Raw genomic sequence first — 55,000 nt, forward strand, 5'->3', positions numbered from 1 at the left:
GGGACATCGGGATGGGAAGTCAAGAAGGCGCAGTGCCTAACTCCCTGTTGACATTAATCAAAATGATTTTGGTTGGATCGTCTCCTTCAGAAAAGTCAGATTCCGGGCATCAAGAAAGCCTATCTATATCACAACTTATTGTGTCAAATACCAAAAATAAAAATAAAACCGGGTCGACTTTTCAAAAAAGACATCGCAGATCAAAGAGACGCCATTACCGTTGTATGTAAGTTTTTTTTTTTTTTATACACACATACAAGATCAAAGAAGATAATTGACACAGTATTTTCGCTAGGGTTGTGTTCCTCATATAAACGTATGTTGTCATTGTCATCGGATGTCGCATCACCAGCTGAAAATAGATTCGAAGAGGAAGGAATTCTTTGCCCAATCAATCTGAAGAAAGAACTTTTTACTGTTGCTGCTGTTGATAATATTGATTATAAGCCAAGCTCAACAACTCACAAAAACTCTGTCCACGGAACAAGTATCTCCATGTTTCAGCAACCTACAAATGATGAGTCCGGTGTTGATCGAGAAAAGTTGAATATGAATACTTCTGACGTCATTCACACAGACAGCAATATTTTGTCGGGTTTTCTAAAGGTCGCCCAAGAAATTGCATTTGGAGTTAAACCAAATATACCTGCAACAAACACTGCTCCATCGAACATTATTTCAAACATGACAAATGACCCTTATATGACAGAAGAAACGGACTGGCTACAGCATGTTTCATCAAATTACTAGGAACAGGATGTAAAAACATGGACTTGATTTCATTCTGCACGCTCTTTGCCTCATAATATGCCGAAATTCATCAATACAATGCTTCCGTTGTTGGAAGAACAAGCAAACAAAGGAAACCAAACGTCATTACGGATCATCACGTCACCCAGCTCGAGACCTTTACTGTCACTGTGTACGACAAAGCATTAGATTGCACAGGTGTTAATGCAGCAAGAAAATATTTATTTTGCCAAAAAGGTCGTGCAATAGAGAGACTTCCTCCCCACAAGAAGTGCATTACAGCAACACATTAAACGGGCGGCATATCAAGCTGGCTATGTTTTGAGCTCTGCAACAGAAAAAGATCCTGTATTACCATCACCTCTGGAATGGGGCTGGAAAATGGACGGAGGAAAGCTCTTACCATACTGGTCATCACAGCCGGAAGTATCCAAAGTGTGCCAACAACTTGTCAAATGTGGCTGCAAGAAAGCATGCACGTCCCGATGCAAATGTTTGCGAGCCCGCTTACCATTACCATGCACAGACTTATGTCGATGTAGAGGATGTCATATCATAAACAATTAGGTAGGTAGAAAATGTAATTTGATTATAAAGGACTATAAGGAAAAGCCAAACAAATAAAAGCCAAGCAACTTTGGTCAGGCTTAACTTTTGACTTTAAACAGTCAATATCAGGTCTCAAGGTAGTTAGCATTAGCTTGAAAGCTTACCCCGTCCGGGAATCGTTGTAAAGTGATTTGAACAGTTTTGGTGGATATTGCGCTACATAAAAGCGCACAGGGTTTGTTTTTTTTTTCATTGTAAAGCCACATGAATATGGAGTTGGCCGTGGATTTTGTACTGTGTAATATAATTTTCATGATTTTATTCATTTTCAAATAATATTTAATTTCGCCCTATTTGACGCTGTTAACATATGCCCCGTTGAAAACAAACAACCCTAAATCTTTCAAAATGAAAGCTATAAGATAGGGAATATGTCTATGGTTGATATACAACAAAAAGTACGAGAGAAAATATGGTAATTTCGCAACATAATTAATATGTTCAGTACTAATCAGTAAGAGGGCGAATAGAATTTCCTCGATGATTCCCCCTGAATTTACTAATGTTTATATAGTAAAATATAAAATGCTTTAAAACCAACTTTTTTGTAAAATGTCAGAATGCTTCTCTATCAGATTGTGTTCTTGGTGGTATAAGGTACCTGTGTGCCAATTTTCATGCTTTCATCACCTATTTGCACAATTATACCTTAATTCCCCCTGCTAAATACAAGTTTGTCTAGAGTAAAGCAGTCAACTTGTTAGTACGTTATACGTATATATGTAGATTAATATGTCGATGCACCCTTAGCCCTTCTGTATTTCTAGATCTGGATCTGGTTAATTATAAGTTGCGATATGGTTAATGAGTGCCTTCGTGTCGACTTTAAAAGATGGTTGGGATATAAAAGTTAGTCACACGAGAAATGCCGTGAAAACGTTAATCACACAGTGGAATCCGCATAAAATCAACTTCTGCTTTAAGTCAACACCTCTTTTTGGCCCCAAATTGTCTTTTCTTTATCTAAAAGCGTGATAATGCATAAAGTCAGCCTTGCTTAAAGTCAACCAATCTGTCTGGTCCAGCGGGAGTTGACTTTAACAGGATTCCGGTGTAATCCAGTTCGGCACTCAGTGAGTGTTCACATGGGAAATACTGTATTTATAATATGTAGGTGTCCGTTCTATAGATGTATGCGCTTGGCTAAGGAGTTCACAACATTGCCATCCGGAAGTATAACGGACCAACACACAAAACAACATAAACTTTTATAGTCTGGTTCATACAGTTTAGTGAGAAGTACTCATAAACGTGGATGGCAGTAACAATAACAAAGACCTGAGTGACGTCATCTTCGTTCTATGTATAGTCCGTTCCACAACCCGTGTGCACGCGTTTACATGGATGTCTTCAAAACCTTATGGATTTTAATGATAATTGGCTCAAACACTCGAATTGTTAGTGACATTAAGCCGATTTTTTTTTCATCAGTTACAGTATCGTAATCGTATTGTAGAATGTTTCTTCTTTACGGTATATAAAAAACGAAGGGTCTGGGATGAATGAACATTTTGATGTTTTACAATACGATGTTATAGATAGTTCGAAGATGACGTCACTCATGTCTTTGTTATTGTTTTTTGCCATCCGTGTTTATGAGTAGTGCTCACTGAACTATATTAACCCGACTATAAACGCTCATGGATACACACAGTTTTATGTGTTGGTCCGTTATACTTCCGGATGGCAATGTTATGAGCATCGTAGCCAAGCGCGTACAATCTATACACAGTGAATTCTGTTGTGATAACGATTGCAAAACTCGCCCACAGGTTGACAAGGGGTTTCCATTTCACGAGATTCGTGTGCACTACTCACTATTATTGCCATCTTGAGTTCAAATTGACAGCAAAATGTACACTTTGTACACACTTGACATAAACAATTGTTACAATTTAATATTTGAAACCCAGAGGCGTAGCTTGCCGTTGTGAATTCTACTTCATAAAAAGTGATAAAAAATATGGATTAAACATGTAAATTTAATTTGTCACAGAAGAAAATGTACAAGTATTTCTCCAGAGAGACGAAGCGCGGAATTCTTTTTCATGGCATGCGGCAAATAGCAGTATGGCTTACAACCAGGAACTCCAAGGGGAGAGATCAAATTAATAAACGTTTTTCATCTTAATTATGCATCCATTGTATTTGAAAACTGTGGTTCCCTTGGAAGATTATATTGTACAAAACGATGAAAATTCGAAGGAATTCGTCTTTATGAGAAAACCGTTTGGTCAATCATTATCGGTATTCAAAATCACGGCTCCACATTTCGAAACTTTTGAGGATTTTTCACAATTCTGTGAACACGGGACTTGGAACGGACAACAGAGTATGGGGCTTTTAATTTTGATGTATGATTGCAATGAAATAAATGTTTTTTTTAGTTTTATGAAGGGAGTCGAAATGGTAATTGTAGTTTGTTTTTGTTTTTATTTTTGTTTCTGTTTTTGTTTTGTTTTTCTTGTTTTGTTTTTGTTTTTGTTTTGTTTGGGTTTGTTTTTGTTTTGTTTTTTGTTTTTGGTTCTTTGTTTGTTTGTTCTTTTTGTTGTTGTTATTTTTGTTGTTTGTTTTTGTTGCTTTGTTTTGGGTTTTTTTTTTTTTTGTTTATGTTTTTTGAGGGTTTTTTGTTTTGTTTTGAATGTGTTTTGTTTGTTTTTTTTGTGTGTTTTTTTTTTGGGGGGGGGGGGTTGTTGTTTTTTGTTTTTTTTTTTTTTTTTTTTGGGGGGGGGAGGGGGGGGGGGGGGGGGGGTTGGTGGGTTTTGTTTTTTTGTTTTTTTGGTGGGGGGGGGGGGTGGTTGTGATTTTTATGGGAGGAGTTGTTTGTTTTGTTTTGTTTTGTTTTTGTTGTTCGGTTTTGATTTGTTTAGTTTCTAGGGTTTGTTTTTGTTTTGCTTTTTTGTTTTCTTGTTTCTGTTTGTTTTTTTGTTTTGTTATTTATTCCGTTTTTTAACATCACTAGTAAAAAGCCCCCAATTTCGCGGGGGAAAGAACTATTTTCATTCGATATTGCCAGAATCATTTTCTTGATTAGCTTGATTACGATTAGATGCACATTTCAATCGATGTGCTTGTCGTCGCTACCATGCTTTATTCGGCATGATTTTAGTTTATCAGTCAGTAGATATCAATATCAATAAGTCGCAAGTCTTTACCACGCTTTACTTGGGAGTGCTTTGCACTACCTTCAATACTTCACAAATTAAAATGGCGGCCGAGAATCAAAACAATGGTCAAATTAGGAAATTTTAAACTTTCACAGATCTATCAAGGTTTGTTCTAGAGTTTTTAAAACGCTTTTATATGGTGACAAATTGAATAAATAAACGCCTGACAAAAGATCAACGGTGACAATACAAATTGAATGAATACTGGGGATGTAGGAGCTTTCGGAATGTCTCCCCTTTCCTTAACTTATGTGAGGTCAAATGAAAATCTGAAGCAGACGCGAAAAATATCAAGTCCCCAAATCTGTCTACGTTTGGTTTGTTTCGGGCTAGACAGAACCAATTGACAGTTTGCCGAAACGTTTAACTAAATATTTCCCAGGGTAATAATTATCACATCGATGGCATAAAAACGACAGTAATATCAGCAGTAATATTAGTTGATGTTGTTAATCGGTGAAACTTGTTTAAAATTTCTGTAAATCCGAATACCGTCATGTGATCAAGTGAATTATATCACTATGAATGCCACGATTTGCTGAAAAATGCCAATCTGCCAGTTCCTAGCAAACACACCCCCCTTCCCCCCCCCCCCCCCCCCTGCTCAGGAATTTCTCTACTTGATGGACCCCCCCCCCCTTTTTTTTTTCTTCCACGCAACCACCTTCCAAAAACACACACACACACACACACACATGTATACACCACACACACACACACGCACACACATAAACACACACGCAATGAGAACACACTACAACATAACAACACTGATCACCGCTAAATCAACACAACGGAAGTAAGGACTCTACTGGACAGATAGAGTTGAGGGTGTGGCCATGAGAGTGTTAGTGTCTTCGGTAATTTTTTTATGAAATATCTGTTTGACTTAACGAACTTTCAAACTGACTTTAAATTATAAAAGGAAATCAAGTTATCTGTTTATCTATCTGTAAAAAATACATTTCTATTTTTCAAATCTTTCGGTAGAGTTGTGCGCCGTATCAATTTTTTTATTGACTCAAATAAGCACAATGTTCTCCACAAGGCTACATTTTTTAAAGAAAGGATTTCCGATAATTATCGTTGTGACCATAATATTGAAAGTGTGTTAAAAATAAAAAAGAAGAGGAGAGGTTCTATGAATGATGGTAACACCATCAAGTCAACCCGACATTTACTTATTTGCAGGTCTGATAACCCAAATAGTTATGGGCTCATTGTTGTAATGGAAATACAAACCAACGCAAAATATTGTCCGTTACAACAATGTTACATCAAGCCCATAATTGCGTTCAGTTATCAGACCTGCAAATATGTGCACGTCAACTCCAACCATTGTCTTAGCTCACTTCTGTGTGAGACTGTATATACTCTAAGGTTTTGAAAAAGAAAATATGTTTCATGTTTCATAAACAAACTATTCATTCAGAATTTTCAGTTCAGTTTAAGTTTGAGAAGTCCGTCTTAAATTGAAATTTCAAACGGATAAGGCTGAGGCTTAGGGGAGGCCTTCCGCACGTTCCTCGGGGTAGCTTCAATTTATATTGTTATTTTAACGTGGATCTTGTGTAAGACGTTTATTTATTCAATTTGTCATTTTACTAGCATTTTAAAGGCTGTAGAACAAACCTTGATTGGATGGTAAAAGTTTTAAAATTCCTAATACTAATATTATGACCATTAATTGTAGGTTCTCCGCCGCTATTGTCGTTGGAAGTCCGAAGGTTTTTTTTTGTTTTGTTTTGTTTTGTTTTGTTTTTCTATCAGGGTTCGTTATAGGTCGTAAAGGGTCTAAGAGAAATGGGTCAGTTAAAGTTACTAGAGGTTTTATTTATTTTTTTCTTTTCGTGTTAGTTATTACAGGAATACACTATGGGTTGTTTCTCTTAGCTCGAGGAACGTAGGGACGGCCTCCCGATGCAATTGCTTAAATAAATCATACCAGAATTTTGTTAAATCTACTTACGTTTATTAAATCATGCAGGATAAATCTGTTCCAAGAAGGAAAACAATATCCTTTCGCTTTTGATATTAACTGTTGAGGAAGTTTCTGATTGGTAATTTAAAAAAGGAAAAACATCCACGTTCACTAAGGTGCAAATTTATGTGATAATGATCGACCTGAGTATTTCAAAATTCATGTCATATCGTGCAAAGCTAGGTACTACAAAATAAAGTGTAGCGCAAAGGAAAGCATAGCTTCTGCTTACACTGCAGCATTATACGATCCAATCTTCAAAGTCTTTTCCATACTTATGAACTGTCTTTAAAGTTCCTACCAGCCGTGTCGCTTTTCAATGTTCAACCACATGCTCTACGTCCGGACCGTTTCCGCAACGAGTTCAATCAATTATAAGATACTCGTTGTTTCAAGTAAACGACGCCGCGACGAGGTCCCACAAATACAGAGTAGTAGTGGTAACCGTTAGACAGGTTCAGCCTCCAAATGTCCCCTCTTGTAAGAACAGAACCATAAAAGCATCTTTCATAATTCAGAGAAAACATCGTCCTCTCAACGAGAATCCTAACTCTTCTAAGTAAAGTAAGACTGCGGGTTTCAAAGTAAACTGGAATAACAAAGTGTCCCAGAACAGAAACATCATCGTCTGTGAATTAATAAGGAAGGCCCAGGACCATCAGTTGACGGCAAACCTGAATCAGTGGGTGTGGAGACGTTGTTTAAAAGTTAGGCTTGGCTAACATTCACAATCTAGGTGTCAAACAATTAATAATAAAGCAATAGGCCTATCGAGTGCTTACGACGAGACAACCACAACAAATTAAATCATTAAAAATAAAATCAAGATTTCATGAAACTCTCAAAACCCACACAACATACACAACTCTCACAAATTTACTATCACGCGCGCGCGCGAAAACGCCAAAATTGTACCTCTCACTTCACTATTAGAAGATCCTGAGAAGAATAAGCACACTTTTGCAAATGCTTACAAAATACAATATCATTGCTACTATGTTATGACGATCGACCCAGTCAGCAAATTCCGTACCGCATTCGTGCACCGTCACAAACCCACCCGGAAGCTTCGTCACAACACACCGTTCAAAGACGCTCTGCGGTTTCGGGCTCGTTACCACAACGGGCACATGTTGGACAGGTGGAAAGTCCCCATTGATGCAGTGAGCGTATTGTTCATGTTAAGCAGGTTCTCGACCGAAGCCACCCGATATCTCCTATTGCTCATGGAAAAACCTGGCAACTTCTCCCCCAGTTTCGAGGAGTCGATGTCCCCGTCCCCTCGACGGATTGAATTCGTCCAAACCGACTTCCATCTAGAATATTCATCTCTGTCCGAAATCAGGGAATTACGTACAAGCGTTGCCGGGATTTATTTCGGCTCGAAACGGGGGCACGGTCCATTATGCGCTTGAGAGGGGTATACCCATTCCCTCTCTCTTTGATCTTATTAGGTCAGTTCTTTGTAATCGTATCCCGTCAGACATCGGTGACTGCGACCTGTGGCTGTTTTCATGAACGCGGACTAGCTCTTAGTCTCTGACCATCATCTCTGATCAAGGACTTGAAAAAATCGGATTTCATGTGAGCTGACAAAGCAAGTCCGAGAATTAAATCACGGCACCTTCAGGCTAAGTTTGGCCAAGTTTTAGTCATTTGCTGAGGCAAGACTTCATGCTTTAGTCTGAGACTAGTTACTAGGATACGACATAGCGTCAACAAGATAGCAACTATTTTTAAATTGATTGCGCTTCGATTCGGAAAGAAAATAGGTCGGTTACGCATACGAATGACAGAGGCAAAAAGTGTCCTGTTGCCATTGACACTGGCTTTAGAGAACTATAAGAGAAGTGCAGATCGTCGAATGTACAAATTTTTGTGAGTAAAAACTAAAAAATAAACTGAATCTATCGGCTCGCGAGATACGAGTGAACGAGATCCGAAATCTAAGGGTTTGCGTCAAAGAACAGCGAATAGAAATGATTAACTATAGTGGAAACAAAAGTTATTCTGCTGGCATTGTAACTGACTGAAATATAATGTACTAAGCAGAACACACTTTCTCTTTTACTTACGACAGTGAAAATAGAGAAGGTTCGGATGGGAACAATACAGACAATGGACGTTTCCGTTACAAATCATTCGTCACCTCAACAATAAACAGATTAACGTGGAAAACAGATAAAATAAAATGCAATATAACTTGTATCGTCTGTACGCAATGGTGGTTGAAGTATGAATGAAACGTTAGCGTGGTGTGGGTAGTGGGGAGGGATGATAAGAGGTGAGCGTGAGGAGGAACAGGGACTTACTAGAAAATTATGGAAGATAAAAGACATAATAGAATTTAAATATTGGAAGAACTAGTTGTAATAGAATAAATAGTAGAAGTAGTAGTAGTAGTAGTAGTAGTAGTAGTAGTAGTAGTAGTAGTAGTAGTAGTAGTAGTAGTAGTAGTGGTAGTGGTAGTAGTAGTAGTAGTAGTAGTAGTAGTAGAAGTACCAGTAGAAGTAGTAGTAGTGGCTCTAGTAATAGTAGTAGTAATAGCAGTAGTAGTAGTATAAGAAGTACCAGTAGTAGTAGTAGTAGTAGTAGTAGTAGTAGTAGTAGTAGTAGTAGTAGTAGTAGTAGTAGTAGTAGTAGTAGTAGTAGTGGTAGAAAGTTGTTGTGGAACAGTTTGGGGGGAGGGGGCGCGAGGGGAAAAGTCCTTGGGGGGGGGGGGGGGGTTTGGAATGGGTAAGGTGTTTGAGCGGCGGTCGAATCTTCGCGAAGAAACAAAGACAAAAACTAAACAAACAAAAAAAAACGGTCTGGTATCGCTGTGAGAGGAAAGTTGATTAAATAGATAGACAGATAGATAGACAGATAGATAGATAGATAGACAGATAGATAGATAGATAGATAGATAGATAGATAGATAGATAGATAGATAGATAGATAGATAGATAGATAGATAGATAGATAGATAGATAGAGAAAAGAAGAGTGAGAAAACAGGTGGGCGGAGGGTTGAGAGAGAGAGAGGAGAAGAGAGAGAGAGAGAGAGAGAGAGAGAGAGAGAGAGAGAGAGAGAGAGAGAGAGAGAGAGAGAGGAGAGAGAATAGAGAGAGAGAGAGAGAGGAGAGAGAATAGAGAGAGAGAGAGAGAGGAGAGAGAGAGAGAACAGCCGGGTGATAGCTGGATATATATATATATATATATATATATATATATATATATATATATATATATATATATATATATATATATATATGGGTAAATAAGTGGACGGGTAGGTAGATAGGATGAAAAAGATAGATAGCTAGAAATATAGATGAATATATTTATTCAGTAGTTAGAGGGATAGATATCTATTCGTCAGAATAGATCATGTGTGGACTAAATTACCTGCCTTGGAATAATAGTAGAAAAATCAATCGAATAGAATTCACCACTATACATATCTAAATTTTATTGACTTCGAAAACGCGTTCGATAGTCTAGATAGAAAAATTCCATGGAAGCATGTCTTGGGGGTTTTTTTCCCCAAGGGGAGTAACAATGAAATAACAAAGCCATTTCCTGGAACTTCACAATCAGTGGATGGTTGATAATCGGTATTTAATGGTAGTAGTCGATAATTGTAAGTATCGGATGATGTCTAGTACTGTACTAAATTCTCGTTTAATTCAATAGGACCGAGTTGTGATGTCACCCTCCGTTTCAAAATTCCTTGGAAGTGTGTATACAACCAGTACTTCAGATGACTAAATGAAAAGGTTACATATTGAGTCATAAGGTGGTAAAGCTATTTTAGTAGCAGGATGTTTAAGCGTATTCTTGTGATTTGGGGCACGTAAAAGAGCGAGAATGGATGATCTGTAGTGAAGACCAGCTCAGGACTAGAAAATAAGATGCCGAGATTGTGAAAAAAGGTTTTATCTAGTCCTATGGAAGAGTGGTTTCATATTTCCAATTGGGTTGGAATCAGTTATTTGTCATCACACTTTTGTTCCCTATAGAGCAGTAAAGTTAGGTGCCCCAAACGTAAACAATAACAAGTTGCTAGTGATTTCCGTTAGGGACCGGAATAATTTACGCACAATATAGGTCTCCCAATTTTGTAGTTTGAGTTGTAGGCAATACACTTTCAGTATTGAAAATATGTTTACATAAAATCTAACAGTTGCAGAAATAATAATATAAGGCTAAATTATTATGAAAATTAGGCTCCGAATAATTTTCGTTTTGTTCACACCAGCGCAATAATTTGCTCTGGTCTAAAAATAGATAGACTGTAACTTTTGATAAATTTTACCTTTTGTTCCATAAAATATCCATATCTAGACATTATTTGATGCATGATCGAGTATTTATGAATATGTGTTTCTTTTGCCACCTAACAGCCAAATTTTAAAGGTTATTTTTTTCTATTATTTACATTGGAACGTGAGCTGTCAAGACAGGAACATGTGGTTGCCACGTGCTTCTCGACCTTTGTTTACGTTTGGGGCACCTAACTTTACTGCTCTATTGATACCATACAGACATCATATTATCAGGCCTGATTAAAAATGATAAATTATTAAACATTGACGATTATACAACGTATTTTCACGGTTTCCCATGCTCGATGCGCTTCACAATGCACAAGGATTTATTGAAGTACTTTCTATTATATAATATTATGTGTCACATGTTGTGTCTTTTCTTCTTTTTTTTTTTCGTGCCGGTCAAATACTATCAGAAACAGGTAAGTTTGACATCTGGGTCGAGTTGAGTTGAGCAATGTATGTAAAGTGTCTTTCCGATGAATACAACCCATAGAACTATAGTTTTGCAATCTCAATCACATTTACCTCCAATGGCCACGTTCAATATCACTTGATTTCGTCACAAGACAAGACTTTGAACCACTTATTCACATACCCGTTTTATTTGAGTGCTAAATAGTAAGGACTGCAGAAAATGGAAATTGCGAATTAAGTTGTTTTATTTTATTTATTTTTTATCGTGCTTAATTGAGTTTATAAAATCGAATTTATATAGGCAAATAGAAAAGGTTTGGCTCTCGCATAGTCGCGATTAATAGTTTTTAAATTCCGATGATATCTTAGTACGTATTTGATACTACTCATGATCGCATCCAACACCCATCACTTGAAAGGGTTCTTATGTTTAAGACTGCCAGATGGCCATGTGAGCAGCCAAAATTAAGATAATGCTTTTCTATTATCATGTTTTTAGGGGGGTTTTTAGAATTAAAAAAAAAATTCATGCTTATTCGATTTTTTGTTTCTAAAAATAATTTTTAAGTGAATCACTTATGTCTGTTTTGTGAGATTCTATTTGGTTACTTTTGAGATCGAAATTGGCTATGAGGAACTTTGTTCATCTGGATAGACTTTTGTCAACTTCTTGACTGTTGTAGCTATGGCGTTTTGTTCAAAACTTTCCTATCTATTATGTAATGTTACGCTCACAGCTACCCACGCTGGGTTACCTGTAATTGTAGGTAAGGCGAACAAAGAGTTTTGCTGCTCGTCTTATAATCCTGAATATCAAGGACGCTGCACTGTGTACGTCTCACGCCCGTTTTCTTCTATCTACGTCTAGTGTTTGTACATTTGATTTCAATTTCATTGAAATTGTTGGCTGGTAAGTTATTAAGTCATTGGGATGTGGTTGAAGTTTAATAGTTTAATGTTAAGTTGAGAACTTTTCGGTTGAAAATTCCAATAATGAAATGTCACAATGTGTGCTTATCATATACCTATGGTGGCGTTTTTATGCACCTCCGTTGGCGGTGGTGGTTAATTAATGAATATGTTGCTGCATCGTCCATGAGGTTTACATAGTTTTAGATTGTAGATTAGCACGCTGCTTAGTGATTACCGATGCACGTATGGCATACAAATACTGATCTCAAATAAATAAATAATTTTAGATTTAGAAAATTAAAATCGAAGTTTTTTTTTAAACATGAAAAAAACAAAAGAAAAAAACAAACATAACAACAAAAATTATGTCTTTATAAAGTAAACTAAAAAAAAAAATGTCCACAATGAAATGGAAATCGAACCCAGTACTTTCAAGGTTAGAGTCTGACACTTGTCTACTACGCTACAGAGCCACCTGACTATTCATCACATTTAATGTCTTTCTAAAACATTATTTTACCTCGAATGCAACTTCTATTTTCTGGTTTTATATTTCAATTTTTTAGATTATTACGTATTTAAATTAGACATCTTACAGATGTCACAATATAACTTTTGCCATGTCCAAATACAGAGACACAATATCGCTGATGAAATTGGGTGGAATGCGCATGCGTAACGGAGGTGCATAAAAACGATCCGTTAAGATGCACCATAAACGGAGGTGCATAGAAACATTACGTACTATTTAATATGTGCGTACCAAACCGTTTTGCTATACGCACGCAATCGCTCTGAGTGTTCATCAGTAGTACTATCTAGCACTGGTGATTGGGCTAGTAAATAATCTTCCAAGCTATTATCACCGTATGTATCAGCCAATCAGAAGCACTATTATCCATTGAGTAGCTACCACTAGCGCGATTACTAATTATCTGAGTCCCTACCACCAGCGTTAGTACCACCAAAATATCACATATAAACAAGGAAAAAAAATATGTTTTAGTTTTAGTAACATTGTCACCGACGGCGACATGTGCACTGCCCCCCCCCCCCCTTTTTTTTTTGTGGGTTGTTGTTGGTGAATTTTCACTGAAACAGTTTGTGAACTGAAGTTTAATAACAGTAAAAGATTGGATGCGGAGGTGCACAAAAGTTCTGGAATAATTACGTCTAATAAATTTCAACATTTTGATTTCTTAATTTTTCCGACTGCCATTGTTCAACCGTACAGTGCAATAATTTTTCTCATTATTCAACTGTACGGTGCGATGATCTCTCTCATTATTCGACCGTACGGTGCAATGATCTCTCTCATTATTCGACCGTACGGTACGATGATCTCTCTCATTATTCGACCGTACTGTGCGATGATCTCTCTCATTATTAATTTATTCGGGTGTACATTGCGATCATATATAAAAATTAATCAACCATGCGCCACTCCATTTTATAATGCGACCAATTGATTTTTGTAGAGGATTAGGTATTTTAAAGATTGCTGTTGATGTAATCTTATCTAATATTATGCAGCTATGTGGTATGAGTATGACAATTGCTTTTGGATTGGAAGGTCCTGGGTTTGAGCCCCGCTCGGGACATAGTTGAGACAGACTGATGCCAGACGTCATTGATGGTCGAAAAGGAAGGGGATTAAAGTTTATGAGTCTAGACTTTACTTATAAATAGGTCAAGCATGGTGGTACAGTTAGGTGCATTAGGAAAAAGAAGCATCAATTAAACTACTATAATAATAATAAAAAGACACTTGTTGAGCGCTTTCCATGAAACCAAACATCTCAAAGTGATTTACTGATAATGAATTATGTTATAGTCAAGATGAAATATTGAAACAAAACACAAATGGCTTAAAAAATAGTAAACAAACATTACAATCGGCATGGTGTAAAATGAATTTTGAAACAGTGGGCGTCTAAAGCAGATTTGAAGTTTGAGATATTCTTGATTTCTCTATAATGGATTGGGGTAGGTTATTCCAGAGTTTGGAGTCATAAACATTGAAAAGAGCGATCACCAAATGATTTTAACTTACTTTTTGGTACAGATAATAAAGTGGTGTGATGATCGAAGGCTTCTGATTTGAGGCTTAAAGTTTAAAAGTTCAGAAAGGTTAAGAGGGGCTAAATTGTTGAGACATTTGAAAACTCATCAAGCGATTTTGTAGTCTATTCTAAAGCGGAAAGTATGCCAGTGCAAATTTTCCAAAAGTGGGATGGTAATTTTTTGTATTATATGCGGGCTGATGAATTTGTATCCGTTGTAATTTACCAGTTACATTCAGTGGGAGAATTGTAATAGTCCCCTCTCTCTCTCTCTCTCTCTCTCTCTCTCTCTCTCTCTCTCTCTCTCTCTCTCTCTCTCTCTCTCTCTCTCTCTCTCTCTCTCTCTCTCTCTCTCTCTCTCTCTTTTAAATGTGACCATTTCTCCAAATGCTCGGGAAAATAAATTTGATCTCTATTTTTCTGAATGGTTTCCGTTCTCAAGATTTTTTTGGTTATTTGCAATAGTGTCTGTGTGTATTGTGAATGCGTATGCATTTTTGGGGGAGGTTTTCTTTTGGTGCATGGGTGCTCTGTCTTTTATTTCCAACTTTCAGTTAGACTTCCATCTTGAGTTTGTGCTATCCTGTCTTTCAACCTCTGTTCCCATCTTGAGATTTTGGCTTTGTTGTTTTTGTTTACTTCTGTTCTCTCTTTGACAGTGCAGCGCGAAGTACAAAAGTGAACGTACCATGGCATATTCGCGATAGCACAATCTGTCTTTGTCAATTCCTGTCCACTCTGTTTGAGCCTTTACTTTTGCATCGACCTCACGTCCATAACCCATCAGCTACTGAAGGCTAGCCGACCATCGGAGAAATAGAGTTAAAGTTTATTTTCCTGAGCGTTTGGAGAAATAGAGCCAGCCTATTATAGAAGGTCTTTAAATCGTTTTGAGGAAAGGACAATTCATTAAAACTTTACATACCCTAAATAAATATCTCTACTATTGAGAATGGATGTTCACAAATAGTAGTAATATATAATAAACTATGTTATTTTATGTTGTGATTTTGAATTTGGCAGTTGGACTGATAATTTTCCTCCTTTTTGACAAATTGTCATTTTTATCACTGAGAAAACGTTGCTCTCCATCATTACGTGTATATGGACTCAGTCGTTACAGACAGTTGAGACATGTCCGGGTGCACACCTGCCGAATCTAACGAATTTTAGATAAATTTCTTGGCCAATTACAAAATTTTATTGGAAATTACGAATTTTAAATTCTCAGTAATACTTGTATAATGATGATGATAATAAATCATTTCTACAGCGCATAAGCATAACGATGTAATGTTGAAGTCATCATCATTCTCAAATTGTAGTTGTTTGAACACGATTTCAGAAATTACTAATTTCCTTGTCAAATTACTAAAAAAATGACATAAAAATGACTAAATTTGTAGTTTTCTATTTGGCAGGTCTGCGGCGCTGCGGGTGAATAAGATTAACTCTCAATAGTTCCATGGATTTTCATGCTTTTTGACCTTTTCAATGAATGGCTATTTTCAAAACACGCAACATGCAGTTGATTTGATCAATCAGGACAAATGACCTATCATTTTAATAGTAATTAGTCATAGATAAATTGCAATAATGATGAATTGTACACAATTAAGAGTAGTCATTGAAAGAATGAGTTGTGCATAAGATGGAAACCGTGAAGAATTGGCTTTTGGCATATTTTATGAGTGTAAAAATAATTTAATTTATATATTACGTATATTATAACTATAACTTTAACACTAAACCCAACCACAATTGTGCAAAAACAGCCTTTTTCATCCATTCTTATTGGGTTTATGTTTCAGGGCTGAGAGTCTTCCGTCTTAATGATGGTTCATCTCCGCCCATCACCATCTCAGTTCCAAGCAGTCAGAAATTTTTACAAGATACATTGTGGATTGCAGGATTGCATCTCAGTAAAATTTTAAATGAAATTCAAGTTTATAGTCACGTGTATTGGCCATGATCTACTCACTGAAAAATTTACTCCTTTTTTGTGATCAGTCATTCTCATCCCTGATGTTTAAAGCATGTTGATGTATCTTTACTTGATATTGTAGATCACTGTAATGTCTTTTTATATATATGTATATTCATTATATTTTGAAGTTTACCTTTTGTTTTTTTATCTCACAGGTTTTCTTGTAAGTTTCAGTCTCTGAAAAGGTATTGTCACAATGGTTTCTGCTCGTCCTACATCATCTTGCAAATTATGTGTTCTTGACGGTATGGACAAAGTGATGAAGAGACCGAAAAAAAGTACTTGTCCTGGATCAAGATATGAAATAACATTATTTGCCATATCTGTCTTCATCCTGTCGCCTGCAAGTTTTCTTTCATCAATGGTTACCCTTTCTTCAACGCTTGTGGAATGTGATCAGGGAAATTGGAGTTTATGGAGAAAATGTGTGTCCTTCAATCATACAACACCCTTATCTTCATCTCCTGACTACTGCAAAGATTTTGTATATTCACCAGGTAACCTTGTTTCTTTTCACTACATCTCCAATATTTATTACCCACTGGCCATTGTATCTTGGCTACTTCAGGAGAGAACTGAATCCAAATGAAGAATTTCAGAATTTAAGGTTTTGATGTCTTAGTAAATTTCATTCAATTTCTTCATTTTCTTCATGGAATTGAGCCTCAGATTATAAGTTAATGTCACCAGCTCCACTTTGAGATTGTACCAGATTGAAACAGTTGATCACATTCGATGTTTATCAAAGACCTGCCTTTCGTTCTGATTTACTCAGAGAATACAGTGGTTAATTGGATTCAACAAGATATGAAGTGAGTAGAAAAGTGCCAGAAGACAATAGAGAATAAAAAAATTTTTCGCGGCGGTGGTGGGGTTTGAAACCTGCGACCTTATTGGTACGACAACTCCGCCTGGCAGGTGAGAGCGTGGCTCTACCGTGTGAGCTATCCACGAACACAAAAATATTCGTTTCAAACCCAAAGTCATTTCTAGATCCCTCTCTCACCCACTTCTTGAGATCGCCGATTCGTTCACCACCATCGCGAAGTAATTTTGACCAGCAGTTAAGCTTAATAGCCAATATTCTCATCACAAACATATAACATAGAAACGATTGAGACATTGAGTATGCTCCGGTGTATGGGGTGAATTTTTAATTCAGAAAAGTGAGTGGAGCAGGCACTTATGTTGGTAACAACAAGATATGAAGTGAGTAGAAAAGTGCCAGAAGACAATAGAGAATAAAAAATTTTTTCGCGGCGGTGGTGGGGTTTGAAACCTGTGACCTTATTGGTACGACAACTGGATTCAGTAGTCTGATGTCACGCCGCCTGGCAACGGCGGCCATCTTGGTTCTAAACAAAGAAAATCATTACTTTTTATTCTTCAAGCTGGCTAGAACTTTTCATATGTCTTGTGACCAGAATGTGTAAAAGTCAAAACATGATCAAGTTTATGTTTTTTTTCCTCTGGATACGCTTTTATGCTCGCCGGAGAAATATTTCATACGGCGTCCGCCATTGTTCCGATAATTTAGAGCCAGTGTTGCTAAGTTACCATGCGTCATTATGAAGGAAGTGACGTTACGACTATTGAATCCTATTAGCTGGAGATTCAGACAGAGCAATATCCATAAAATGTGCCCAATGTGCTTTACAACTGATCACGAACCATTAGCGACATTTAACATGTAAGGTGAATCATGTCTTCTGTTAGGTTGTACCATGGGTGAAAGTTCGCCGGCATATGCCGTAATTTCCGTTTTTTTAGTAAATGCAATAAGTGCCTTCCGACATTTTTGACTCTTCTGCCGGCTTTATCATTATTGCACCACCGGAACGTTTACTTTTAATACTAGGAAATGCCGATGCACCGATGTGTAGACTATTTACTATTCTTTCAAAGGTGACAAACGTGTGTCACTTTTCTTTCATACATTTGATCTGTTTAATCAGCTGATGAGTCACATTTTGTGCTATATTTATCTTTTCAGTTGGTTATTAATCGCTGGTTTTCACTATAACCTTTCACACCACCTTTGAAGATTTGCATTGAATTATGCATATAAGCTTATTTTATACTTCAAATGGTCTCAGATCTCATTTAAGCTTCTACTTCTTGTTAAATTGAACTTGTCAAGTGAATATAAAATAGAACCAACATCTTTGACAATGAAGCCTTCAATCGAGGACTGTATTGCCCATAAACATAAATGGGTTATTTCCCTTTATAATACAACTGAAAATACTAATATTTTGTATGAGTCTAATTTTTAAATTATTATTATTAAATGGGGAGCTGTAAGAACGCTGTAGGTTTTTTTTTTAAATGCACTAAGACTATTTTTGGGGTATTCAACTTGTAAATCATATAATAATAATAATAATAATCTTTATTGTCCAAATTAAAGGCAATTCATGTGAGGTAAACAATGTTCAGTTTGGTTCATGGTATGAACATCAACACGTTTACATTACAGACACAGCCATACACTCATGCACATAGGTGGATATTTCCCTTATTTGAACCAAAAGTAGTAGTAGTTGTAGTGGTAATAGTAGTCACCACTGCTACAACTACCACCACATCATCATCATTATCACCATGACCAGTAGAGCATCATCACTACAACAACTTATACCAACACTAACACCAAAACAAGTACCATGGTTGGGGTCTCTTGATCACTTCTTTGGGGTGTTTCGAATTGTAATAGCCCTTGGTATTGCAATTTCTGAGCCTTTTCCTATACAAATTTACATTGATGGCTTATCTTGGTGTCTCCATACACCAGGTAATACTGTAGTCAATAGAGATTGCTGCGAATGAGTGTTTAAATGAAGAAAATCATTTTGCTATGGGTTTGGTGTTAGCTTTTATATAAATTTTGTTTTCAGTCCTGCAGACTAAATGCTTTTTTCTTTTCTTTTTTCTTTTTTTTTTTTCTTTTTTTTTTTTTTGCTTTAAAAAAAAGCCCATTTAGGGTCATAGAAATAAATGTACTTTTCACTCTGGGAAGGTTGGCACTCAACCGGCATGTTGTAGATCGCAGAAAAAAAGAAATAATAAATTAGCATCTTTTTCAGGCAAACTGGCTTCACCGGTCTATCTTTCAGGCAAATTGATCCCCGTTAACTTTCACCCATGGGTGGTACAGTCCTGTCTACATCTACAAATAATTTTAACAACTACAAATCTAGACCTCCAGCTGCAAAATGACAGAGACATCATGAATTCGATAAAAATTGTTAAAAATTAACATTTTGTACTAGACCACAACTATTTAGGATTTTGAAACATCACACAAAATAACTGAGGATAATTGTACCATATGTATAAAGCTAAATATATTTACATTATTTTATTTTCTATGAATACTACTTCTTCTACTACTACTACTGCTACGTTTTGTTGTTTTTTATTTTTTTTATTTCAAGTTTTCATGTCTGGGTGTTATTACAATAAATAATATGTTGTTACTGGCCAGGCACTCATTTTACATCTGAGAGCCATGAGAATAAAGACCGCTTTCCGGGGACTCGTCTTTGCTTTGCCCACCGAGGACCAGGGACCTACTTGGAGCTTTTATATGGCTTAATATCCATAAAACATACTCACAACACTTTAAAAAGTCACACAAGTCATAATGATAGTTTTTGTCACCAATTGATATGAACTTAAAATGATTCATACTGTTGTGACAAACAAAATATGAACAATAACAAAAGAGGAAAGCCATCCCATTAAGGAAATGAGTCAGGGGTATTGAGAGAAGGATGGCGGTAAAAGTGGATGTCAAGCTTTATGTGTAGTAGGCTCTGACTTTAAAGTTGCATTGTTCCGGAGTGTTTTTCTATTGAGTTGGTCATAGGATATAAATAGGGGTCGTGATGGGGGGGGGGGGTAATTCCCTCTGTATTATTTAGATTTCATTATTTTGAGTGTTCAAAAAATTGGTGTGATTGTGGAATCTTTCTATAGCTGTTAAAAGGAAATAGCAGAGATGATCGTAATTGTGTTCTTTCGTTTCCTACAGCATTCTCCCATTAATCGCAGTTTGTTTAATCAATGACTTTTCATATCTTTTTATTTTTTAATTTTTTTTTAAAGGTTTTATTCGGTTGTCTCGAGTGGCTCTCATCTTGATTTGTCTCCTAAGGGCTGGAGAGATCTTGTCCCTATTCTTTATATGTTACCTGAGGTCTTTGTCAGCATTGGGTGTCAAGGTGATCGTGGAGATTACAACAGGTAATGCGTCTTTGTTTTCTTTTGTTTTGTTTTTATTATTGTTAATTATTATTATTTTTATATTAATTTTCGTTTTTAAAGATTTTTTGTCGTTTTTATTTGTGTGAATTTTTAATTTTTTTTGCCACATTGCACGGCATTGTAGAAGTTCTTTTAGATCTGTTTATAGGTATGTATTAACTTTTTATTTACAGGTTAGCAGTATCAATGTATTAAAGACTTGATCAGCGCTTGGCCAACTAAATTAAAACTGTACATTTGGGTTCTTTTTGTGTTTTTTTTTTTTTTGTTTTTTTTTCATTTGAGTGGATGAAGTAAATGAAAAAGTTTTATAATCTATGACTGATATTTAATTCATGCATGATGTGATATACTACTATTGCTGAGTACATATGGTTAATGTCAGCATTTCAATCACTGATTCCTAGACATAGGATTTACTAGTACGGGGCTGCCAAGTCATGCGGGACAGTTCCACGTTTGGGACTACTGTCCCACATTTCAGCCCAGTTGTTGATAGTTATTAGTTTTAGGAGAATATGACTGTGATAGGACACTGTTTTATGTCTTTGTGTGCAGGTGCGCGTTTATGCAGAGGCGCTTACTTTTTCGCGGTATCATTTTGCTTAATCAGTCTACATTCCTTGATTCTGCATTTAAGACAAAAATTCCACATTTCTATAGAGGGACACTATTTTAATAATCATATCTAGTAATAGCATCAGTTTGAATATGGCTGATCAATGATTTTTTTTCGCATTTTAGTAGGGTTCCAATAAAAATAGGAAAATACCAGATCGAATACGCAAAATGGAAAAAAAATGTTTTAAAAGTGTAAGATGTGGTATATTTCATTATCAACCTCTATACTCTATGGTCAATCTATACACATTTTGTGTGTCTAATTAGTCCCTTCATAGTGCATGCATTTGGTGTCAGATAATATTATATTTTAGAGGGGTCAATAACCGAGGTTTTATTATATGTTACTCCAATACGTGGGGTCAATGACCGAGATATTTTATGCTACCTCCAATTGGTAATATTGTGGACTGTCAGACACTCCTTATTTAATTTTGGCAGTGTGTGTGTGTGTGTGTCTATTATTCTGCCCCAAAATTTTCCTCATTTTAACTTTCTTAACTTGGCAGTTTATAGAATTAATTCTTTTAAATACTTTCCAGCTATAATAAAGGAGGCTTGCCAATCAGCACGAAATGTACTTTAAGAAGCAGTTTTGTCCAAAGCATGAAATTTTGAGAAATTTCACTAGGCTGTAACAAAAATTAAATGAGTAAAAATTTGGTAATGGAATTGTCTGGTTTTCATGTGTGTCATGGTACATTCTTCACTGGATGAGGTATGATACATTTTAGGTTGCAGAGCGGGTCTTGAGCAGTCAAAAAAAAATTCTGTCCTCTGACATGGTCAATACCCACTTTTGTGACAGTTATTGGTGAATTTTTTCATTTCATCGTGCTTCGTGAAGTGAAATTTAATCATGATACCCCTTGTCAGTAGCCAGATAGAATATGAAAACATACAAGTCGCCAAAGAGTTATTGGTTAGCATATCTGGTGACGTATTTATCTTACATTTGCATTCATAGAAATTACTCATTTTCAATGTTATTCATCTCTTATCCTCTTTTTTTTTTCAGGACTTTATATTCTTGTCTCTCTATGGTTGTTTGAGCAGAACTATCAGCATTTTCTTAACGACACACTAACTGGATGTGAAATTGCAAACAACTATTGGATTGTGTTTTGGCATAACATTGGTGTTCCTTGTCACTTTTTGATTGTGTATGGCTGGGTTACCTATGGTGCAGTGCATTACCTTTGTATTTATTGTGGCAGAGAGGAAGAATGCTCAGAATGTAATCTTTACATTGAGGCTGCAAAGAATCATTCCTATGATCGTTATTCTGAGATTCCTAGAATCAACTGTAGAAACACAAGAACTGAGACTATTTAGTAGCATCAACCTTCTAGTGTCTCAACAAATGGAGGAGAGGTTGTAAAGCCAAATATACTAATTTCGATAAACTGAACTCAGCAGATCTGCAGGAATGTGCTTTTGAAATCTATTATTACAAATGCAATTTTTAGTGTTATTATGTAATTATTTAATTTGATTGAAGAGGTTAATTATGCAGTGATCATGACTGCCAATTTTATGGTTTTGCTTATATGTAATTTTATAGCTATGCCTTGCTGAGAAAGTTTAGTTAAGTGTACAAGTTGTAAACTATTTCTATTTTTTTTTTTTTTTTTTTTTTTTTTTTTTAGCATTTTGAAAAATATCTTTCACTCACATTTTAAAAAGGGTGACCTTGTTCGGTTTATATGTGGGCTACATTTAGCCTAAACAGTAAAACCACCACCCTTTGAGTTTATTTTGGGCGTTAAGTCTAAGTAGCAATAATCTGGTGGTCGCTTATTTTTCTTTATTATATTTATTTGGAGTTTCAACTGTTTAAGAATCTAACTATCAAAAGCAGATTATGATGGAGTAGAAAATTAAGAAAGAGCTTTTCTCTTCAACAACTGCAATTTGATGTGAATAATCAGAAAAGAAGAGGAAAGGAGTGTTGTGGTACACAATTGCGATTCAGTCCTTGGTCTGAGAATTTTAATGATGGTTTTTCGAGGGGGGGAGGAGGTAGTACGGGAGTTGTTTGAGGGGAGTCATTATAGTTGTGTTGACACTGACAGGTGGTGAATTTGTGTGTGGTGTTGGTCACATGTTTGTGGGGGTGATTGCGTGTTGCTCCAGTTTTCAAGTTTGACAGTTAAACCTGTCTGGGCAGTTTGAGCCTTTCAACCAAGTGGCTCCATCTTCATCCTGCTTTTCTGTTAGGATCTGCTTCACCTACCCACTAGGAAGTTGGGCACGAGGTTTACATCCTTCAGACAAGTCTATTCCAATACTATCGAGCTCCGTCTGCCCAAATTTGAAATCAGAATTGTCTCTCTCCTAGATTGTCTGCCTTCCAAGGCTCGCGAGATCAGTCTTTGCTATTTACCCATAGCTGGGAGGCTGGTTCATGGGCACTAGGGTGTGTTCCACATGACGGTGGGCCTTCATGCCGCTTGTTAAGGGGGATCAGATTCTCATTCCTTTTCCACTCATACCGCCGGATGCTCAGTCCGTGAGTGAAGTTTAGCCTACTGCTGGCTGGAGTTCACATCAGTTGTTATCAGGATATGGTTGTGCTACCCATGGGTGATAGCCTCAAACCACTTCACCGGGAAATGCCAATCATGAGTTCTGTGTCAGAGACTGTGAATCAAGGAGGCTCTAATCCCTGTTGGTCTCATGCAATTGCTGGGATGGTGAAATTTCGAACCAAGGTGGTGAACTAGTAGATGTTAATAGTGAGAATCAATAAATGGAAAACTTCTTATCATATAGATGGTAAAAGTAGCAATAGAGCATAGTTGACATCACACTCCTGTTTATTTTTGTTTTTTCATAATTGTTTTGCCAGTCAGAAGAGGTTATGAGTTCTCATCTCATTGTTTGAGTTGGACATTTGTATCCGGGTTATAGTTATTTTCCAGCCACAAATGGTTAGAAATTGACACTGGAAGGTGTTGGTGGAAGTCTGGTGTCTCATTACTATCAAAGAACAGTACAGGTTTCAGATTCTATCAAAGTATTGTGTGTGTGTGTTTTTCAATGTCTTATCCAAATATACAACTGTCTTATATATGAAAGAAAACAAAGCAAACAGAACGAATATTCAATAATTGTAAAACAGACCAGAGCCTTCAGCGAACTATTAGTGGAAGTGAACAGAAACAATTCAATATTGTGGCATCCTCTAATACTAGTTTAGCTCTTAATGTACAGTCTCAGATAGAGGGTGCATTTTATCAGACCTGCAAAATATTGCTCAAGTAATCGGGGGGGTGGGGGGGGGGGGATTGTTGCGATAAGAAAAAGGTAACAGTCATAGCCTCTTCTTGCACTTGATTTTTTTTTTTTTTGTGTTGTTTTGTTTTTGTTTTTTTGTTTTTTCATTTTTGCAAAGCTTTAATTTTTTATGACGTTTAAATGGGGATTATAAATCACATTTTATACATCAGTTTTATCTTGTTCTTTCCATCAAATTGTAAATTTAAAATATTTATTTGATGGAGGAGTTGCACATTTTGTCTTTCACCACAGTTTTTTTTTTGTTTTAATATGTATAATTATGACAATAATATTTAATTGATCTTTAATGTGATACAGTGGAGGATAGATAACTCACTCAAGGGTGAAGAAGATAATATATTTTTCATATTCCAAAAAGTTCACATATGTCCTACTATTAAGCATAATTCACCATTCCCCCCCCCCCCCCCCCCCCCCCCCCCCTTTTCCAACTTGGTGTCTTATTCATCGAAATTCACCAGTTTCTTGCATGACAGCGTAATTATTGGTTAGCATCACATCTACTACATGAGGAGTGCTATTCTGTGGTGTTTACTTTATTTTGCACTTGTGCCCAGTGGCTGCTCGTGTTTATTGATATTCATAATTTTTAGGTTTGCGATGTCACTAATTGTTGTTATCAAGAAAAACTGAAGATCATCCCCCACTGCAAGTTTGCAACTTAATTCATCTCCAAAAGCCATCTTGACCTTTTAACATGTTTGGTTGTACCAACTGAATGAGCTGCAAGTGTTAAGTGATTTTTTTTGCTCAACTTTAGTTATTTACAGGATAACTTGCAGGAGACAAAAATATACATTGGGCGTTGTTTACATTTAAATTCAAATTACCCATCATAGAGATATCCACCCTTCACTGTATTAGACATTGGGTCGAGTCATTTTTAGGAATCACAATGATACTCTTTGTCTTTCATACACAACATACTTTACATCTGCTGATGTACCAATAGTCTTTCATGACTCATTGTCTTCTGCCTACCGTTCATTTTTTTATATTGTACTGCTGGATTTTTATTTGTTTTGGTGTCAAAATGCATTGGAATTACCGTGGAGATATTCTCATCTGACCAGCCGTTCATGCTCTGTGTATTTTTATTTCTTTGATGTTTTCCAAATGTCATAAATTAGAGAGTCAAAATGAGCAAAATTGTTAAATTTCCTATTTTTTTAAGGGGCGGTTTGGGTCTAATTATTAGGAAAATCCTTCAAATTAATGATTTTGAGATTTTGGTGGGAAACGGTATTTTATTATCTTAGAGATAATATTATTGAAGTCCAACTTCTTAAAATAGACTATAAAGGCATGAAAAACACAGCCGAAAAGGGTACAGGTAGTAAGAAAAGTGTGAAAAACTGAAAGCTATTTTGCAATTTTCTCAATATGTCATTTTTCTAAGGGTATGGGATACTGTGTCAAACGTTTCTCTGAATCTGTTCAATGAAATTGTCAGAAAATTTCCACAGTTATCACAGAGATAATGTATTATATCACCATAGAGAGATTAAGGTACGTGTATTTTGAATTATAATCCAAATTATAAATTTTTAACATCAATTTTGTCATAACATTTTGATTCTCAACTTTGTAATGGTCTAATAAAAATTCCATAAGCTAAAGCTGTACGTTCTCTCTCCGGTGACACACTATGCTACAATGTTGATAGGATGGAAGAATATGGAGGATATTCCTTCATTAGTTTTTGTGGAACGTTTGCCACATGGTTGTTATTTTTTTTTTATGCCAGACCCCCAAATTAGGTCGCAAAACGGAAATCAACACAGATAATTTACATTTTTCACCAAAAAATGTTGTTTTTTAACCTATAATGACGATGCAGAATAATTAAAACTGCCCAATAATAGGTAATTAATTTTTTTTTTAGAAAAGACCCAAACCGCCCCTTAAATTGTGTTTAAGAACCCACACTCATTCTTCTGATTTATAGCATATTTAATTAATTTTAAAATATGAATTTAATTTTCATCATTAAGTTAGAAATGCCAGGTTTGGGCGTTGAATATACTCAATGTGTATTTTAGAGACAGGCTGATGGAAATTTTTAAGTCCTCTGACTCTGTGGAACATCATTTGCTTTATTTATCTCTGTTTTAAAAGAGTATAGAGATTTGACATAATTTAGTTTTAAGTACAGGAGCTATCCTTAAAATTTAGACTTTAGTAATTAGTTGCCTATGGCAGGTTTTCACGTTTATGAATTGGTTTCTATTTTTTATGTCATATGAAATTGATTTGTTAATTATAATTCATTATTTTTTTTAATGTCGTGTTGCAATAAAATCATAACAGTAGTGGTATGATATAAATTACATTGTCACGTGTTATATGGCTATTGGTCTTTTTACTGGGTGGGGTCCTTTGGCCTCTCATGATTGGCAGGAAGTCATCTGTTGTGTCTTCTATTCCCCTACACCTTTTTTCTTAGTTTCTTTCTGTCTTTGAATGGGATTACTTGGTTTTGTCCTGACCCAGTCCTTGACCGAAAGGGAATCAGTCAAATGTATAGTGTTAGTTTTGAGAGGTGATTTTTTTTCCTTTTAAACCAGCTCTCTGTTATGTAATGATCTTAAGATTTTTGTTTCGAACATATCTTGTAATTATTTGGGTGTGTTCCCCTTAGTGGGATCCTGTCCTGATATCTGGATGAGACTTTTTGGTGATCTCAAACTAAGTACATTGTTGGTATGCTCTTAGAATATACATCTACCCTATTTTAGACCAATTCCCCTTTATGTTAATTTGTTTTTTTGGTGCTTTGATTATAATTCTATAATTTTTTTACTATCACATTTTCTCCCATTGTACCGGCGCTGATAATATGGCCTACGTGTGTTGCAAGCGCTGTCAACCTCTTGAAATAATGATTTTTTAAAAACCGAACAAAAACAGATCTTTTGACCTACAATGGTGGCCGAGGATGTCAATGTTGCCGTGTTTTCTATCCCCCTATATTTTCCAGGTCAGTCTATCGACTGGTCACGGCTATTAGCATAGTTTGTGTTGCTCTATACTGGATAAAACGCATTCCACTTGATTTGGCTTTTTGGATTTTCATTGTTGCGCTCTAGACTATATGCTGTAAACGTGCATGTAGCAGCGATATAGCACCATTGAGGTGGTGTAAGAATATCCCAGCAAGGCCAAACGTATAACAATACAAAGACATTTTGCTGGATGGAGTCTGTGTTCTGAGTTGCTTTCTGTCTTTGTCTTGGAATGGGAATATTAATCATGGCAGGGGGAGTGGGGCTTGGAACAATGTGACCTCATCGGAAATTTTTTCCCCAGCGAAATCGATGTTTTGGCATCACTGAACGAGTGTACATCAAAGTACTTAATTTGAGAACACCCAAAAGTCCTATTCAGACACCAGTACAGGATCTCACTCAAGTGTTTACAAGAATATTATAAACAAAAAGCGCATTACAACAGAGAGATGATTTACAAGGAAAAAGTATCACCTCCCAGAACTAATACTATTACATTTGATTATTTCCCTCTCAGGAAAGGGCCGAGACCAGTGATGCCAAAACTTCGGTTTCACCGGAAAAAAACTCCAGTCTGGAGCAAAAAATTCCGGTGAGGTCAATTTGTTCCCTTCCAGCCACCACATTATCACTGTGCCACTACTACTACAACCACCACCAGTACCACTAATACTACAACCACCACCATTACCACTACTGCTTCAACCACCAACGCCACATCATTATCACTAGCACTGCTACTACAACCATCACTACCACCACCACATCATCATTACCACTTCTACTACAACCACCACCACCAACAAATCATGACTACCACGACCGACGACCACATCATCACCTCTAGCACTACTGCTACAACCATCACCATCACATCACATCATCATCACTACCACCACCACATCATCATCATCGTCACTACCACTACTACTACAAGCATCATCACTACCATCACCACCACATCATCATCAGCACTATTACTGCTACTTCATCCAACACCACCACATCATCATCACGACCACCACCACATCATCATCACGAACACTACTACTACAACCAAATCATCATCATCAACAGCGTAACCTCCTGCCCACCATGGGAGATCAAAGACTCCACCTATAACTGAGCGAGCTGAACAAATTGTTGTTTTTAACAGAAAACAAAATTTATTTCCAGTACAAATAAATAATAAACATAATAGTATATAGATGCATAAATTTCCATGAAGGAGGACTGGTTTATAATACAGTCGTGGAATGTATATGGATGAAAAGACACAGGTTCAATTATATCAAACAAAATATAACTTATTGTAATGTAGGATATATTATATAAACACATTTTCCACACATTCAAAGTAATTCAATACATTGGTGGGCTACATTGGCAAAATTGAAACTCCTATTCCATAATAAATGTTCATAATAAGCACACATTTCCATTATTATTATACAGCGTATTTATCAGATTCAGTCATGCTTACTCGATGACCTTTTACATGTTTTGATAATTAAGATCTTAAAATTTAATAGCACTGTAATAAAATCCATTCACAAGGGCCCCTTCACATTTTAGTTACTCATTGTAGTCAAATGTCAACTTTGCACACTTATTAGCCACACCAGAGCCCTTTTAACTGATGCAGCACTTAATGATCATTTCTGCGTCTGTGGGAAAGAAGATTGTTGTAGTTGTTTACAACTCACAAGAAGAAAATGGGCATCAGTGCCTGCAACACTCTTGGTTAACATACTCCTTAGAAAAAAGTAAGATAAAGCATAAAAAAAGCAATCTACCCATGGCCTGAGCCCAGCTTTAAACTACTCAAAGTCTAACAACTAACACAGATGCAGAGAGAGAAGAAAAAAAAAAAAGGTAATGGGAAAAATCAAAAGTTACATATCAGTCAGTTTATCAGGGCTGGTTCAAAACATTTGTGACAGGACAAAAGAAGATTCAAGAGAAAAACATGAGTTCCCACGAGGAGAAATATGAATAAATTTGATAGCAAAGTTTTCTACCCAGGAAAAGGAAAACATGGGAGATGGGAATAGACATAAACAGACAGAAAAGATGTTTTTATTCTTATGGGTTTTAATTTTAGCATCAGCAAAAAGGAAGACAACGGAGGCAATGTTGTAGATCTAAAGTTAAAAGCAAGATAAAGGGGAATGATTCAAATAGGAAACAGAAGATTCCAAGACAATCCAGCAAGGTACCTATTTGTATTTGACATTAATTAACTCCCACCCAGGTACAAGCAAAGGATCCCGCTATGAAGGATACACGCAAAAGATGACAAAACACAATATATTCAAAACTAAGAACAATAATAGTTCATAATATATAGAGATGATTTACTAAGAAAAATATATCATCTCTCCAAAAAGAAAAATGTAATAAACATTTGACTTTCTCCCAACCAGCTCAGGATCCCCCACAGAACCAGGGAAAAAGACAAGCCATCTCTGTCCAGAACAAAGACCGATAACAACATGGAAAACAGAAATGGAGATTAGAAGACAGCAAGTGGCCGCTTTGCCCACCATAGTAGATCAAAGGACTCCAGTCAGGGACAGAAAAGAAAGCCAGAGTGGAAAAACTTAGGAACCACGAGAGTGGGCATTTAAAATTGCTACATTTAGTTGCAACAAATCAGCCACCATTATACCAATGCATTTACGCAAAATAATAAACTCTAAATAAATCTTCAAATAAGCTTCACTGATACAGTATAAAAATTACATTCACATCTTGAAATGATTATAATTGATAGGGGAATTTGTTCAAATAGGAAACAGATGTAGATTCCAAGAGCACACAATCAAAGTACTTAGTTTGAGATCACCTAAAAGTCTCATCCAGACACAAGCACAGGTCCCAACTAAGAGAGATATACTCAAATGTTTACAAATCATATATAATACGTCTCTCTCTCTCTCTCTCTCTCTCTCTCTCTCTCTCTCTCTCTCTCTCTCTCTCTCTCTCTCTCTCTCTCTCTCTCTCTCTCTGCTTTCCTCAAGGTGAAGGATCATAGCAAGGGCCTGGGCAAAAACATTTTTAAAATTCAAGTATTAGGACAGACAGCCAAAATGGGCAGTAACAGACATCTGGGATAGTGAAGGTTTTAAATAAATAAAAATATGTTGTATTGAAAATCGAATTTAACTTGATTTCATATCTGCAAATTTCACCAAAGTTCTTGTTTATTCATTATTAGATACCACAAACAATACATAAACCTGGCCTTTTCATTCTCGGGTATTTGGTTCAGGGAAAAAAAAAAGAAAACAAATATTTGTAAATAGCAGGCAAAGTATAATTCTTACGAAAGACCAATTTTCATCATCTGATATTTAGAGGCAAGAGCAAGACTAAAAGCTTTGCCAATCCTTTACAGCTACTAGTATTAATTTGAACGATGCCTAATTTGAAAGCCAAAGCAGTAAATAACAACTATGAATGAACAGTGTCGAATAAAAGCTGTACAGTCCATTAAAGTTAGTAAAGAAGTAAGAGGAGTACTAGTTACTTGAAACAAAAATTACTTCTGAAAGATGTGCATGTCATGTTGAATTACAATGTTAAAAGAAAGTTTATAGAGGTTATTCCATGCATGCAACACTTATATTTATATATCACTTCAGTATCAGTAAAATTTAATACAATAGAATGCAAAAAAAATAAAATAAATATAGCTACAGTGCAACCCCTGGATAACGATATCGCCTAGGACCAAAAAATTATGTCATTATCCAGAAGTATAGGTCGGCATTTTCAAGATGTTGGAAAAAGGGGGTGTGGTGAGACCCGTGAATAAATATCAGTGCGATGCGCGGATCAGTGCCTGAGAAAAGACACGTCTGAACAATGTTAAAATGTGTATTTCTCCTGTTTACATAGGGTATACCAGTAACAATTTCACTCTCCAATGTGCATTGTCATTGTTTTGATCATAGGCAGTGCTCGAATGCACTTCAACAAAACTATGTAATAAATCAAGAAAATCAAGTGCCAATAAGATAATATCACACACCAACTCAGCAGATGCACAAATTTAGTTGTGATTTTAATAAAAATCCATCCGATACTGGTGTTGAGTTTTGAATACCGAAATTTTTATTTAAGTGCACCAAAATTTACAAACACTTAAAATGAGTAGATCTACATCTTGTAATAATAAAAATACAACCCCCTACTCCCTGCCCCCCTTCAGAAAAAAAAACTTTAAAAACCGGGTATTTACCACAATAATATCAAATTTGGACTGTCTAGAAAAACAAATGATTTTTCAAATGAAAAAATTAAGTGAAAGAGGCTTTTATTGTTTTCCCGGTTATTCCACCGTATTATAAGACCATAAATATCCATAATTGCCCCCATACGACAGACGTAAGGTATTGCCTGATATTATATCAATTTACTTCCATTGACCTCAGACAGGTAGCTAACACTAATAGGGAAGGTTAATGGACCTTTGAGAGTTCCATCCACTGGCTATGGTTCCGTATGAACTAGCGCTGATTCCACGAAGTGTTGCAAATATGTGTTCTGATTGGTTGGTAACAAAGCGGTCTCAATGGGAGGGGGAAAAAAGCGTTTTGAGATTGGTTAAGAGTACAAGATGATGATGGTCGGGTATCTCAACTGCCAATCATTGTGATAACAAGGTCGCTAAACAGGAATTTTACTTAAATTTACGTCCCTACTTTGGGGGTTTTTATTACTAATAAGATATAGCAAAAAAAATCGGGACCAGAGGTTAATGTCAAAATCCAGGGGTTGTCGTTATCCAGATGTTGCACTGCATAAAGTAGTGAAGACCAAAGTAAGACACGGGGGATGAGTACAACAGATATCAAAAACAGATCCAATAGCATTATATCCTTGTAGCTGGTCTGAATCCCTTAAAACAAATTTCAGTAATACTAAAGCAAACAAAAATAATGATAGATACACCCTTTTATATATGTAAAATAAACTTACCATGTTATATAGGCCTACTATTGCCAATGACCCCCGCGATAATAATATGCTTATTGATGATGTACTTTCGACACTGCACTGTGTCTACCGATGAGGGTAAAGTTTCTGTGTCGAGTTGATGACGTCACTCATCGCCAGCCAACGAGGCATTAGGATTTTTTATTGTAGCATGAGGTAAATAATGAAAAAAAAATTATTTTTTTTAATTTAACGTTGCGACCATTTGTATCAGTAATATTTCTTCTATTTCCTTAAGTCCATAATTGTCCTTACACTTCCGTAACAATTACGGACGGTCCGTAATAATAGGCAGGTATGCTTATCATCTCTAACTAAATCATAAATACATCTGAAATGTGTTCCTTCAAAAAAGACTCCTGATGAACCTCAGTGAAACGGTTGTTTTCTTACTTGCAGTAAGGAAGCCATATAAGAAGGAAGGGTATTTAACTCTAGCTGCCGACATTTCATCTCTTATTGTTTTTAAAATTTTGATTTAGAACGAATCATGAGACGATTGTCAAGCATTTCAACACACAATGAAAATAGATCAAATTCCAAGACAAAGACAGACAGCAATTCCAAAAACAGAAATAGGGGGATAAAAGACACAGAAAGTGACCTCCTGCCCACCGTAGGACGGAACATACTTAAATTATGACTGTATATTATAAAATCATTTAACATTAAATGTCACTGAAAAAATATTTGCAAAAAGAAAATGAAGATCTCTCAACAGTGTATTCCCCTTTAGCTAAGGATCCTTGCCAAGGCCAGGGCAAAATATGTGATCTTAATCGTTTGTTTTTGTTTTTAAGTTTTACGACGCTTGCAACACATTAAGGTCATATCAGCGCCAGTAAAAAGGAAGAAAATGGGATAGTGATAAGTTCTAGAATTACAATTAAAGCACTCAAGAAAAGTTACAACAAGATGGAATTGGTTCGAAAAGGAAACAGATGTAGATTCCAAGAGCAAACCATCAATGTACTTAGTTTGAGATCACCTAAAAGTGTCATCCATACATAAGCACAGGTCCCCACTAAGAGGAATACACTCAAATGTGTACAAATCATATGTTAAAAGTAAGAAAAAAATATCATCTCCCAAAACAATAACTATACATTTGACTGTTTCCCTCCCAGCCAAGGACTCTGGCCAGGGTCAGGACAAAACCAAGTAATCTCATTCCAAGACAAAGACAGAAAGCAAATTGGAAAACAGCTATAAGGGAATAGAAGAAACAGTAAGTACCTCCCTGCCCACTATGGGAGGTCGGGAACCCCATCCAGAATGATCCTAATCCAAATCAAGGAGAGAAAGCTACTACGAAGGAGGTAACCAATAGAGAAGGAAAAGGAGGAATAGAAGAGACAGCATACGTTGACCTCCCCATCCTACAAAGTCATCAAAATGAGAATATTGCTCTAATTCAAACATATTTAAGATATTCAAACTGAAATTACAAAAATAAGGAAAACAAAATAAAATAGTAAAATTGGTTAAGTATATCTGAAAATGTATACAATAAAGAACAAATAAATATTCAAATGCCTCGAAATATGAAAAATAACCCTGGCATAAAGTATCATTATGCATGCATCTCTGAACAATTAGCTTTTTATTGAAAATTCCTAACCGTAATATTTAAATAAACATAACTGTTGTTTCCCCTCCTCACAATTCCTTTTCCTTGCATTCAATTGTGCTGAGCTCCAAAATTCATCTATCTACAATATATTGAAGGACTCTCTGTTTTATCAGTGCCATTGAGATACGTTTTAGATTTTAAAAAAAAAAACAAAGATTTTTCTTTAATAGTTCTGGAGTGTGTATTCAAATCTTTGGAGGTTCTAAAATCGGATGCCCTTAAGGTATCATAATAATAATAATAATCCTTGTGAGTACCTTAGTGGTCTAATGGTATGACACTCGGCTTTGGACCGATGAGACAAAGTTTGGGAACCACAAAGTTGGAAAAAGTTCTTCACTCACATTTTATCACAGGCACGCCTATAGTCCCGAAAATTTGGATGAAAAAAATTAGGGTTACCCTGTAAATTACAGAAGTTTAATTTTTGTCCCTGAACAAAAACTGTTACAAGGGCTTCATGAGTCAATCTAATTTTTAGGGGTAGAGATTTTTTGCAATAGCACCCATGCCCCTAGGTATTGGATCATTTCATTGTCTTTTAAGACCTAGCTATTACTTGATGTATTGTTCCTGAAAAATGAAGTTTTATCCATAAAATGTTTCTGAAATTTGAAATTTTTGATAGGCATGCCTGAACGTAAAACAAGTACCTGGCTGGCAACAGTGCTGTCTCTATTTAAAAGAATTTTATATTGCTTCGCTGGCTGCATACTTTGTCTTACATGTCCAGAGCTGCTGTTGGCTTGTGATCTCATACAAAGTGCTTTGAGCACAATCAGTTGCTATTGCAATATATAAAAGCTCACTTTTTCTGCAACAAATATGAGAGAAAAATAATGTTGTGCTCTAAAATACAATTGAAGACTTTAAAATATGAAGATCTGAACTAAAAATAGCCAACATCACAGGCCGTAAATGTAATATGTATACAATCTTCAATAGTGATTATAAACAATTCACAACATCTTTGTCCATGATTGATTAAATGGTGGAACTCAGATTCAAAAAGATCAGATCCAACAAAATTTAACAGATGACCACAAAAAGCGTAATAATTCCAACAACAAAAAAAGGCAATGAAAGCAAGAAACATACAAATAAATCTACCATATTTTGCTCAACTATTTGGGTTTGAAATGTTAAATTTAAAGATACATTGAAGACAAATAGCCTGGTTAATGTTATTGCCCTCGATTTTTGTTTTTATAAATCACCAATATATATGTTTCTGTACTTCACTTTTCAAACTTGCTAAGATCATTCTCAACAGGTTTGGGAGTTTGGGAAATTTGATTCCATTATGTTGTTATTGTTTTTGTTTTTAAGGGTTTTATGGCGCTTGCAACACATTTAGTTTATATCAACGCCAGTAAAAAGGAAGAAAATGGGATAGTAAAAAGTTCCAGACTTGCAATTAAAGCATCCAAGAGAAAATAAGACAAAGGGGAACTGGGAACATATAGGGATCAGATGTAGATTCAAAGAGCATACCCATCAATGTATTTAGTTTGAGATCACCTATAACTATAAGTCTCATCCGGACACAAGCACAAAATCCAACAAAGAGGAATACATTCAAATGCTTAAATTATACATTCAAAATAACAAATATAATAACACTTAACAGAGAGATGATTTACAAGGAAAAAATATCATCTCCCAAAACAATAACTACGCATTTGACTGTTTCCCTCCCAGCCAGGACTCCGGCCAGGGCCAGGACAAAACCAAGTAATCTCATTCCAAGACAAAGACATAAAGCATGTTGGAAAACAGATATAAAGGGATAGAAGACACAATATGTACCTCCCTGCCCGCTATGGGAGGATTCATTTCTGCAAATAGTCCCAAATATTAAATGTAATTTATATTCTTTGGGGTAAGATTGAATTCTGAATTATTTTAGGAAAAAAATTTTTGATTCTCAAAAGAGAATATTTTGAGCATAACATTTTACAACAAATGTTTGGGTGGCTGCTTAAGCACTTGCAACGTGAGGCTGTTTTTTTTTTTTACGGGTTTTACGGCACTTGCAACACATTTAGGTCATATCAGCGCCAGTAAAAAGGAAGAAAATTCTAGATGTACAATTAAAAGGATGAGAAAAAAGTAAGACAAAGGGGAATGGTAGAAATAGGGAACAGATGTAGATTCCAAGTGCACACTATCAGTGTACTTAGTTTGAGATTACCCAGACATCAGCACAAGATCCCACTAAGAGGAATACACTCAAATGTTTACAAACCATATGTTTTTTTTTGTTTTTTTTTTTAAACAGTATATAACAGAGAGATGATTTACAAGGAAAAAAAATTCATCACCCTAAACTATAACTATACATTCGACTGTTTCCCTCCCAGCCAAGGACAAAACTAAGTAATCTCATTCCAAGACAAAGACATGAGGCAATTGGAAAACAGATACAGGGGCATGCAAGACACAACTCAAGTACCTCCCTGCCCACTTTGGGAGGTCGAGAACCCACCTAGACATGAGGCTGTGATAATATTAATTTTTTTAAATAATTTTTATCACAAAAACACCAATCAGTAAGAATATGCCAATAATTTGACAATTATGATCTGACTACAATAAATACAACAGATATTTGCCTTTTGATTTCACTTTCTTTTTCCCTGGTCCACTGTTTAACATTCGACAAAAAAAAAATAATAAAAAATAACTTATTTTTGTGGGTTTGTAAAATAAAATTTCACTAATAAATATACACAACATCTTGTTTTCAGTTAGACCTTGGATATAACTTAACCCTCAGTCTTCTCGACATCATTATATCAGAGTTACACAATATCGTCATTTATCTTTATCAAATACAAAATTATGCATTTATCATTGATGTATACATACATATAAATATTTATTTATACAAATAATGTGGTATTACTTCTATCCATGGTCCATATAACGGGGAATGTCATCATATAAAATAGAATAAAAAATGTAAAACAGAAGCTAACAATATCACAACAATTGAATAATTCACAATGACCTTGTATAAACATAACTGCTGTTTGCATAAGTAACAGATAAATTGTAAAGAAATGTTAATTTTAGTTTAACATACTTGTTTAAACGTATTTGTTATCTAAAAGGACCATAACATACAATCATAATTATTTTTATCATAATATTTGAAAATAATGATGAGAAATCTTTCAAATGGTAAAGCTTTCTTTTTAATTACAAAAAGCATTGAATATGGAACAAGTCAAATGTGTAAAGTTTCATTTAACAACTATGTTTCTTCGTTGAATTTAGTAAACTTTTTTCCTTAAATCAAAAATTACGTGATTAATTCAATTCAATGCGTTATTTTCATGTCTCAGAAGTTGAGCAAACAGAGTCATAGGCAGGAGGTAAATCATTTTTGTAGGAGTCATCAGATGGATTGATTCCTCCACTGCTTTCTGCAACGACATCATCATATGATGGAAGACCATAGAGCATGCCGGGTTGTGTGGGACTCCAGGAAACATTATTTTCATAAGGTGGGGCATTTGCTATGTCGTACTGGAAGCCCTGATTTGGAACTGAGACTGGAATGACAGAATATCACAGAAAACAAAACTAATTTCAAATCAATTATTACCACTTATGCCAAAATTGAATTCATGCTCTAAAAATACCACATATGAATGATTCAGGATCTCCTCAGACTAACACTAATATCTAGATGAGTAAAATTTTGAATCTAAATTCAAGAAAATAACTCCAACAAAAAAAGAATGAAAGTTAGAAGACCAGACACTGATATTGGAATATGCTAAGCCTGACAATGAGAAGTCCTTTATTTTATTACCCTACTTTCATATGACTAGTCATGTTGATAAGGAAAAAGACTGATGTGCCTATATCTTATTAAAAGTACACATACTATTTTCCTCACAATGATTGAAATAAATAGACTTTCCTTGCTGCATTATCATCTAACTAGATTTTACTAATGTTCAGCCTAGAAGATGTAACCAAAATTTTAGGTTTTAATCTAGTTCACAATGATTGAAATAAATAGACTTTCCTTGCTGCATTATCATCTAACTAGATTTTACTAATGTTCAGCCTAGAAGATGTAACCAAAATTTTAGGTTTTAATCTAGTTCATCTCCCCCCCCCCCCCCCCCCCCCCCTAAATCACAAATCTAACATGTTTCGTGATTTAGTTTACCATTAGAATTGATTCTATCATTATGACTATGACTATGACACAATCATCTCCATTTAATAAAATCATCATGATGCTCAAGGCACCTTACAAAATCAAGTGATACGAGGATGGTTGCCAACTAATTGTTAAAATAGGTTGCAAATCCAAATCCAAAATGGTTCAAAAATCTTGACACAGGTATTCAAGTTAAGGAACAAAATAATTGACTATACTGTAAACCTATAACACTCAGGATTGACATGTACAGAGAATAAAATACAAAGATAATCCAGGCATCAGCTCCAGTGCAGCAATGCAAAGTGAGTTAGAAATAGAGCTTTAGCGGAATTGCTTTATAAGGGTTTTGCAAATACTGATTCTTTTATGGGAATGTCTCCCAAACTCCTAGCCGCTTGGTTTGGTTTGCACTTATAGTTTTATTGAAATTTGAGTAGCGATGTTCTTACAGCTTTTATGGTGGAAATGGTTTATTCTGCATTAACAATAATATAAAGGGAAACTTGTATTTGAAAACAAAAAATCACTGTCACTGGTAAACTGTGATTTAAATTAAATACTATCTTTTAAATATACACACACACACACAAGTTCGGACTAAAGGCCAAAGGTATGGCCTATCTCAATTTATCAAATTAATATATAAAGTGTTGCTATTGGTTCTTTGTTGTATATTTTTACATTGTTGTGCATTTGCATATATAATATATATATGTATACATTGTCGCTATAGATTCTCAACTTTGTGTTTATACATTGTTATGCACGCCACGTCTGTAAACGAATTTCCATTTTTTTGGATGAATAAAGTATATATTATTATTATTATTATTAAAGAGTTAATTGCAAAGTCCATCATCCTGTGACACTCCTACCTCATTTGCCAATCATAAAAAAAGGAAACAGCAATCAGCAATGCTGAGATAAAAAAAGGAAGAAAGAAAAGAATTTTTAAAAAGAGAACAAAACCCAGAAACAATGTAACCCTTTTCAGGCGAAATTCGATCTTACTTTGACCCAACACCAGATCTTACCATTTTCATCAAAAGGCAAGTAACGGAATGCGATTATCAGACAACCATCTCCCACGAAGGCAACCCCCTTTTTTTTTCATAAACTACCGAGACGAAAAATTATGCAATAAATATAAACAATTCAATAAATATCATTGTTGATTCGTGGAGTCCCTATTTTAGGAAAAGTGAATAATATGTAATTCCATTTCGTAGGAGTGCAAAAGTTAACTTTCTGAGAAATATATCAAATTCAAACTTGCCAAATTTTCACACACAAACCTCAGAATAATTTGCAAATCCAAGATTTAAACAACGATGTGATTTTAATGACGGTAAGTTTTACTGGAATAATAAATTACAGTCAAAATTGGGAAATAGCTGTTAATTAGGGAAATCGGGAATGAGAAGAAAAATTGGGAATTTCATGATAAAATCAAGAGAATTGGCAGTTGGCTTTCCTGTAATTAATGATACAAAACATGAAATACAGCAATAAAGCTTCTATGAAAAATTTGATGCTTGTGATAAAAACATTTGAAAAAATACATTTCAATGGATTCATCACCACTTCATATCTTTTACCTTGTCTATGATGGCCTCTTCGCTGAAGTCTTCTCAGCCGCTTAGCTCTAAATCTTATGCAGCACAGACAAGTGAGACCTAGACATACTAGGCAGATAGCGATGAGTGTGATGAACACAGCCATATAGAGATTGGGAGACCTCTTATCTGTATCATCATCATCTCGATCTATAAATAAATATGGTGAAATAATTTTCAAAAGTGAATCAGAGAGAAAGATAATGAATATCAAATGATAAAAAAATATGAAAGGTAATATTTAGTATGGTATTCAGCTGTTACTTTGAACAAATGACCTCAATAGCAGGTTGTCATTCCAAGTCATCCGAGTGTGTTCAGTAATACATAACATGCATCTTGCTGTCAGGTTTCCTTTTTTTACAATTTCTGAATACAGTGTAAAATATTTTAGGAATATGAAGCTCATTTAAGTTATAAGCAATGGAAGAACAGAATCCCATAACAAAAAGAGTGTTCTTTACACACTTTCAATTACAGCAGTCCTTCAAGACCCATAATCTCGGTTTTTCAACATGAAATGGGCAGTAATAGGATGCTAAGTGGACAAAAGGGTCAGAGAAAATCAAAACAACCTTGACTGCAAGACCACTTAAATTATATCAATATCATCAAATCTGATCTCTCTCCAGCATTGACAACTCGCATATTCCAGTCATTTTAAGGACTAATCTTCAATCCGTAATACCTCAGCATTAGTTCTTTGCAATGCCTTATTTAATGCAACATTTTTATTAGATAGGACATTTGTAATTAGATCAGCATTACAAAATATTTCACAATCCACCTGAGATGATGAACTTTATTAAAACACACAAACTGTTGAATTATATGGGAAAAGAAAACTTAGTGTCTAGGACAGCTGAGTTAGATGTCATGACCCACCGATTTTCATCTGTTGGTTTGTCTTGGGAGACACATAGATTACCCAGTAACCCAGTCGTGAAATATCCACAAACTTGTTGAATTACATATTTTGTACTGGCGAAATTTTCATGGCTTTTGTTGTTGGTTTTTCTTTTTTTGCCCTTTCATACCTGTGTTGCAAATATTCAGCCTACAAACACTACATCAAAGACTGGTTCTCATGCTTGGTGAAGATTGATGTCCAAAAATGTATGGACAAAATCTCTTTTGAGCACAGTTGTATATTTTAGCCTTTCAAATAAATAAGCCTTTTTTTCTCCTGAGTTTGTTTCATTAGGTAAATAACAGTTTTTGACATAGTAACAATATTAGAGAAGAAAAAAAAATCTAACCCTCTCTTGCAGTATCATTATATGCCATCGCAGCATACTAAATACTATTTAAAAGATTAAACAGAATCAACAAACAAAATGAAATGAAAAAGAGAAATAAAAGTGTATAGACTTCCTCTGGGCTTGCCTCCATCTCCATCCGATGGTTCCCAAGTATCAGAAATAGAACATACCCTCAAATATAAAATAATCAATTACACTTACCAGGTGGTGGAGTTTGCCTTATGTCTAGACTGAGAGCAAAGTTGCCCCTGCATACCCTGTAACTGTAAGGAAAGACCTCAAAATACAATCTAGGTGATCCATTTCTTCTACTGTATGTATCACATCTCTGCATATCCCCACCAGGTGATCTGTCCAAAGGCATCTCAATCCCTGAACTCCCTGATGACAGTCGTACATTAACATCACAGTCAAAATCGTTACTGAAGTAGACGACTTTTAAGCAAGCACGCATGTATGAGTAAGGAGTAGGTACCATCTTGCCAAGATTACATTTGTGCTTTGATCCTTCCGTAATCACCTTGATTAGATAGGAATTATTTTTTGGGATCTCATCTATGGTACACCAGTCCAAATTTACATCAACTGAAAACAATAAGAAGTATCATTTTTGTCAATTAATAATAACCAAGGCACATAACTGAATTTTTCTATTTTTACACATTTGAAACTATGGTCTTCAAAATGAAAAATATAAAAGCATGAATAGAGAAAACGATGATGATTAGTGAGAACACCTTGACTTTCTGCAATATACTCTAATATGATAGGTTGCATGGCCTAATTTTGATCTGATAGATATAATTTAATTGTATAAAAAAGGAGATTTCTGAGGACCCGGCAATGTCTTAACCCTAACATTGCAAGCCATTTTTGAGTTGACTGCATGGCCTTTGCCAAGCTTTTGTCTACATTTTACAAGAAAATAGGGTAGTTTCAGGAAAAACCATATAACTCCTAAAGAACACAAGGAGACAGCTTCATGAAATCTTTGGAGAATGTTTATGAAATGTATTTATCACAGACTTGCCAAATTCAAAACTTAGTCATTTTAATGTCAATTTTTAGTAATTTGACAAGGAAATTCGTAATTTCTGAAATTGTGTATGAACAACCACAATATTATTATTATTATTATTATTATTATTATTATTATTATTATTATTATTATTATTATTATTATTATTATTATTATTATTATTATTATCATCATCATTATTATAGTAGTAGTAATAGTAGTAGTAGGAGTAGTCGTTGTTCTTCTTCTAATTATTATTATTATTATTATTATTATTAGATCAAAACTATAAGCAAGTCACATGACTTCAGGCAGCCATCTTGGATTTCAGAGAAAGGGATAATGTCAAGGTCTTTTTTTCTTTTTTTTATACTGTTTTTCATACAAAATATTTTAACAGGGTAGGTCAATGGAGTGTTATAATGAATATGAAGCGAAATGTACATGCTAGTACTTTTATTTTGTCTTGAAGTACCGAGTAGAGTTGCCCCCCCCCCCCCCCCCCCCCCGTTTTTTTTTTTTTTAATTTTTTATTTTATTTTACACAATCAACTGCCTCTTGGAAAAAAAAAATCAAATGAGTTTGTTATATCCACCGTAATTCTTGTGGTGGAGTTGGCAAAAGGCAAATGTCAATCAGCAGCAAGGTCATTCTCATCTCTTGATAGTACTGAATGATATCAGTATCACCAGAACCACCCACATCAGGTACATTGAAAATGTTGCAACGCTACAGTCACTGTCTGAGTCTCTATCATCAATTACAAGGTAGCTAGACCACAAATTAGCAATGTCAGTTTCATAATCTATTAACAGCTGATTCTTCATCTGAGCCCATCTTGAAAATTGTTGTAGATCATTGAATAAAAAGCATAAAATGAAGCAAATTGCAAGAATGGCCCTGTAAATATAACTGAATGAGCTTAGAAAAGCTTTCTGGGCAAAGGGAAATAACTCGAAATCCTGCTGCATTGTACATTGTTGTATTCACGGTAATTCCAACTACATTTTCATTTTTTACTATTGTCGAAGTTGGCCAAGCCCCTGCAACATGTCATATTCAACATTTGTCAAAATTGGCAACATAAGTTAAACTACTTATCAAATACAGTTTGAATTTCTTTTTTGAATACAAGAATAAATATTTCAATCTAAAAAAAATATTTCAAAATAAGAAAAGTTGTGCTGTGTTTCAGCAGGTATTTGGAATCCAGAAAAATCAAAGCAGCCCCTAAATTGAACCATTCTTGACATATTGTTGTCTATAGAAAATCTCAGCCAATTAATTAGAATGCATGTTGATTCAAACAAAACAAAACAAAAATCTAAGGAATAAGAGTTGAACAACCCAATATTCCTAAATGAACAGAAAGGTTCATTAATCATGCAAATAATATTAATGATGAGTCATGTCAAACACTTCGGGGGAACACAAGAAAAAGGAAGAGGAAGATGCTCAAATCCTTATCTAATTTACCAGGTTTCACACAACTTTCATCTCAAGAAACAAGAAAAGCAGATGTGTGTATTAAATGTTTTAAGTGTTTTACAGCGCTTGCGGACATATCATACCCAGTAAAAAGAAAGAAAATAGGATGGTGAAAAAATTCCACAATTACAAGTAAAAGCACAAAGAGAAAGGAAGATAAACGGGAAATGATTCGATCAAGGAACATAAGTAGATTCCAAGAGCATATTTTTCATAAACGTTGATAAACCAGACATTATGAAACTTGAAAAAGACTAACAAGATTGGAAAAAGACAAAAAAGGTGGAATTGTTAATCAGAAACAAAAAAGACAAAGAAAGACAAAAACATCTGTCCACAGCCACTCTCAATAAGCTGAGACATGTATGGCTTAGAAACAACAGACTGAAAAGAAAAGCAAAAATAAAGCTGTACAAGAGCCTTCTTAAATCAGTACTTATTCACAACTGTAGAACATGGACACTAACAAAAAGCGAAGAAGATCAACTAGATGCCTTCCATAGAAAACAGCTCAGGATAATTCTAAATATCAACTACCCAACCAAAATAAGTTCAAATCGCTGTACATAAAATGTGAAGAAACACCACTATCGATTCATATTTTGGAAACAAAATGGAGAGACAGAAATATTACAGCAAATAAGGTAGTGATGCTATTCTTTACACCAAGCAAAGATAATGAACACAAAGGCAGATCCACTACAAGCATACAATATGATAAATAAAGACCTCAAGCACCTCGATGATACACAAGAACTTCATAGTGGCCAACTTTTCAAAGAGCTAAAACGGGACCTCCTAAACTATGACACAAAATCGTCATGATTCACCCCCCAACAACAAAAAACAGCAGTATGTGTTTGGACCATTGTTATATAACATAATCTAGATATATCTCTTTCTTTCCATGATTTAAAAGCATAATGATTTAAAAGCATAATCCTGGGATATGCAAGGAGCATGAATACACCCAAATGTTTATAAATCATGTTCAAAACGAAAAATATAACTGACAGTAAAGAACAGAGAGATGGTTTACAGGGGAAAATATCATCTCCCTGAACTTAACTGTACATTTGACTGTTTCTCTCTCAGCCAAGGGCCAGGAAAAAAAGAAGACAGAAAACAACTCAGAAAACGCAGCAAGTGATCTCCTGTCCACCATGAGAAGTCAAAAGACCCCCACCCAGTATGAGTGGGTGTAATGAGAAATTAGGGAGTAGGCACCAGTGTAAGATAAAGATCTGAGCAAGTGTGTATGAAACGGTGCCAGACAAAGCAAGAAAGAAAAATACAAGAAAAAAACAAAAAACATGTGCAATGGAAGCACATCTGACCAGTAATCAGGAGGTCTGAGTTCGATCCCCAGTCAAGGAAGACTGATTTTTTGGGATGGTTGTTTTCTTGTATTTTTCTTTCTTGCTTTGTCTGGCACCGTTTCATATACACCTAATCAGAGATGCCATGCAGAAAATGTGCTTAATATATTATCAGTCACAATCCAGGTAAAATGAAGAATAGATAATGTGCGTTTGGCTAAGAAGCTCACAACATTGCCATCTGGAAGTATAATGGACCGACACACAAAACTATATGTAACCTTAAACGTTTATAGTCTGGTTTGATGAGAATTACTCATAAACGGGGACGGCAAAGAACAATAAAAAAGACCAGAGTGACGTCAACTTCATTTTATCTATAGGCTCTACAATAATGCATCCTAAACTGTTTACTTAAAGGTGCTGCCATGAGTAGTTATATTCAATTCATTGCAATCTTGAATGTTTTGAGAAACAAATTTTTAGACAGCGTATATAGCTGAAATTAAAAAAATTCTATTTTACTACTAGTATAAGATAATACAATAAATCTGTGTATAATTCAAATAGGCAGTTTCAGTTGGAAAAGATACTATGTAATTTATTGGAATGCAGCATAAAAGTGTATTATGACAATAGTAGAAGCATTATTCAAAGAAAACACTTACTAATAGGACTCTGAGGTACTGATTTCACAGTGCCCAGTCTGATTGTGTTGGTGAATAAATAGTCCAAAACCTCTGGACAGATTTTCACAGATGGTCTCACAGATAAGGATACTGATAAATAGTTCAGGTTGGGCTTGGTACAAACATAATATGGTGAACCTTCAGGTCTAAGACGTGTAATGGTGAAAACTTTCTGAAAATACAAAACAGGAGGGAAAATGAATACTTTTGCTGTGAATAATGTTTAATGTATATCAATGTAATTATTGAGGATAATTTTATTCGTTAGACTTTTAAAATATCTACAAGACACTCAAGTCATTTATTTTTAACCTTTTCATAAACGTTTTTGCCAAAAAGCCGCAAATAAATACAGTTATGTTTGCATTGCTGATGCTGCTCTCTTGTGTAAATCGTTAAAAACACACTTGTCAAGTAAGAGTAGAAGACGATTAAAAAAACAAACCATTATTTAATTAAACCTTAATACAATACAACACCAAACAAGTCTTTATCTACATGTAGGCCACGTAGTAAATAACTCATTAGGGACCTAATATAATATGTGAAGAATTAAAAATAATAATAACAAAACTTGAAAAATTGAGCTTTTATATCGTGCAATATCCACTAAACATGCTCAAAGCGCTTTACAAGGGGTCCCTGGCCAACAGCAACACACAGCATGTAGGACAAGACATGACACTATTAGGCGATATTACAATGTTTTCGGACAGATACAACGCTTTTAACGACCAGATACTCATTTTACACCTGATTATGGTGAGAGAATGTGAGTAAAGAGCCTTTTCCAAGGACTCAACTATGCAACGAGCAATGCTCGAACCCAGGACTTTCCGAAAGCAAGTGTCATACCACAAGACCACATAGCCGAACAACAACAACAACAACAACAACAACAACAACAATAATAATAATAATAATAATAATAATAATAATAACAATAATAAAATAATAAAAATAAGAGAAACAGCTAGGAGCACCTTTCAATTACAATAACAATGCAAAATGCATACAAATCGTAAAAATTACCATCCATACCAATTGATATAAATAAACAATAACTGAATTCAGTCCATCAAATATTTTCTTTAATGAAACAAGTTTAAATGTTTCCCTTAAGGTTTAAAGGTAGCTTCGGTATTGCAGAGCCATTAAAAAAAAAGCTTTGATAATTATTAAATCTTTCTTTGTTGGAAATAATGTATTTTACAAAAGTTTTTTATGTATTTTTCCATGAATAAGACATTGTAAAAATATACAGTAAAAACTGGTTAAACCAAAAATCTCTGAAACGAAAGTAAATCAAAATGTCATTTCTTTCTATCTGTTACCCTAGTATCAATAAACCAAAAGCCACTGTGCTCAAACTATCTTTGAACCGAAAAAATATTACTGAATAAGCTAAAATTCCTGTTAGAAACCGTTACACAGTGCTCTCTTGTATATCCATTCAACACCGCTCACACACCTCCCTTGAAACCCTCTTCACTTTGCCACCAATCTTACCCCCCCCCCTCCTCCCCTTGCCCATACTAATTCAAAACACTTTATTCGTCTGTGCTCTCTACTCCTCCACTCACTCCCTCCTCCCAACCATACCAGTCCATTCTTACTTGATGGTGAGAACACAATGTGCTGGTTGAGAGCAATAATGGCGTAACTCCATAAAGATGACAAAGTTATAACACTACTGCTTTCTTTGGCACCTTCACCTACTACCACGAAGCTTGTTTGTGTGCACATATACATTCAAACAACCTCTCCACACACAAACTAACACAAACATACTGCACTACTTAAACCACAATATCACAAAGTTGAACAATTTGATGGAATTCATTGTGTGACAGTGGGATGAATGATAGCAGTGGGATAACATTATCCTTTGAAAATTATGGTATCTTTATGAGGTATACTTAAACCAGAGTAGATACCAAGTCCCTCTTGAATTTCGGTTTAACCAGTTTTTAGTGTATACCTAAGTTTCCTGCTTTTCCTGCAAAAAAGATAATTTATATGTAATTTATTTAATTTCCTTGTCAATCACAATGAAATTGTTTTGAATGGAGGTTGTGAGCCTGGAATGAGACTACTTCATTTTGAAAAGCCTTGATTGAAGGCCTTTGCAATGAGGGATACAATCAAATGGTGTGTGCAAAGAAACTGTTGAAGTTGAAGCAATAAAGTAGGGCTTTGTTCATTGTTATTTTAACAATGCTTTATGTCACCCCAGTGCCGGGAAAAAGGGAGATATTAGGATGTCAAAGTAATAAAGATATTGAATTTAATTGTCCTTAGATTATTCACCTAAAAAAAGATTAAGACAAAGGACACTAGTTGAAACAAAACATAGAGAAAGATACTAAGATCAATTTACCCAAGTGTCCAGTCTGATATTAATAATAATGATAGTTAAAATAAAAAACAAATAATAAAAGTAATATATACAATTAAAAAAGCCCACAAAATTTAAAGTGTTTAAAATATATATAAGTTACAGTTATGTACAAGAGTAAAAGAAAAGAAAAATCACACATAGATACTCAAGTTTCAATCGACATGACTTATTCCTCTTCGAGCCTAGTGGACTAAAGGGGTCTCAACAGCAGTCCTCCATCTTCTTTTGTCCTTGGCCTGGGTATTTATCTCCTTCCATGTCAGACCCAAGGCTTTGATTTCACTCTGTAGGTTTCTATTATAGGTCTGTCTGGGCCATCCACGAGAGAGGCCACCAAGACAGAAACTTTATCAAAACTAAATGGAAGGCAACTCAACTAGCAGAAAGCTAGGGAGAGCAATAGTTGAACCACTTATCCACAAGGTAAAGTCAAGCTTTCAACCCTTCCCCAAACCCTGAGAGCATGATAGAAATAAAAATATATTCATCTATTATGGAAAAGAAAAAAATGAATTTAATTCATTCAGCACACTGACAATAATACCTTAAGATCTCCCTCTCTGTCGCTAACAGTTAAAAGCAGTTGATTCATTCCACTGATGTCAAACTGAACACCTTGAATGTCAATACACAATTGCATACCAAGATTGGAAAAGTTATTTTCTTGGATGAAGGTTTGGCTGCAGGAGAATCCTCGTTCGTGTTCCAAGCATTTATATGGCTTCCATTGCATCACAACACGGTATTCATTATAATCTTTTCCTATCATGTGGACAGACTTTGGATTATCACAATCACTACTGGATCGCAAAGTCACTGGAAAAAATATATATATAAAGTTTTAAAAGAATAACTGCTACATTACAATTTTTAAACTTACTTTACTCATTCCACAAAAAGTTTTATTTTGTCTTTCCTTTTGAAAGAACTGATACTGATTCACAGACATTGCCCAAAGAAGAAAAAAAGAGAATTACTAATACAGATCTCCATTTCTGCCGTCTTAATTAAAAGGAAAAAGACTGTATGTGGCGCCTTATTACAGGTAAACATAAGGTCTTTTTCCTTAAGATGGCAGGTTTATAAGCACGGTCCTGGGATTCAGATTTTTTTTTTTCCAATACTATTTTTCAATGATAAAAATAAAATAAGTTTTACAAACCACATCAGTAGGTACTTTAGTAAACGTCCAATTGGCACTCCAGAGATGAACTGATAAAAATCATATCAAAACAAAAATTGCTGTTGTTTTCGGATTCAGTGGAAAAAACAGAACGATGAAGCGACAAATCCCTGCCCAGTACTAGACTTAGATAATTCATTTATCTATGTCTTCTTATGTCAAATTTCATCAAGATTGAAGGCAGCGCAGTTTGTTTAATTTTGGCCACAAGTGTCCAACCTTCTTTTCTCTATGCTAAAGTCCTGTTTCAATCAGTAATCAGTGGTCACCTTATCGATTGTGTGTCCAGTGGGGGAATTCTCAGTCACAGATTTTGAGCTTTTTGCAATAGTAAATTTTATGGAGGCCTTCCGAAAGCTCCTACATCCCCAGTATTCTTGTTCTAGTAGGGGGTATGGGAGAGGGGAAACTTTTTTGATAATGTTCTAGGAGGGGGTAAGACTACTTTAAAAAAAAAAATTAAAAAAGTTTCCCCCCAGTATTCTTGTTCTAGTAGGGGGTTTGGGAGGGGGGAAGACTTACTTTAAAAAAAAAAGTTCCACCCCCCCCCCCCCCATCTGTCTGGGGATAACCAAATTTCGTTATTCCCAGACAGATATTTGAAACTCAGCTCTTTTAAACAATTATCCACAGTCCAGAATATGGAATGTTTCCGAATGCACATAGAAATAAGGAAAGTTAATAAAATATCTATAAAAACATAAAATTAACCAACATTAAATCAGTTGTTACTACATATACACAATATGCGTCGACCTCGAAGTGGTCATGGCCGAATGGTTTAGTCGTCTGCCCTGGAAGTTTTACCAGAATTGACATAATTGTGGGTTCGAATCCTGGTTCCGCCACTTTTTTTTTCTTTTTTTTTAATTCCGTCTTCTTTTTACAGAAAGTTGCAAGGGATAAATGTCCCATCCATCCTTCCCCCCCCCCCCCCACCTCCTTTTTGTTTGTTTTTTTTTTTTTTTTGTGCAAGTCTATTCTTTTCTCCTTTTTGTTTGACCTTTTGTTCCGTTTCTGAGCATGAATTTCTTAAAATTGTTTTTATTTTTTTTTAAATTATTGTTTGTTTTTTTCTCCTCTATCTGACCATTTGGTCGCTCTCTCAATATTTCTGTTTGCATTTTAATTATTTATCCTTTTTAGACACTTTTTGAGATCGGAGTGGGGACGAATAGGACAATTTGCAAGAAACTAGAAAGGAACTAAGAGAGAGAGAGAGAGAGAGAGAGAGAGAGAGAGAGAGAGAGAGACAATTAAAATAAAAGAGGTGGGGGGAGGATGGATGGGACAATTATCCCTTGCACCGTTCTGTAAAAAGACAGAATGTAAAAAAAAAAAATTTTAAAAGTGGCGGAACCAGGATTTGAACCCGCATCGTCGCTTCTGGTAAAACTTCCAGGGCAGACGACTAAACCATTCGGCCATGATACCCACTTCAAAGTCGACGCATATACTATATGTAGTAACAACTGATTTAATGTTGGTTAATTTTATGTTTTTATAGATATTTTATTAACTTTCCTTATTTCTATGTGCATTCGGAAACATTCCATATTCTGGACTGTGGATAATTGTTTAAAAGAGCAGAGTTTCAAATATCTGTCTGGGAATAACGAAATTTGGTTATCCCCAGACAGGTGTCTGGGGATAATGACATGACAGCCTTTTTTGATAATGTTCTAGTAGGGGGTTTGGGAGGGGGGAAGACTTTTTAAAAAATAAAAGTTTACCCCCTCCCAAACCCCCTACCACTACTAGAACATTATAAAAAAAACAAGAATACTGGGGATGTAAGGGTAGTAGTAGTAGTAGGAGCTTTCGGAAGGCCTCCCAATCCCAAATTTTGAGTTGTAATTTGTAAAATCATCATGCATAACTTTGGAATTGGAACCGTTTATCCTACATCTAAAAGTAAGGTATCATATTAAATGGTTTTGAAAGGCATATCCGTCTATTTTAAAAGATAATTATTAATATTTATTTTTGAAAAAATCTCAAACTAGATATCTACTTTTACTTTTACCTTGCTTTGTTGTTGCTGACAATGATTGATGAAATGACAAGCAAACTAATGCAGACAGGAAGAGTGGGATTGATACAACCCCTTGAAGCTCCATTGCCGAACTGACAGGCGATGTAAAATTTAATTTCGAAAAGTTTTCATTTCAAGAAGGTTTTTTTTTTCATTCTGGACGTCTATCTATGGCTGTCTAGAGCTATGACATAATAATGTGAGGGCATTCATCCATTATTTGTCGGAACTCGGAACTGTGTTTTCAGCAGGGTTGCCAGATTAATTTCACGCATTCTGCCAACTGGATTTTAAAAATCTGCCAAATACCACAAAAATCTGCCAAACCGTACTATTTATAGTACCCCCTTTGAAAACTCATCAGTTTTGTTAAACAAAAAAATCTCAAGGCCGATGTCATAATTTTTTTTTTCATTTCCCAAGTTTTAAAAAAATCACTAAACATAAAAATTGCCATGGAAAACGTGGAGTAGACCAATACATTCATCCCCAGGCCTCGGAAAATAAAATCTGCCAAATACCTGCCAAACTGCCAAACCGATTTTTCTCTGCCAGACAACTTCAAATTCTGCCCCAAAATAAAAGGACATTTGGCAGAAAATCAGCCAAATTGGCAACCCTGGTTTTCAGTCCACCAGTGTTTTCTTTAGTGCTGGGCGGGTACCCGGGTATCCACGGGTAATAAAGTTAAACCGGGTATTCAGGTAAAAGGGGCGGGTAGCGGGTACCCGCTTCAACAAATGGAAACCGAGCTGAGAGTGATAATTGGATGTAATACAATTTTGATCTACATATTTTTACATTTACATGACATTTTTTCAAAAGATTTTCCTCCTTTCTTTTTCAATTACATTGATTTTTTTGTTTTGTTTGTTAACACACATATGATTCAATTTTGGAATCAACAGATTAAGACTATATTATTAGTTCTTATCTTTTAAAGGAATCTCAAGTTGTTTTTTTTATTTGTTTTTTTTTTTTTCTTTGGTTTCATTGTAATTAATTATCCTTGTTTCTTACTTCAGTTTCGTTTCATTTGTTGTAATAAATAATAAATAATAAATGAGTTAAAAAAAGAATTTAATAATAATAAAATAATAATAATAATAATAATAATAATAATAATAATAATAATAATAATAATATTATTATTATTATTATTATTATTATTATTATTATTATTATTATTATTATTATTATTATTATTATTATTATTACTTAACTTAAATAAATTTCGATGAAACGATGTTCCTTTCCTTGAATTGGAAGGTGCAGCAGTGACCCGAGTGCCATCTCTATTGTTTAGTTAGCGTCCCTATGATTAATACACATTTCCTATTATTCTTATTATTATTATTATTATTATTATTATTATTATTATTATTATTATTATTATTATTATTATTATTATTATTATTATAGAGCAGTAAAATTAGGTGCCCCAAACGCAAACAATAACAAGTTGCTGGTGATTTTCGTTAGGGACCGGAATAATTTACGCACAATATAGGTCTCCCAATTTTGTAGTTTGAGTTGTAGGCAATACACTTTCAGTATTGAAAATATGTTTACATAAAATCTAACAGTTGCAGAAATAATAATATAAGGCTAAATTATTATGAAAATCAGGCTCCGAATAATTCTCGTTTTGTTCACACCAGCGCAATAATTTGCTCTGGTCTAAAAATAGATAGACTGTAACTTTTGATAAATTTTACCTTTTGTTCCATAAAATATCCATATCTAGACATTATTTGATGCATGATCGAGTATTTATGAATATGTGTTTCTTTGCCACCTAACAGCCAAATTTTAAAGGTTATTTTTTTCTATAATTTACGTTGGAACGTGAGCTGTCAAGACAGGAACATGTGGTTTGCCATGTGCTTCTAGACCACTGTTTACGTTTGTGGCACCTAATTTTACTGCTCTATTATATTGACTTAGAATCGATTGATATTAGCGAGGGTTGTTTGATTAGTCGATATTGTCCAATAACAAATAGCGTCTATCTCCTATTTCCGTTTTTCTTTCCTTCCTTCTAAGGAACTGTGTTTTCAGTCCATCAGTGGACTGAAAACACAGCTGTGTATTCAGTCCACCGGAAATAAACATATTTAAAACGGACCAATTATCGATAATGACGACATTGATACTGAGCCTATTGTAAGGTAGTCATCATCAAAAGTGGATAGGCATAACATTTATGGCAATTGGACGGCTTAATATATCATTTACAGGGTTTTATTTACTCTCGGAAAGTGAGAGTTGTTCGAAATCGGGAGCCTGAAATAGATCTCAGTTCTCGATACCATGGTTTCCAGATAGCCATTGGTCTGGCCAATTTGGCCAAAATTGACCACACAGAGAATAATGTGTCTATAAGTAATCTAAAATTGACATTTATATCTATTTTTAATGTTTCCTAGTCCGTTATGAATTTTATGATTACCAAAACCGATGAGTTTTCCAAGGAGATCATAGTATTAGTATTGTTTGCCCAAGTAAAGTTCTATTTGGTCACTTTTCACATCGATCACTGGCCTCGGGCACGCCTGTGTACTCCCTTGGCAAAAATTTTTAATTTTCAAGTTCAACACATTGACGCCATTCCTGGTGACTCGAGAAGTTTGATCGACTTTTAATTTTGTAAAAAGATTATTTACTTTTACTCACTTTTAAGATTATTATTTTAATTTAGAACACAGTGAGGCGTCAATATGTATTGCCTTGTGTAGCAATGACTATCCCGCACAAATCTTTGGGCCTCTTTTTCGCTCACGAAGTGACCAAATTCGCGACAAAATATGGGACGAAGCCGTTTGGTATATGCTATTTTAAAAAATTAATTACGAAGCTGTTTATCGATGAATATGACTGAAAGTTGGCACACAGTTAGAAAAAAGGTCATTTTAGATTATGTCAAGCGACAAAACTCGTACGATTACCAGAAGACCGTTAAAAATAGATTTTTACTCTTTGGAGTAAAATATTTCTAAAACTACCGGGCGTGTAGGTTTTGTCGCTGACAATGTAATACATGAACATTTCTTCTTTTAGGTTGTAAAATTTCATATAAATATGACGAGTACTTTTCCCGTATTTTTCAAAACACAATCCTAATTTGCTCTTTAATTGTAAAAGACAAAGCCATTTTACCCCCTCCCCCCCTTACAGCCCGAATCACAAGTTCAAAACGATTTGGCACCAAACAGCGGCTGAGCGAGTCGTGGTTAAGAGCTTTCTGATTTGTTGACCTCGTTTTAAAGTTCATGACTAGTCAAAATGTCTGCGCGGTCTCACTGGCAGAGGGGTGTTTATCGTCTGCCATTGCGTTTGGGTTCAATAAACAGCTGATAATTTGACTGTTTAATTTACAAGAATTTAAGAAATTATAATGTTAAAAGTTTTCGATTGCAATATGATCTACAATCTCAGCATGGGTTTAATTATTGCGTTCCAAGTCACGTTCTATCAGTAACCTTTGTCCAATTTCTCTTTTCCTTCTATATTTCTTTTGTTTACGTACGCAATCTCTCTCTCTCTCTCTCTCTCTCTCTCTCTCTCTCTCTCTCTCTCTCTCTCTCTCTTTCTGTGTGTGTGTTGTGTGTGTTTATATATAAGTTAGAACTCTTCCAATGTTTTCATAATTTTCTCTATCAAATTTGCCATAAAATTGCCAAATTTCAATCTTTTAATCCACTTATTACGCAAGATACAACCAAAGGTCGAAAAAAATGCCGAAAAAGCGTCCCATATTTTCGCGTTT

At 35.1% G+C, this 55,000-nt stretch overlaps 3 protein-coding genes across 3 annotated transcripts in view; 1 reads left to right on the top strand and 2 right to left on the bottom strand.

Annotated features, from left to right (window-relative positions):
- Positions 1 to 6,607, bottom strand: part of LOC144975680 (uncharacterized) — a 39,916-nt gene extending 33,309 nt beyond the window's left edge. Inside the window, exon 1 of the mRNA XM_078919871.1 lies at positions 6,496 to 6,607. The gene's annotated coding sequence lies outside the window, so the exon portion shown is untranslated. The remainder of the gene's footprint in view (positions 1 to 6,495) is intronic.
- Positions 6,608 to 11,908: 5,301 nt separating this feature from the next.
- Positions 11,909 to 24,794, top strand: LOC144974936 (uncharacterized). Its single transcript, XM_078918467.1, has 4 exons — positions 11,909 to 12,143; positions 16,351 to 16,692; positions 20,306 to 20,443; positions 22,104 to 24,794. The coding sequence occupies exons 2-4, from the start codon at positions 16,392 to 16,394 to the stop codon at positions 22,418 to 22,420; spliced, it is 756 nt and encodes a 251-aa protein (XP_078774593.1). The 5' UTR covers positions 11,909 to 12,143; positions 16,351 to 16,391; the 3' UTR covers positions 22,421 to 24,794.
- Positions 24,795 to 28,539: 3,745 nt separating this feature from the next.
- LOC144974935 (uncharacterized) lies at positions 28,540 to 51,516 on the bottom strand. The gene is made up of 6 exons (XM_078918466.1): positions 51,223 to 51,516; positions 48,558 to 48,829; positions 45,592 to 45,784; positions 41,299 to 41,682; positions 39,818 to 39,985; positions 28,540 to 37,593 (listed from the first exon to the last, which is right to left on the bottom strand). Exons 1-6 carry the CDS (start codon positions 51,314 to 51,316, stop codon positions 37,373 to 37,375), a joined length of 1,332 nt encoding a protein of 443 aa, XP_078774592.1. The 5' UTR covers positions 51,317 to 51,516; the 3' UTR covers positions 28,540 to 37,372.
- Positions 51,517 to 55,000: the final 3,484 nt, after the last annotated feature.

Source organism: Berghia stephanieae, chromosome 6, assembly GCF_034508935.2.
Source record: "Berghia stephanieae isolate SIO BIC M18660-M18661 chromosome 6, UCSD_Bste_1.3, whole genome shotgun sequence".
Lineage (NCBI taxonomy): Eukaryota > Metazoa > Mollusca > Gastropoda > Nudibranchia > Aeolidiidae > Berghia > Berghia stephanieae.

Bases quoted from the DNA above. Each gene is read 5' to 3' on its own strand.
- LOC144974935 (XM_078918466.1), bottom strand. From the start codon at position 51,316: ATGGAGCTTCAAGGGGTTGTATCAATCCCACTCTTCCTGTCTGCATTA. The intron at 48,830-51,222 runs GTAAAAGTAAAA...TATTTTTTCCAG, and splicing joins GTCAGCAACAACAAAGCAAG to TGACTTTGCGATCCAGTAGT. The intron at 37,594-39,817 runs GTAAAAGATATG...CTGTCATTCCAG, and splicing joins AAGAGGCCATCATAGACAAG to TCTCAGTTCCAAATCAGGGC.
- LOC144974936 (XM_078918467.1), top strand. From the start codon at position 16,392: ATGGTTTCTGCTCGTCCTACATCATCTTGCAAATTATGTGTTCTTGAC. The intron at 16,693-20,305 runs GTAACCTTGTTT...TTTTTTTTAAAG, and splicing joins AGATTTTGTATATTCACCAG to GTTTTATTCGGTTGTCTCGA. The intron at 20,444-22,103 runs GTAATGCGTCTT...TTTTTTTTTCAG, and splicing joins GATCGTGGAGATTACAACAG to GACTTTATATTCTTGTCTCT.